The sequence below is a fragment of the Nanorana parkeri genome, unplaced genomic scaffold, assembly GCF_000935625.1.
Source record: "Nanorana parkeri isolate BGI_ZX_2015 unplaced genomic scaffold, ASM93562v1 scaffold164, whole genome shotgun sequence".
NCBI classification, from domain to species: domain Eukaryota; kingdom Metazoa; phylum Chordata; class Amphibia; order Anura; family Dicroglossidae; genus Nanorana; species Nanorana parkeri.
Genome location: NW_017306432.1, coordinates 397,451 through 459,047, shown reverse-complemented (window position 1 = coordinate 459,047; position 61,597 = coordinate 397,451). Strand labels below are relative to the sequence as shown.

Here is a 61,597-nt window from a genome sequence, read left to right as displayed (position 1 = left end):
GGTGGGGGGGTGGGGGGGGGGGGGGGGGAACGAGAGAAAAGCAATAGAGAAAGAGGGAAGACAAAAAAGGGGGGAAGGGCAGAGGGGAAATTAAAGGTTGGGAAGGGCAGATAGGGTGGGGGGACATTTTTAGTTTTTGACCATAGATAAATCGCTGCCACCGATGTAAGGCTTATGGCAGAACACAACTGTTTCCAGCTGGCCACCTTAGTAATCTTTAATAAATACCCTGCACCATTTAGCTCAGATGGAATGCAGTATCTGCAATACATTAACATTAGCACTATACTGTATATGGATTGTAGAATATAAATCAAAGAAGATTAGTACCTGAGCTCATAGCTGCTTGGTGAGTATTGTTTGCAGATGTACAACACAACAAATCATTCTGAATCAGGACTCCAGACGTCATCGCAACAACTGCATGGAAACAGAGAAGAAGGTGATGAAACATAAAATGACACCTATTTTAATTGAAATAATGTATTTTCTGGCATATGGCATAATTACCATACACGTGATAGAACACAATGGGAATGATTTACAAAAGGACCTTGCATAGTTAGAATTTGCTTTTTTAAGTAAAGAGCCTTTACCTCTTTAGTAAATCTACCCCAGTGCTTGCTTTGCTCTCACATTCAGTCATAACCTTTTCACACTAGACCATGACCTCACACCAAGACAAACTAAAAAAAATTCTCCTATACATAACTTAATAAAAGCAAGCAATGTAAACTATACAAGCATACTGAGGATGACTAGGAGAATGCAAGGCTGTGTAGGGGCTAACAAGGCTTGATTAAAAAAAATCACTATTATCATTATCATTATACAGGATGTATATAGCGTCAACAGTTTGCGCAGCGCTTTACAATATAAGGAAGACATTACAATCATAATACAAATTCAAGACAAGATGGTAAGGAGGGCCCTGCCCCTGAGGGCTCACAATATAAAAGGGAGGGAGAAGTGATACATGAGGAGGTAGCTGTGTGGGGATGAATTGTTTGAGCTTACTATGAGCTTACTCCCCACTTCCTCACTTCCTAGAAAAGAGAATGACACCTTCAAAGTGACATTAAAGTAATTTTTTTTTCTCCTCCCCCCCCCAATCTGCTTTAAGGACTTACTTTAAAGGAGAACTATGAGATGAGTGATTTCCACTCACCTCATAGTTCTAGCCGACCTGTGACAATGAGACTGTCACAGGTCGGCTCAGTAGATCGGGAGGTGAGCGAACACATACCAGGTTCGCTCACCTTCCGATCCTGTCACGGCTCTCTGCCGTGACAGGGGGAGGGGCTGGATTCCCCTCTCCCCGCTCCGATCTGCCAGCGCTGACTGGCGGAACAGACGGGGGAGGGGGCGGGTACAGCTGGCTCTGCCTCTAGATAGGCAGAGCCAGCTGTCACTCACGCAGCGGGGCGGATCCGCTCCGGCTATGGCGTCTCAGTATACCGCGAGCTGTAGCTCGCGGTATACTGAGCTTAGGGTAACGGGAGGACACTAGTTTGTGTCCTCCCGTTACCCTAAGGAGAACTATGGGGAAAAACACTGACCCCATAGTTCTCCTTTAAATGATGCTTCTTGATCCGATCATCTTTTTTCCAGTAGTTTTCAGAAGTCCCTCCAGCGCTGGTGCCGGTTTCTGATCCAACGCTGACTGCTGTGTCTCCCTGTCCCACGGTATCTGTCCGGGTGCACGCTGCCAGGCTGCCTGCATTGACTTACACAGTGTCTCTCCTCTTCTCCCAGCCAAAGATCTCTACTGCACGTACGCCGGCCCCATGATCCTTTGCAGCCACCCGAGAATATTCAGATCTTCAGACGGGAGCGAGACACAGGTAAGTAATTACCTTTTTGGTAACTTGTTTTTGCATATATCTACTGCTTGCTAGCAGTAGATATATGCACAAAGCGCAAGGGTTTCATTGTCCTTTAAAGGCTAAGTTCACGTTTAGGACCATTTTTCATGTTACCCTCATATATAGGGTGTAACATGAAACACAGTCACATGGGCAACCTCGCACATGCCACCACTACTACCACCACCGCCATCACTTACCTGGATCGTGGGATTCTTCTCTCAGCAGGCCGTTGCTGTATTTCGAATTTGGTGCAGCTGTGCGTGACTCCTTCCACACAGCCGCATCATCCATTCATAGATCCTTGGACGGTTCTCAATGGAATACAACTTGTAGTCCATTGACACTTCCTCCGATCCATGTTTCTGAATGTCCATACCTTGGTACGGACATAGACAGGAGGAACAGTCTACAGGAACCACAGCATTGCACCTGTGAACTACTGAACGCGGTTGCAATGTTTTACTGGCTTTAATGCTAACAAAATAAATAAATAAATGCACTTTAATGAATATGTGTGCATGTATTATTTATGTTTTTTTTAAAACATGGACTTTGCCTTTAACGTCTACATCATATACTGTCAAAAATAAGTACAAATCAAACTTCGACACAGTAAGATAAGCAATGTACAGTCATTAATTGAACACATTGTCACTAATCATTCACCAATTAAAGCTGAAAATACAAGGCCGTAAAACAAAAACGCAGCTGCAGCCGGCACCTAGGCACTGTTCCCTGTGAATACTTAATATCTCAGTGAACTCAGTAGGTGATTATGGTGCTGACTGTAATAATCACTACATTGCTCCCTAATGACTGAGAAACAAAAGAACCTGAAACTGAAGTTCACCCGTTTCACATTATCCACCGACCCTTCTGTTTGATCATTCTTGAATGTCTGCCATGAGCAATCTGTACACATAGGAACCTTTATGTACGTAACTATATGGCTTGATGAACCACCTTAAAGAGGCGCTGTCACCTTACCCACACACAGCAGAGACAGTGTCTCTGCAAACAGATCCCCTGACTCACTTTTACCAACCTTACCTGTTTTCCCTCCTTCCGTCACAGCTGGCACTGAAAGCACTGGAGCCAAAGATCCAAGGAGGTGCTAATGTCACTCTCTTGGTTATGTGGTAGTGCAGAGGCCTAGGGATTGTCTGTCTGCACCCCACGACAGTTATCTGCCCTAACTGCAGGCAAGTGGTGGATGTCCGTTTACATCCAAACAGATGCAGAAGCCATGAGCCTGCCATTGCTTTGCATAAGCTGAAGGACGGCAGCAGCTATTTGCACACATCTGTCATTCTGGCTGCAGGAATCTGTAGAATCTTGCCAAGGGAATGGCAATAGCCCCATTTGCAAATATGAATGGGGCATTAGACATATAAACATGCAAAAAAACTTTTTTTTTTGTATAATGGATAACTGTATTCTTGTATGGTATGCTTTAACTGTCCATGTACCCAACAGCACCCTAAAGTTTTATACTTACCTGTCCTCACTATTGCCTTCTGGAAGACACACAGCCACCACCATCACTTCACAGTCTCCCGGCTGGGCACACACGGAATCGTGGTGGAAAACAACGCGATTTGCCAGCCGCGGTTGGGGTGTCATTAGAAACAAATGGCTACGCAAGCCCGATCAGCTGCTGTGCGCAATTCCGTAACCATCACAGATCGCCCAAGTGTGAACCGGGCCTAATACAGCAGAGAACAGCTAGGTCAAGAACACCCCCACCGCCCTGTTGATTGGGCAGCAACACAATACAGATACATCACATTGCTAACATTCCCCCTATTATTTCACTGTACATTGACTGGCTCTTGGTGGGGGCCCTTCCTCTCCCAGTCTCAGTGCTGCTGTATGAGAGATTATAGCAGGCTGTCATCAACAACAAATTAGCTATTTAGACTTGTTGCATTTTTTGAATAGAACACATATTTGTTTTTATGTATCGTGTAGTTACAATGTATCTGAAGCCAAAGGTTGGAAATTCGGAATAACTCTAAGGCTGGGTTCACACCTGGGCGTTTTCTCAGCGCTGATCGAAGCGCTGATCAAAGCCCTGAAAAACGCTCAGCAAGTGAAATCCCATGAATCCCTATGGGCATGGTTCCCACCTGGGCGTATTTCAGCCGGTGGAAACGCGCTGAAAAACGCCCTACGCCCAAACAAGCACAGGAGCTTCTTTGGGGCGTTTTTCCGCGCGTATCCATTGGTATTCCCGAGTCTGGCTTGGGGTTAACAAAGCCGTAACCCCGAGCCACACTCGGGAATACAGCGTAGGACTTACCTTGTACGCGATCCCCGCTATGTCCTCCGGCCGCTGCCGACTTCCGGGTTCTGTCCCTTGCGAGCGGCCGCGTCGAAAAAACGTGCTAAAAAACGAGCTTAAAAACGAGCAGAAAAAACCTGCCTACAGTACGCCCAGGTGTGAACCCAGCCTAAGGCCCCTTTCAGACAGACACCTTTAATCCCCATTCACACCAGCATTTCAGTGCTTTTTTGCACATTTGAACACGCTTTACAGGCATTTTCTGTTCATATATAGGAGCATTTTAAGGCTCCTTTTCAGTTGTCCAATGAAAAGCAGTCTCAGCTGCAAAAAAGCGTATAAATGCGCTGATCAGCATTTTTCCATTGAAGTCTACAGAGCAATACCAGCTGATAAGCGCCACAAAAGAAGCTCATGAACTATTTTAAACAACGGGCGCACTGTTATGCACAATTGCGTGAACGGCCGCGATAGGAATACATGGGATTTTGATTTGCATGCGTTTCAGCGCAGGAAAAAAAACAAGCGGCGAATCGCTCTAGTGTGAACGGGGTCTAAGTCCCGATCCGCAGGGGATCCATGCACGGATCCCCTGCTGGTCTGAACAGATGTCACTGTTGTGACAGCCGTGTCTGTCCAGTTTTTTCCTCCATCTTGCAATGGAAGTTACTGGACCCATGTTGGTCTATAGCAGTCGTTCTCAACCCGTGGGTCGGGACCCCTTCGGGGGTCGAATGACAATTTGCCAGGGGTCGCCGGGAGTCTCCCGCTATTAGATAGCGGCTCCAGGCCGCCCGGGAGAGAAACACTTTCGATCGAGCAGAGTAAACCTTTCGCTGCGATCGTTTTTTTAATTTTATTTCTGACATCGGAGCCCCGGCCGCCGTAAGTCAGAAAAAAAAAAATCAGCATTGGAATGCATAGCTAGATTCCTATTGGCTATTTCACTTTGCAATAGCAAACTAGCTATTGCACCCGCCCACTGAAGGCTCCAGGGCCGTCCTGATGACCTGGTTTTTACTACCTACTGGGACACTGACCTGAAACAAGTATGGGGGGCATCGGATCAGACTTGATTAGCTATCTCCAATATTTTTCTTAAATACAAAATCTGACCTAGTATCAGTCTCTTGTAGTACCAACACAACAGAACTCAGACTAGGGGAGAAAGCAGTATGTTGCTAGTCGGCCCCGCTGGCTCTCAAAATACCTGAACAATGCCTGCATCCAATCAGATTGTTCAGTTGTTCTGCCAGTGGCAGATTCCTCCATCCACACAGTGTAGCGTAGATGGAGGAATCTGTTGCACTTTTTCCATCTGACCATAGAAAATCTGCAGATAATCTATAGGTGTATGGCCAGCTTTAGAGGTCAGATAATCAGTCTGCTGCCTCTGTTTTCACTGTCCTGTCACAAGGTGGGGAGGAGACCTATAAGATCTCAACATCTGGTTCCAGTCTTTCCAGAAAGGGCCGTGCTGTGTGGCAGAAGTGAGTAAATGTCAGCACAGGAGGGAGAGAAATACAAATCCATTGACAGGTAAAACATCTGTGTCTTCAGCTGTTTGTCTTGAGCTCAGCTGCAGAACTGCCTTGAAGACATGCCAGCAACATCAGCTCTCTTATCTCCCTTCCAACAGCTTCACTAATTGTGCACAAATAAAGAACATTTAATTCTAAAACCAACACACAACAACAGATGATAGAACGCCCGCACAATCTATCTGCTTTGCCGTTACCCACTTTCTCCAAAGTAAAAATATTAGACATTCTAGTCTCACCGAATGGGCTTCTTATTGCAGAGTTTTTGAAGGCTTTAAGTTTATACGACATTGTTCAATATCTCTTCTATGCTCGCAAAGCACGAATGATTCTTCGATTCAGATGTCTGAGGCAAGCTTTTACCATCTACTGCGAACAATCAGCTTTTTGTCCATCAGCCCTTTTAGATGTGAAAAGCTTTATTATTCCCTAAGCCATGACTCTGAATCCATGCCACGGTGTGACGCGCTCCGTGACGTGCCTCCCACATGCCATATTGGCAGGGCCGAGGAGGAAGATTCTCTTGAATTTTTTATTCATACATGCTGAAACAAATAGATGCACTTTTTTTCCCTTGATTAAATAAACATTTATCTTTCGAGCACTGAGCTGTTGTCATACAACCGGTTTAATCTAAGAATCTGAATCCACAGTCAACAGGACTTAATCCAGGTGTAATGAATAATAAACCGCAGCTTCAGCAGAACAACAAAGGGCTATAAAAAGTGCGGCACAGTGCATACTGTATGTAGGGTCACTTATACATGTTGTGTCATGACTGTTTCTTGACTTGTTACCTATGTATCTAAGTTAAAGAGACTTTGTCACTAATTGGAAAAACAATTGCAGGTAAAAACTCAGAAATATTAAGTATTTTAAATGCTTTTTTCCCTATAAATTACATTTTATTGACTTGCAATGTGCCTCAAAACCTGCTAGCAAATTTGACTACTTCAGAAGAGTCAATAATCTAGCACCGCCTCCTCCCTCCCTGAACATCATAGCCATCTCCTCTTCTGGGAGTGTCTAATTAATGTCTATGCTGGCCCAGCTTCCCTATACAACCTTCTATGTAGCAGCCAGGGAATGAGTGAACATGTCACTTGAGAGTCGGCCGGGGGTATTGACATCACATCCCAGGTAGCAATGCCCAGCAGTAGTCTCGGGGGGTTTTGGACAGTGATGTGTTTCGGCAGGGGCATTCCCTGCCCCTATGTGACGTGTAGATGGGGAAAGGGAATGCTCCAAACACAACTGATTGGGCCAGGAGTAGTGTGTTAGTAAGAGTTTTATGCAACCTTTGGCAAACTGGATTCACACCAAGCCACCATGCATCACTGTCCAAAAGCCGTGAGACTCCTGCCGGGCACCGCCATCTGGGATGTGATGTCACATGGAACTGGAACATCGCTACATTTAAATAGCTATATACGGGAAGCTTTAGCAACCTTGTCTCGTAGCTTTGGTTCTCCATTCCCTTAACTAGTTTAGTTGCCCTTCTCTGGACTCTCTCCAGCTCCAGGACATCTTTTCTGTGGATTGGTGACCAAAACTGAACCACATACTCCAGATGAGGCTGAACCAGCGATCTATAAAGTGCCAAAATGATTGCTTTGTCTCTACAGTAAATTCCCTTTTTAATATAAGACAGTACTCTGCTAGGGAGTTTGTTCTCCCTGTGCTTGCGTTGATTTCCTCCCACACTCCAAAGACATACTGGAAGGTTAATTGGCTCTTCTCTAATTTGGTCCTGTATGTGTGTACAATAGGGACCTTAAATTGTAAGCTCCTTAAGGGCAAGAACAGATGTGTAGTATGTAAAGAGCTGCGTAAATGCATGTAATAAATAATACTGCAGATGCACTGCTTTTTCCGAGATAATACGGGGGAGGGATGTTGGATAGCAGAAAACCATGTGACAAGAGGTTGTAGTCCCACCAAAGAACATACAGTACTACAAATATTGATGCTGCTTTAATGGCAAATATTATTCTCTTTATGCACTTTCTAGGCTGTTAATTAATAGTTTTTTATTTCATTCTTTTTTTAAAGCATTCTCACTTAGGAGTATTTTTTACAAATGCCAGTCTTTTGCACGGTACTGTGTGAAAGTCTGGCGAATCTGGCTGCAGGGGATTATTAAGATTAAAAAACCTGTTAAGAGACAAATACCTGTGCTGCCTTTTACCTTTTAATTGATATGGTGAACTGACATGTAGGTCCTTTAAAGCAGAACTGGAAGGAGTAAATTATTCCAGCTCAATTGGTCCTTAAAGGTTTATTTTCTCCTCACTTTTAACATTTACAAATGTTCCTGTTACTTTTAAGTTACAATATAGGGTGTATTAATAAAACGCTTGCAGAGATGTTCATTCTGCTAATATCTGACTTTTACATTAGCGCCCTGTTATGGCCACTAGATGGAGCCAAAGGGTATAGGAATTTGCTATGCTCCCCAGCTCCATCTAGTGGCTATAATGGAGTGTACATTTAAAAGTCAGATTTTAGCAAAACCACAGCTCTGTGAACATTTTATAAATACACCCATATGTGTTCATTTTAGATTAAACCTAGGCCTAAATGAGCTATTAGCTCTGTCTCCTGAGCCAAACTCCAGCCACTTACCCTGCTTACAAGTGCTCATACTGGCTACTAAGGCAGCTTTCAAATGGTAGTGACATCATAGTGTCGTGAATTGGAAATTAGACGAGAGGGTGTGGGATAAAAGAAAAGGAAACCTGGGGGGTACAAATGTGGCATCACTCACTTATCTTTTAAAGGTGAAGGTTTCAGGTCAGTTACCCTGACCTGGAACAGGCTTGTAGCCAGTTAAGTTAGAACTCCTGTCCTGAGAATAGTCAGCACATTATAGGCTCAATACCCATACTCTGGTCTGTAAAGCCACAGATGTTTTTTCTAATAGCTTTTACAGCAAAGTAAATGTGTTTTCTACAGATACAAATTGAATAATAAAATGTGGAAGAAAAACAGACTTTAATCTCAAGGACTTCCTTCACAATCGCACATTGTTCAATCTTGCAGCATTCTCCCCACAAATGACCTTCATGTCCTACAAGAGAGAAAAACTGCAGGGCAGAACTGTAATTTTATATTAACTCTCTTAGTTCTAAACAGACATATATATTGAAGATATTCCATTATGTGACCGACCATTCTTCAATGAACCTTGGGGTGCCAATAGAGTGGGTACTTTCAGGTATCAAAAACTTATAAATGATACCGCATTTTATTACAGGCTGAGAGCTGACTGGAAATGTCAAGGGCTTTATTTGTGAATCCAATAGTGATCTCATAGGTCAGTGATGGCAAACCTTTCTGAGCCCGAGTGCCCAAACTGGATCACTAAACCAACTAATGTGTCTCAAAGTGCCAAAAGTGCACTTAGACCCGAATACTGATGATTTATTTTAGAAAAACCACTTCATACAACTGTCTGAACTAATTATGTGCTTACATCTTAGAAGAAAAATACAATACAAGAGGTTTTAACTACACTACATAGTGGCATGTACCTTTGTACTGTGCTAATGAGTGAAGTGTTCCATTGCAGTGTGTTACTAAGGTACATGTCACGCAGCACACTGCAAGGGAACAGTCTCTCTACAGCTTGGAGTCAGTGGTGGAGCACCAGGGCCCAGTTGCAGCTGTGACCGCTGTGACCCTGGTAGTTCTGCCACTGACTCCAACCTGTAGAGGAACTAATCTCAGCAATATAGTATATAACAATGCAGAATACCGCCAACTATATTGGGCTACATATCTCAGAAATACAATATGCAGCAATGCACAATACCCCCAAACTATAGAAGACTATGTATCCCAGCAATACATGATACAGCAATGCAAAATAACACCAACTATAGAGGACAACAAATCCCAGCAATACATTATACAGCAATGCAGAATAAGACCATCAGCTATAGAGGACTGCAAATCACACCAATACATTTAAAGACAATGCAAAATAATATAAGGCTGCATACTCTGTTAGCCCGGGGTGGCGGCCTGATGTCTCCAGGGTTTCTGAGGGCTGTGTGGGCTCTCATGTGAGCTGTGCAGGCTCTCAGGGGCACTGAGCAGTTCCCAGATGGGCTCTCAGTTGGGCTATATGGGCTTCCAGGTGGGCTGTATAGTCTCTAAGATGAGCTGTATGAGCTCTCAGGGGGGCTGTGCAGCTCTAAGGGGGGAGCTGTACAGACTCTCGGAGTGGGGGGCTGTGTGGTTCTCAAGGGGGACTGTGCAGCTCTTAGGGGGCTGTGTGGCTCTCGGGGGGGTCTGTACAGATTCTCAGGGGGACAGCGTGGCTCTCTGGGAATGTGCGGCTCTCAGGGGTGGCTGTGCGGCTTACAGGGGGTCTGTACGGTACGCAAACAGGGCTGGTCACAGTCAGGCAGCGGTGGCAGCGGGCTCTAAACAGGCATATTAGACAGCCGCTTGCTGGGGCTTCTCGGGGGTCCTAGCAAGGAGGAATCGGCCGTCTAATATGCCTGTTTAGAGGCCGCTGCCTGATTGTAACCAGCCCGGGTGGGTCGGATCTATTTTCATTGATGGTCCCTGAAACTGGGCTTGCGTGCCAGTAGAGAGGGCCCTGCGTGCCCTCCCTGGCAAACGTGCCATAGGTTAAAAAGGTGATCCTTTAGAATCTGTAAGTAGTTGTATGCTCTACAAATCAACCTCTAACTCCAAGAACAAATGAACAATCATGTACGTGATACAGAGAATTAACACATATCGCCAATTCACAAATAGCCAATCTGAAGCTTTTTTTTTTTTTCTCATTAGTAAAATAATTTTGCAACTTTTTTTTTTTTCCTCATACTTTTCTATTCCGCTCGGTGACAAGAAACATGACAGGTGCCAGCGGTCCTATAGAGAGGTAAGCTCCCGGGTGCTTAATCCGGACCAAACGTACTCAAAGTGAGCCTTCAGAATAGGGTTCACACCTGGGGCTGTCCATGCTTTAGACCTGCTTTAAACATGAAGAAGCCTGCATTTAATTTATTGACTGCATTAATATGCTCCAACATGGAGACTCATATAAACAAAGTTAGGACCACACTTCACAGAGGAGCCTTGATGGGGTTAGTGTGGCTTCTACATATTTTTGGCCAAAGGTTTGTGTAACTAAAACCTCTGCTTTTAACACATACTGTTAGACAGGGTAATGTGTTTTGTTGCAGACTAGCTGGCAAGTGTGCTGGGGACTCTGTGTTTTGTATTGTTGTAAGCCTTCCCATGTGCACCCTGCTACCAAGGCTGGTTATACATTTATGGGGTTACCACCTATTTCTGGCCCCCCAAAATCCAATCCAGCATGGTCCAAGTATGGCTACCAAAGCTAGGCAGAGGCAACACAGATCTGTGTTAGCCTAAATGACCTTACTCACAAAGCGAGTCTCCAGAGAAAGGGTCTCAACTGGGTCTGTGTCAATACAGTGGAAGCGCTGATCTGGATAGCTACTACACAGAACTAGCTCAAACAGAAGTGTAGCAAGGAATCTTTGAAGTCATGGAGGAAAACATGAAAAAACTGAGGCATGTTGGGAGTGGTAGGAGGTATCCTGGGTTGCTCACATTTTTTTTTGGTAGTATAATCCAACAGTATCTGAATTCCTGTGACAGTCAATGGACATGAAAGAAAACTTTTTAAAAGGCTAGGAAGGGTTAAAATCCCTAGCATTATTTATTTTGCTATCTTGCAATATTTTGAAAGTCTCGTCGGGGAGATTTCCCTTCACTTCCTGTTCTGAACACCAAACAGAAAACTAGAGGAAATCTCTCTAAAGTGAGGTACCTGTGTGGACTTTATTACATTAACGTAATTTCTGGATAACATCAGAAGTTTACTGACTGGTTTTACTTGTTGCCCGGTATTGCTCTTTAAAGGGCACATGCTTTGTAGCAAATGATAAGATGCAAAGGAGAGAAGTGGCCAAAGCTAGAAAGGCCAGGAGCAGAGTGTTTACTACAGAAAGTCTTGAGATACCGGAAGCGGTCTACAACTCCCCCAAATTCTTATACCATTAATGGGTTGACGTGCCCTCTGCCAAATCGATGCTTAATGTAAGCTACATAAACAAAAAATGACCAGAACCGTTTTATGAAACCATGATTTTTATTTGCAGTTATCAGAAAATTCATTTTGTATGCATACAACAAAAAGTATCATTCAAAGCAAAATAAAAGATACAAAAAAAATAACTGAGCACAATTTGGCAGTCTAACATAAAAATTATTTTACATTCAACTAAGAGTGTAGGTAGTCTTATATTCAGAGGCAAACAGTATTTAATTTCAGATCCCCCACCACTCCCTGGTACATGAACTCCAAAAAATTGTCACATGCGAAAATCTACAAATTACAGTTCATACGGTATCAGTATCAATCTACAGCCCTGTCCTACACCCCTCTGATTAATGCAGACCCTAGATCAAACACCTTACAAAGGCTTCAGAGGGGCTTCCAAAGATAAACACCTTTGCTGTCTGAACCTGGGCCATCTTTTTTCCAGTTCATTCTAATTTAATGTAAGCTATCCAGCAAATTGCTTAACAACTCTATAGCTTATAAGCATCACAGATGCGGTCATGATTTGTTTCAAAAACAGATTGTCTTCTAAGAGTCACTTTGAGTTGGTTCAGGAGGGTCCTTCTCTTCTGGTTCCGGAGGAGGCAGCGGAGGAGCTGGCACGACTGCCTCTTTCTGAGACTCTAAATATTCGTGGACAGCCTTTTCTATATGCGGCCGAAATATGTGATTGAGTTTAGGGTCTACTACCTGTGAAATAATTCTATCTACTCCAGCTTCCATCATCCCCGTTTGGACGACGCTCTGTCTCAGCCCGTTACGGAGTTGGTTCTTGTTCATTCCTGCACTCCACTCCTGCTTGTCTAGGTGAGTAGAAACAAAATTGTCCACTTTTTGTCTTAAATTTTGGTAGGCTGGCTTGGTGTCGACGTCTGCCAAGCAATCTCTTCGGAATACATCAAACAAGCCTTGGCTCTTAAGCTGCTCAACAATCAATGCAATGAGTTGGGGATCTCCTGGAGGCAAAGAGGCTGCATTTGTTACTCCTCCCATAGAGGAAGAGCCACTTGCTCCACTTCCGCTCTCAGCCATGATTTCCTTCAAGCTTTCTAACACCTAGAAGTAAAAAATATTGGTATATAAATCATTCAGATAATATCAAATATGTTTTTAGCTTCTAAAAATGTTCAGTTTGGAAGAACTGACTACTGTAGCAGATTTAAAATGAACCAGAACTGCAACACTGCTACAGACTCCATTCTTCCATAATTACATATAGCTATGTAGCTTGAAAAACAAAAGACCTGTCCATTGAGTTTAACATACAAATTAAGAAAAAATTAAAACCTAAACCCACGGTTGATTCAGAGGAATGAAAAGTCACTAATAAAGCATGGCCCAAAATGCTCCAACAACCTTCATAATCCCCTAAGGCAATTGAATACCTTTTGCTTCAACAGCCTATGGTGCTATAACAAGGCACCTCAATGAGAATGCTACCCTCTTCCCCCTTCCCTTGAAGCAAGATACATGGTTTCCCACTTTGACCACATTACCCTTTGTAGGTGAAAATTGACCACTGAGATGAGCACTCTGAGACCCCATTCACAGTGAACTACATCCAAAAAAGCATCAATCAAATCGCTCTTTTTTGAGAGCGATTTTGAGCTGAGCGACATTGAGCTACAGTGCACATTTTGTCGCGCAGCGCGACTTTTCGCAGGAACTTTGTAGCTGCTACATTGGGCTGTAACCAACGAAAAGCGGTCTTGATGTGACATCATTCCTTCCTGCTTATATTTCTGTGCAAAAGTGACACTTCTGTAGCGCGACATTGAGCTACACCATTAAAGTCTATTGGGCCAAATCGCACAAAATCTGCATAAAATAGGTTATGTTCGAGCTACAAGCTTGAGCGACGAGCTACAGGCGACATTGAGCTGTGAGATGTGAACAGCTCCATTTAAATATTTGAGCTGATATTTGAGTAATTTTGGAGCTGAAATCAGGTGAAAAACCGATCAGTGTGAACGGGGTCTGATACATCAAAGGTCCAACTTAGTTGACTGAAATGCAAACAAAAAAGGAAGACAATGGTCTTACTGGAGCTTATCGAAGCGGTGTGAGGAGGAAAAGGGGACTCTCCAAGTTAAATAAATAGACATTTTGAGGAGAGCTCTGATTTCATTTCCCTCTGCCCAACTTCTTTAGCCAATGGTCTGTATAATTTGACAAAGCACAATGCCCAAGCAGCACAACATACCTATAGACAGCGTTGAGTTCTAGAAATTTCCGTCACTTTTACCAGTTTCCTAAGAGACAGAAGAAAAGTCAATGAAAACAAAATTTAAATAAAATGGCAACAATAAAGTCATCCTTTTTTACAGCCATATTCTTTTTACAAGACTTAAAAGCAGGATTGGGCTGATCCAAGGAGCTATTATGTTCAAGCAATGAGGCCTAGTGTCTATCTCTAGATCAATAAAGACATGTTCCCTGGCTTATTAAAACCCAGACTGGACTGAATGGCATCTGAATTGTACAATCATTCATTTACATCAGAATAGAGTATACCCACATGACATACCATTATTAACTTGAATATATCATTATTAGGGATGTCCAGATACCAGTGCCGATACTTGGCATTTTCATGAGAAGTACCAGGGTTGCAGCGGTTGCAGCTGGGACCTGGCTCTGGTGCTCCACCACTGTCCTGAAATCATTAGTCTGTATTGTTTTAGAAAAACTGTCACATGACAATAAACAAAAATGTATCCGTAATTGTATCTGTGAGTACTTGGACAAGTATCAGCACTAAAATGGTATCAGTGCATCCCTAATATATATTTATAAAACAAATATATAATGCATTAAAACAGCAAAGCACAAATCCCAGGAGCTCGGAATGCGCCTTAAAAATGACAGCTGCCTCCTAACTTTTGAATTTTTCTCTAGTCTTGTCCTGGAGCTGGAAAAGTATCTGTACTTGTACTGAGTGCGGTACTTGGCATCTGAACATCCCTAATAATTATATATGAAATCTTTAAAACCAGACCAATGCTCTGAAATTAAAGCGTCTTTAACAACCAGGCAATGACAGGGGCAATGACAGGTCAGAAATACTTACCTCAACCCTGGAATCCCAGGAACATACATTGGTCATATGGTCTTTATATAGGGGGCTTGGGTGAGTAATGTTCAGGGAGAGAAAGCCAGTTAGCAGGTCTGCCCGTAACATGATTCTCCACTTTGCCCAAGATCATGTGACCGGTACTAGAGGAGGGAGGATCAAGGGACCCCATGAGACAGTATTAGACCCAGAAAGCAAAGTTATTTTTACAGAATATATCTGTGTTAAAAGAAAAATTCCACTGAGTACTATTTGTAAGAAAACTGACAAATAACCTCAGCATTTTACACAAAAAAGAAAAAAAAGTAAAACAGTGCAAGTGATTATAATCGATTATGTCGATTAGTTGTTGCAGCCCTAGTGCAAGCCTCCACCGTCCACACATGCAATGGTTTGGAAACATAAGTGTTACACAGCAAAGTAACTGTGTGAGAAACCTCAAAATAATTTCCCCACTCGCTGACTGGTGGGTTCCATACTAGTTTAGGGCAGCCATGTTCTAGTCGAGGCCAAATCATCTTTGAAAAATAAAAAATTGAAAAAACACCTACCTTGGCCCCAGACTCTGCTTTCCCAGGAGCCAGTGGTGAGGAACGTGATGTCAGCTGTGCTTCTGAAAGCAAAGAACTCAAAATCCCATGCTAAGGTGTTCAAGCACACTGCAAGTGCACATTCTCGTGGTATTTTGAGTGACCACCTTTCCAAGGAGGCGCGGTTAGGCACCGTTGGAAGGTGGGGCCATGGTATTTATTTATTTTTTAAATTGAGGTTTGTAAAAGGTTTATCCTTAAGGGCTTGTTCACACCAAATGCAGACCAGATCTGCATGAGCTTCTGCACACGCAGTGCAGTGGGTTGTGTCGCATTTTTGATGCGTTCCGGGTCGTTTTAGGTTAAAAAAAATGGGATTTCAGTGTGTTCCAGGGCGTTTGCATGCGTTCCAGAGCAGGTAAAATAGGGCTTTCTGCAGTTTTTTTACATGCTCTGGAACTGAATGCTGCAGTCTGAACTAGACCCAAAATACCATTGGACTACATTGGACGCAGTTTTGATCCGGTCTAACAGATCTGCTCTGCTCCTGGAACGTACTTGGTGTGAACAAGGCCTCACAGGCAGTTTTTAAACATATGTATTTGGGGGTAGGGGACTGTCAGTAAAGAGGACGTCAACTTTCATAGAAGGTCCACTCTAAGGCCTTTTAAACCAATATTCTTAGAGCAGTGGCAACATAGCGAACATATTGTGCCCTCCATAGCAACATTTACTGGCAGCAATGTCTCCATGTTTTTAAGGTGTAGACAGCCAATTAAGAAGCTGTCTTTAAAAGCTCATTGGCATTGTGCTGCACTCAGTCCTCAGTGCCCATCTGTTTTGCCAAGGACTGAGGACTCTTTCTCCCTCAACAATGTGACAGGACTGGGTGGGTGAGCAGACTATCGCCAAGCTCCAGTGGAGTCACATGGGCGCAAGGGTAATAAGCCCCATATCTTCTCATACCCAAAAGTACCTTGTATTTTTCTTCACTGGCCGAACAATGCAACCTACATGGGCAACCAGAGATTTAATGCAATTTTCCACTAATTTGTTTTTCTAAAATGCAAGTTTTGTGAATTCCAAAAAAATTGGGTTCAATTGTAAAGAAGAAAGACTGTGATACCAAAGAAGTGCAGTCAGAAAGCAGACATACAGGCCTTGGCCACAAGAACTTTACAGCATCACAAACATTGTAAATGTAAGTATAGGCTCTGGACACTTATGATATACTTTCATGAATGTCACACAACACCTAAAAACGTATGCGCTGGCCTTAGATTATGTCTGCATGTCTTTGATTGGTCTGTGTAAAGATGTGCATATAACCCTTATGCTGCCTGTACACATTGGGGGGAATTTATCAAAACTGGAGCAGACAAAATCTGGAGCAGCTGAACGTGCCAACCAATCAGCTTCTCTCTTCAGTTTGTTCAGTTAAGATTTGAAAATGAAAGAGAGAAGCGGATTGGTTGCCATGCACACCAGCTCCAGATTGTGTCTGCTCCAGTTTTGATAAAATTCCCCACACAGTGGTTTCCAAGAACTTAGTTTGAAAACTTCTACGTTTTTGGCCGGCATAAGTCAGCTAATTTCGCAGCCACGGGTGTACATCCTTATGCTGGCCATACACATAGGTTATCTGCAGATTTTCTATGGTCAGATGGAAAAAGTGCAACAGATTCCTCCATCTATGCTACACTGTGTGGATGGAGGAATCTCCCACAAGGGTCGGGCTTTAGTATCTTGCTAGTCGGCCCCGCTGGCTCTCAAAATACCTGAATCCAATCAGATTGTTCAGGTATCCTCCTCACGCCAGATGTGTTGGGGCTGCCATGGCCACATTTCCAGCACAGCCCCAATGCACAGACAAGACAATTTGCTTTGTTTTAGATCAGATAAGTTCACACAAAAAAATGCATTCGGTACATGTATTCAGCTCAGTGCAATGTGGTATAATTGCAGCGCACCACACTGCTCTAAAATTGGCAGATCAGCACTACGGGTCAGCGCATGCCAGCAGCCGTGCCTTACCCAAGGGAGCAGAGCCGTGCTTCTACCAAGATGGTCGCCTCCACATAGAGTGCAGAACGAGGCATGGTGAAACAGTTATTAAAAATTAGCTACAGGCAACCCTGGTAACTAGTCTTGTCTTTTCTGGTCACAGGTCAGGTCCCCTTTAAGCCTCATTAGTGACCAATCAGCTTTACAAATTCTACATTTAACAACATAAACTAGACTGAAGACTGACACTCACTATATCAATGTACAGAACTGGTCATACCAAGATCACACGGCTGCTGCACTCCAAATGCTATCACATAGGGGTTTGTTATTAAAGGGGAACTATGACGCGAATGATTTTCACTCAACCTCATAGTTTGAGCCGACTTGTGACAAACTGGAAACGGTCACAGGTGATCTCGACAGCATTGTTGGGATCCGTCCCGGCTGCGGCGCTCTCAATATATATTGAGCAATAGCTCGCTATATACTGAGCTTTGGGTCACGGGAGGAAGTTAGTATATGTCCTCCCATGACCCTTAAGAGAACTATGGGATAAAAAGGTTACCCCATAGTTCTCTTTTAATGGTTTGGCAGGCAACACAGTTTCCATATATGAATCTATATACATTTACTAAAAAAAATTTAAGTTTTCTAAAAACCCAACAGTCACATGCACATTTCTCACCTATCCTATAAACAAGATTTTTAGAGATTCAGCACAGATCACATTGTTTTCTGACAAGGAATGAAAATAAACTTTAGCGTTTTAAGGAAAAAATATAAAAAGCTAAAAAGAACTCTGGTCATGTAAAACCAAAAAAAATAATGCTTGCAGTGGGGCTACCCACCGCACTGCAAGGGTTAAGTGCTCATTTTGGTCTAGGGTCTAAAATAAAAAAAATACTCACCCGGTCCAGCCTGGCTGCTAGATTGGTCCCGCAGCCTATTCTCCCCCCTGGGCTCCGATGTTGTACAGATCTGTGAAGTCACCACATCCATTGCTTGCATTTGACATGAGGACACAGATGGACATTCAAGTTTGAGCGGAGAGGGATAGTACTCTATAGGAGTGTATAGATACAGTACAGTGGGTGAGTGTTGTCACTCTAGGACAGGAAGTATGCTATTTGCAGGATCACCAGAATAAAAGGGAAGGGGGAAAAAAAAAAAAAAGCCTAAAAAAAAAAAGAAAACTATTGTAGCCACCACATCTAAGGACTGGTAAGCTACAATATATTGTTGTGGGTTTCGCCACATTTTAACGCTTTAGGGTATTGTTATGAACTGAACTTCTCCTCTAAGGGATGTAATTGGCTCCCTAGTGGATTATACATACGATTAAATGGGAATTGAATTCCAGAGAGGAGAAATAATAAGTTCTGATCATCGCAGTGTCGTAGATGTCACCAACAAGAAGGGAACACAACTTAGTGACATTAAACCCTCAGATTTTTTTAACATAAACCAATACTGTAATGTGCGCCTTACTGTAATCCATAGTTGTTTCCCTTCTCTTTGCTGCTCTTCCTTTTAAATCTGTATCTGTTCTCATGCTCTGCAGAACTTCTGTTTTGCAGCAGACTGCCCTGTCTCAGGAATGGATACACGGTGTCTGTGTATCCGTTTGTATAGGCTTGTAACCTGAGCCAGCACTACAGGAAGAGGCCCTGAGCTGAAAAGGGAAGTTCTCCCCAAGCATGAGAAGACATGAGGATTTAAAAAGGAAGAGCAGCAAAGGGAAGGGAAACAACCATGGATTACAGTAAGGCACACATTACAGTATTGGTTTATGTTAAAAAATCTGAGTGTGTTTTGTCGCTTTAAAACAGTTGTCATATAGCATGTAGGACCAATGAGGAGCATGCTAGTTCTCACACCATCCACTGCTTATTTAATCACTAGAAAAGCAACCAATGAAATTACAGGACATACAATACTAAACTAAAAGAGCGCCTTCAGGCATACAAAGTGGCACGTTATGTTATAAGTATTGCTATGGCAATGCTCAACCATTTCAATGAAAGCATTTTTGGGACCTAAGTTAGGTAGGGAAATGCTGAAATTGCAATGGTGTCTTCTTGCAGTGCAGGGGTGGACTAAATAATATAGAATAAAGAGAAACCTTTCATGAAAGAACTATAAGAAAGCTGTGAGGATGCTAGGGGACCTTCCACCAAGTGGAGCAGAAGGGGAGAAGAGCGCTGACTGCAGGGGGAGTAGGGATCATATAAGTAAATCTGCTTTACGCTAACCCTAGACAAAAACGAGCACTTGACCCTTGCACTGCGGGGGTAGCCCCACTGCAAGGGTACTTTTTTTTGTTGGCCTGTAGATGGGCTTTAAGGCTGAATGCTCAGCCAAGACAAGACAGGGTCTCTTATAGACAGACATATTCTCTACGACCAATCTCTTTGCATTTGAACTATTACAAAGCATGCCAGAGTATGGAGGACATAGAACTATTTCCAGGCCTGGTCAGGGCATGATGTGATAACTTTGCATTTTCTGTATCTATACATGACAAGTGGTTGATGAGGGGAGACATGTTGGGGTAAGGGGGTGAATTTATTTTTATATATAAAATTTTAATAAAATGGTGCTTATTCCCCGTGGAAACAGAATTATTTTATCTAAAGCAGACTAGAACATGAAAGAAAATTCTGGATGGTGTAAACAGGATTTTTGGAGCCAGCTACATAGACCACAACTAGAGAAGACCTCAAAAGTTAAGCGTCAGCTGTCATTTTTAAGGAGCATTCTTGAAGCGGCTCCTGGGATTTGTCTAGTACTGAAGTAGGTATGGATCCCAATAGAGATGCTGGAAAACTAACAATTCCCCCATAATGCATTCTTCTCTTTAGGGCACACAATGGGAAGATGTTAAGCCTCAATCGGGTTTTTAACAATTCTCTTAATCTAAGAGTTGAGGTTTATACACTGGTGTCAATTTGCTAAAGTAGACCATATTCAAATTGCAAAGTCGATTTTCACTTAGCATAGCAAATAAAGTCTGAGTAAAAATTAATTTTGCAAAGAATAATCAATACATGTGCAAGGAAAACTAAAAAAAAAAACAGAAACAAAAAACAGAATTTTTGCTCACACATGACTGGATGATTGAAGTCCGGACAGCTTCACCTCGTTCACTAAGCCAAGTAAAAGTTAGCTTAGTAGCTAGCTGCAGTGAAACTTCACTCATGTATAAAAATGTTATAATTTCCTTGCTCGTGATTGGGTATTTTTTTTTTTGCAGTAGTGAGTTTTAACTTAGCTACACCTCCATTTACTAGGCCAAGAGAAAATTCAGTTTGCAAAGTGTTGTTTGTAGCTATGTCGACCAAAGATCTTCGATCCGTTTTGGTTTTCTCACTACAGCTGTCAACTACTGGGTTAAAAGGGAGGAGAGGTATCCACAAGCGTTTAGGAAATCAACCACCCACTGTGTTCACCCAGAAATGTTCATATCCGCAAAAATATTTGTTTGCACTATATCTACTACTGGGACCTACTAAATGAATAATTAGAATATTAGATTTTTTTTTTTTTCATTAAGGTGGAATTCCAGCCAAAAATTGCCTCCATTTTTGATGGAGAAAAGATAGATTAGAAGTTCTTTTGGGGTTTTTTTGCTGTCTGGGTCTCCAATGACCTTCCTTTCGTGGGAACCACTTTCACTGGGACAAGAGGAGAAATTGCCTCAACAGGCACGCAAACAAAACCCAACAGAGGTTTCTGCCCTTTTTTTATTGTTGTATCTGCCCCTATTGGAGAGTTCTCCTTTCTCAGGAACCAAAGTAATTGGAAATGGAAGTGACTGGAAATCCTTCCTAATGGGGGCAGAGGCTGCAATAAAATACCTTACTTTTTACTGATGGCACATCACACTCTGTAGTGTCACCAGTGGTCAATCCAGATCAAACAAAGCGTGGACGCCTTTAGCCAGCATTTTAGGTAAAACGGACTGCGTGCTAAAAGCAACTCTTTGACTATATTGAAAGCTTCAAAGACATGGTTCCCTGCTTAGAAGAAATACTTCCATCTCCTGCCACCAACAATGTCCATCTGCATAGTACCAAAAAGGAGCTAACTGAAGACTCTTCAGAAAATGACACTTCCAGGAGCGTCAGATAAATTGTCCCTCACTGTGCTCAATGGTTCAGTCTGCCAACCCCTATGTCACCATCATGTCCTGCAATGATGTTGGAGCTAGAGGAACCACAGAGCACATATGGAGAAACCTGGAAATCAGAACTACCAGAAGTGCCAGTCTCAGCAGAGCCTTCAGGCAGATTTTTCTACAATGCAAATTGGTGACACGGACGTAGGAAGAGCAAAGTATTTAGTCTTCTTTGCAGGGAAACACTTTAGGAGCTTTAAACTTGTTCAACTGCAAGGGTTGACTGCTCGTTTATGCCTAGGGAAGTTGTGTAAAAGGACATTTACTTACCTGATCCCTGCTCCCTCAGCAGTCGGTGTGCACCTCACTCCCCTACGCACCGGCTTGGGGACTGTCCCTCGTGTCCTCGCATATCATGCAGGGCTACCAGCCCTGCATGAAATGCGATGATGCCAACCGGCCTCTAACAGCCAGTGCAGAGGGGGCAAGAGGCTGCAGGCCATCTTGGAGCATGGGGAAGCAGGGATTAGGTAAGTAAATATAATTTATCCAGCTCCCCTAGAAGAAAAAAAAAAGAAGAGCAGTTAACACTTGCAGTGCGGAGGTAGCCTCACTGCAAGGACAGTTTTCTTTTTCCCCAGAGATAAGCTTCAACAACAATTCAAGCAGTGGCAGTCTTTTGCCCCATTCTGGGTGCTGGACTGAAGCTTGCCTGCCCCTCCTGCCTCCCACACATTCCTACTGGCCAGTAAGGCAGCCAATAGGAATGTATGGGTACAGTCGGAAGCGGAAAAGCTCCAACGCTACCACACAGCGCTAAAGTATTGTCTGATCAGAACAGCCCAACATTTGGGTAGTGTGGGGGCACTGAAAGCTGCTGCAGGCTAGTCCAGGTATCACGAGGTGCCTGTTCGCTATACCCACCAGCACCTTGGCTTTTTTTTTTTTTTAAAGTGACTCAATCACATAAAATAACACTTGAAGCAGAAATCAAAACATATATGTAAGTTGGCAGGATATTTACTCACCTGTACAAGAAATGTGTGACTCCAGCCGTAGTGCTCTGGAGTGTCAGATGGGCTCCCGGATTTTTGCTGCAATCTGGAAGAGAGTGGGGACAAATGACTGCACAGAAGCAGCACCCACAGCTCTGGTGCAGAGAAGTCAATTGCTTGTTTGCAGAAATCTATTCATACACAGGCGGCTCACGAGAAGAGAGGAGAGAAAATGCAGAGAACATCTCTATTCTTGTATGTGTTGAGTTTTCCAAAATAAAAGGGATGTAAGATCTCAATAAACTTACAAATAAAATTGTAAATCATTGAAAATGAAAAAGCTTGTGTTACATTCATGAGTTTAAGATGGATTAAAGATTGGGATGTACACATGAATATGGAATTCAATAGCCAGTCTGTCCAATCCAAGAGCCAGCAGGATTTTCTAGGATCCAGCTCCACTGACAAGTAGAGAAAACCTCAAAAATGAGGCGCCAGCTGTAGCATTATAGAGTACTGGTGACCTGGCTCCTGGTATTTGTCCAGCCCTGAAATAAAATGCATACATCATAACAGGGTCCTTACCACTGGGTGCCACAGTATATGTTAGCTTCACATCTGATCAATGAATTATCACCACATAGTCAGATTGCTTCTGGTTTGTACAAACCCCTTCCATTCCAGTATGAGCTCGCCATACTACAAGACCACAGACTTGTTTCCAGCGAGCTGGAGATTCTCCGATATTAACTTCATGCACAATGTTGGCACACACCTTACCTTTGAACACTGCATAGTAACAGCTAGTATAAGGCTATACTTAAAGAGACCCTGTCACCAACGGGAAAACTGGAGGCAAAAGCACAGAAATTCTAAGTACTTTAAATGTTTCAATGCGATTCCTTTCTATAAACACAATGGGGGGAATCAAGACTGAAGCAGACAGAATCTGGAGCAGCTGTGCACAGTAACCAATCAGCTTCTCTCTTTTATTTTCAAATCTTAACTGAACAAACTGAAGAGAGAAGCTGATTGGTCATGGGGTAGGACTAATAACACTGCTTGGGATACTGGTGTAGCTGAGGCAGCATTATCAACTCAAAGAGGAAGTTAGGAGCTCACTAAATTTCTGGTAGGATCATTAGGGATTTTTCTGTACTTACAGCAGGGGTGGGCAAATTAATATGGAATTCAGTAGCCAGTCTGCCAAATCCAGGAGCCAGCAGGATTTTTTAGGAGACAGCTCTATTAACAACAAATTGGGAAAACCCTAAAATGCAAGCTCCAGCTGTGATTGTTAGGGTCCGTTCACATCAGTGATGGGACACTGTCACACGATACGTGCGTTGCGCTGTGCCATGTGCTAATTGGTTCGGCCCTCTACAGCCATTCCAGGTTCTCATGTGGCCCCTCGAGAAAATAATAGCCCACCACCGCCCTACACCATCACACAATCAGTTGCATCCTCTATGGATGTAATGACATGGTTTAGTTTCCAATTCTGTAGTGTGGTAAGGGCGGCATGTTGTGTACACAGTTCATAGTAAATGTAACCAGGAAGCACAGCGATAGAGATGAGACGGCACTCAGCCATGTCACAGAGGTGAGTAATCCACAAAACAAGCAGAATGTTTACCGAGCAACCTTAGTTGCCAGGTGAGGGAGGAATACAGATAACTGTCCTGTCACACTCAGCTCCTGCCTGCTATGAATTACTATACCTACCAGTGCAACCAAACAAATAATGAGGCAGAAAACCAGTACACGGTCACCAGTGTACTAGTTCTGGACCAACCAGTGTGAAGGGGGGTGGACAGGCACTATAAACTGTAAAACTAGCAAGCTTCATAAGAGATTAGAAGCATACATTTTTAAAATTCCCCTATCAAAAAGTGAAAAACTATAGTGGCGCCCCTTCAATCACTCATCAAAAGACCATCTATTAGCTAACTCCACTTTGTAGGTTCACTTCAAGACCACAGTAACAGGTTTAGAAATACTCATTAGGTATTAACCTGATAAAAGGACTGTAATCATATCATTAGTTTGTGATTAATTAAACCAACATGAACATATTATATTCAAATAATCATACACAAGTCTGGTCATGCACAGATTGCTACAACAATGTGCTACTAACTTTCCATCATTTATGCGCATGCCACCAGCCAAGTGAGTGGACCATACAGACACCTTCCCAGTATTGAGTCACTGGATGCTGTTGACTGAGTGGTTCCTAAGGATATACAGAAATGACTTACCTGGGTGGATGTTGGAACACAGGATGTGTTATCCATTTGTACACTTTCCTGATTGGTGGAGTGGATTATACTCACATATATGATGGATGGCCTTACCTGAATTCACATACCTTAATCCAATAGCTATATCAGACAGGCTAGTGCCACGGTATATATTTGGTTCCATACTTAAATGGGCATCTACTATGATTACTGGGCATCGCCCTGAAACATGTTAGTGCTTTATTTTCTAGTCTCTTTGCCTTCAAGAAGCTTTTATCTTTGCCCCAACCATACACTCTCACAGTGAAGTCACGTAACAGGTTAGGCTCACCAATACTAGAACTTACACAGGATGGGCTCCTGCAGTAGCGATACAACAAAAGGTATACCCTCCATGTGGGCTATTGGGAGATACTGTCAAGTTGTACTGAATGGGCAGGTGACAAATATCTTTAGCAAGAAGTAAATAGGCTTTAAAATAGGCACTATGTAGCTGCAGCCACTGGGGAGCAATTCATCCTCAATGTTTACAGTACACAAAGTTCTTCAAGCTGTTCTCTCGGCAGCTCAGCTCACCCTGCTCCTCCCATACCAGTGCCCCCGTTTGATGGATTACATCTTTTCCAGGGAGTCACAGGTTTTCAATGTGGCTGAATACGATGGATGCACATGTGTACAATTAGTAGCCAAATCTGCATGAATTTGGTGAATTTGTGGTTTGCTGAACTGTGACTTGACACACTTCAACGATCAATGCTTACGGGTCTGGAGGCAACTCTATGGGTCGGGCTGGCATGACTTAACTCCTTTGCATGCACATGGGAGTTACTTCATCCCAGCACCCTGAACTTCCTCTTACAGATGTCAGGATTGTACACTGGGCTCCAAATGCATAGCTGGGAGTGTGCAATTAGTGCAACATTTCTAGGAGGCAGGGAAAAAGATTTTATGGGATAAATACAAGTAAATAGCATACCTACTTACAATATTTACATAACATTGGTTCCGCTATTCAGGATCCTTCACACTACGAGTTACGTTATTGTGCACATTAGCAGGTGCTTTACCGTCAAGTGTATGCAAACCCTAATAACGAACTTCTCTTAAATGCTCCCTGTTGGTCTGTTACATATACCATTAAAGTGGAACATACTATTAAATATAAAGAACATCAAATTTAATAAGAGCAGAAAAAAAATACCAGCCAGAAATCTAGTGAGCTAATAATTTCCTCTCCCTCTCTGCTGACTGTTGTCAGTTAGCAATGTTCCCAGGTCTCTCTGAACTACAGAAAACCCCCATGCTGTGGAAACCTCTTTCTATCCAGGGGTGACAACACTGCGCCTTCATAAAAATCAAAAAGTCATAAATCCTGTAACACTCCTTACCGGAAATCCCCCAAAAAGAGTAAATAGGTGCTGCTTGAAATGACAGCGGATGGCGCCGCACACAAAACAGCTTAGAAAGCGCTCAGAGTAGACATCTCTACTCTGAGCCTGATGAAGGGGACCCTGTGCGGCCCCGAAAGCGCTTGTTATTCTGAGTGACATCTATCAATACATTTATTTGCACTGACTTATGAGCTTCTGTCGTGCTGGTGACTATCTACTTCTAAACTGCTCCTTTATAGACACAGTACATTGAGTGTTGTCACCCTAGGAAGGAAGTGTCTTACTGGCAGGATCACTAGGAGAAAAGAAAGAAGAAAAAAAACCAGAATAGAAACCTAATGCGGCAACCACATCGAAGCACTTGTTAGCTGCAGTATATACATTTTATTTTTTTGGATTTAGATATATTTTAATTACGGGCGCATGTGAAAAGATTTTTTGTTGTTTAACAAGCTGTAACTCGAAGAAATTGTGAAACAAAGGCAAAAGCTCCACCTGCTGGCTGGATAGAATAATACACATACTGAATATTTCAGATCTCCCTGAATACCGATGAATGAAGGAAAGATATTTTAAAGAAGAATGAACTATGCCCAAACAAAAAACAGGAAGAGAGCAAAGTACTAGTCAGCAGTATTGGCTGTGTTTGTGGTATCCCTACAGCTGATCCTTTCCCTATTACTGCCTTGCCATGCATTGTTCTGGACTATGTCCCTGTGTGGAGGTGGCCATCTTAGTAAAGGTAGGGATTTGCTTGCTCATGCCATTTCTGGGGGAATTCCAGACAAAAAGGTACATTATTCAGGGTACTACTTAGGCACAGTTCTTTCTAGACATTCCATATATCATATCAGCTTTACTTTTTGAATTGTATTTTATTTAGTCCTGATAAAAAATAAAAAAAACACACAGTGGCTTTGTAGTAAGCATTTCTGCCTTCAAGCACTGGGTGTCCCCGTTTAAATCCTGGTCAGGACACTATCTGCATGTTCTCCCTGTGCTTGCATGGCTTTCCAACCACACTCCAAAAATATATGCCGGTAGGTTAACCCCTTAGCGACCAGTGACATACATAGTACGTCACTGGCAGTGGGCTTGTTTAGACGGACTTCCGGCAGCTACTCTAACATTTGTAGAGCTGGCGGCCAACTTTACATTAGAAGCGATTCAGCTGTCGCCAGATCGCTTCTGCGGGCCGGTAAACTGCTAGTACCAGCCCGACACCCCCACCGTATTTCCTGGGCTCTGCTTCCCCTCCTGCAGGCACGGGACCAGCATCTCAGGTATCGGCAGGAAGCTGTGGAGGAAAGCAGCGAACGTCCATTCAACTAAACCCTCCCCAAACTATGGGACCAGGAGCGATGCAGTTTACATCACTTCCGGTCCCTGAAGCCCAGCAACAAGCTATTGAAGTGCGATCTGCGCTTCAATAGCTTATTTTGGGTGTAAAGGTGACACTAGGTGTCTTTTGGACCCCCAGTATCACCTTAAAGAGTACCTCTCACTGCCAATATGCTATCACATAAGGGGCATGTAAAAAAAAAAAATAGCCGTTTTTAAAATATTAAATTAATGTAGAAATAAATGTAAACTTTTTTCTTAAAGTCACCAGTGAGCACGTGCGTCTTCACGTAAACAGGCGTCAGGTGCGGCTATGTACATAAACGATGATCATGCTACACGTTAGGTATCACCATGCACGTCAGTGTGAGAGCAATAATTCTATGGCCAATATTTATGCGTATATCTAAAGTGATGACCTGTAGGGGCTTTTAAAGCGTTGTGTATGGATTTTTGGGGGTACTGAATTTTGTCACCATTTCACAGACGCACACAATTTTTAACCTGGGCATATTGGTATCCATTTACTCGTTGTAACCTCATCTTTTATATTTTATTAAAACATTGGTTTTTCATTGTGTTTTGGTGGGACTAAATTTAAAGTGCATATTTCCACCATTTTATTCTACAGGGCCTTGGCTTTCAGAAAATATATAATGTTCGGTGGTTTGAAGTCATTTTCAGGCCTAAAATGTGGATTATAAACACGGGTGCAAAAAATGGAAAAAAGGCCTCGGAAATAGGGACCGTGGATTGTAAGCTCCTATAGGGCAGGAACTGCAGCACTGTGCAAATTGATGGTGCTATATAAATACACATTACCTTTAAGAAGCTAAAGTAAATAATGCTTCCAATGAAAACATAAAAAAGACAAATTAGTATCAGATGTGTCCTTGTGTCCTCTTAGTTATTTATTTTTTGGTTTTGGCGTCCTCTGCCCAAAAATCAAATCAACAGTGAGCAAATTCGGGACCTATTTAGTCCAGTTTGGTAGCCAGTGCACATGTGCTGTAAAAAGTGACAATGACATTGAGTCCAATGAGATTTGTAAATTACAGTTACAGGTCTACAAATAAAAGATCCTTATCCTTGTGTAAAGCTTTGTAAATTTATTCTGTAACCTTATTCCTAAAATTTACCCCAAACAATGAAAAACTGACAACTGGGTACACCAGTACTTGAAATACAAACACTAAAAAGAGTTCAATTTCTCAGATATAAAAAAAAAAACAAAAAAAAAAACAAACAACAGGCATTAAAAGAGAAGAAGAAAGGCCATTCCTTTTTGGCTTTACTTCTCTTTTGGGTCACAGGAGTATATTTCGTAGAGCTCAATAATACATCATCCCCTGTTCATCTGCTGTATGACACGACGACATGAAAATCACATAACTAATAAGAGGGAGATTTTTTTTGGCAGCTCATTAACAGAAAGAACAGATGACTGCTGTGATCCTCTTATCTCCAACCTGGAGACCTGGTCTAATGAACAGACCTTGATCCATCTGCAAAGCTTCCCCTCCACGGTAACAGGATGATGCTCGCAAATAATTAGGGCAAAAGAACCAAAGTGCTACTTCTAATACCACAAGGATTTACAGTAATTAGCAATATGACTATATAGAACAAGATTTCCATCGATTTCTGTACACCATACCTAACAATCGGATGTCAATCAACATACGCCGCCAGTGACACCAATTACAGATCAGCGATGTATGAAAAAGGAACGATCGCTGCTAAAAAAATTTACTGCTTATCTTCTCTAGCAAAAACAAAATGCCAGTTATGGGAGAAAAAAAAACTAAAATATACGTATACATTTACTTTTTTTAAATCGCATTGCACCACATCGCATGGTAATAGGTTACCATGTGATGTGCTGCAATACAAGTATTCCAGAATCTTGCTGCACTCCTTACCCGGTATCCTCGTCAGCATGGGTGCTCGAGATTACCGCGGATGGCGCCGCCAATACTGAAACTTTTTAAAGACGTCACCAGCACGCCATATTTGAAGTGAAGAACACGTCTGTTTATTGACGCTTCATGTCAAAACAAATAGCAAAGTTTTAAGGCCACACAGGGTGCCTTTCATCAGGCTTTAAATGACCTGATGAAGGGGAACCTGTGTGGTCCCGAAACGTTATTTGTTTTGACATGAAGCGTCAATAAACAGACGTGTTCTTCACTTCAATATGGTGTGCTGGTGACATCTCTAACAAGTGTTGCAATACAATACACAAATGCGAAGGCTAGGTGCAGCCATTAAGAAATAACGGCACCGCAGTGCACCTAACACTGCAGCATGCAATTCTTGATTGCGTGCACCATTGCACGTGCTCCCATATCGCATAGATGTGAATGCAGCCTTATACCCGTTAATGAAAAATGCAACTTTCGCTGCAATCCTCTCCTCCTACCCCACGCACTGTCCCCTGCATAAACACCGTTTAGTATCTGCCATCTCACTTCCATGTAGGGCTGCAACAATTAAGAGGGAGAAGGAGAGAAGAAGAGAGGAGAGAAAGAGAAGGGAAAGAAAGAAAGATAAATGAGAGAGAGGACTGTTCAGAGTATATGTCAATATAGAGAAGAGAAATTACACTATGAACATTCGCTTTTGCACTATTCTCCCAACAGCTGGTTAACGTGCACACAACGAATGTACATGCAGTTTCGCTGAATGAAAAAATGATGCACATTTTTTTTGTTGATCAATAGACCCTTCCATGTGTCTTGCAGCTTTTCTAGACGGTTCCCCAGCTGCAGCTTGATCTCTGCTGGCTGCACAGCTCAGAGGTCATAGGCTTTCCGCACCTCCCTCTTAGGCTGGGTTCACACCCACCTAGGCGTATCGAATATGCGCGTTTGTCGCCGCGCATTTTTACCACGACTCGCGGGATACCTGGCTGTATCCCAATGGATACGCGCTGCAAATATGCCCCCAAAGAAGCTTCTGTACTTCTTTGGGCTGTACTTCTTTGGGCGTTTGAAGCGCTTTCCTACGCGCTTCAAAACGCCCAGGCGGGAACCATGCCCATAGGCAATCATTGGTTTTCACATTTTCAGCATTTTACAGAGCGTAGGAACTCGCTGTAAAACGTCCAGGTGTGAATCAGGCCTTAGTCTGCCATTATGCGCCTACATTTGCATATGGGGCAGCAGAACAATGTGGCCCTTCCCAGTCCTGTCCTGAGTTCTCCCTTCTCATTTGGCTGACAGCCTCATTTAATAAAACATTTGGCTGATAAAAGAGCAGGAGAGAGGAGATATGGTGGGTAGAGAACTACCCTACCTCTTTGGTATATGCTTTTTCCAGGTCAGTTGCAATAAAAATAATGCCAGGCAACTAGCATTTTCAGAAAGTCAGCAATGGCAGCCCATGACATGTGCCTCTCTAGAGGCAGAGCCCGCTGTACCCACCCCCTCCCCAGTCTGTTCCTACACTCACCACTGAAGGATCGGAGAGGGGAGGAATCCCTGCGGGGAGCTGTGACTGACAGTCCCCACTCTCTGCAGGGAGATGATCGGGAAATCAGCGATCGGTGGTATGTGTGCGCTGGCTTCCCGATCGTAGAGCCGACATGTGACAGCTTCAGTGTCACAGGTCAGCTTGAATTATGGGGTTGAGTGTTTTTGAGGCTAGGTCCACACCAAGGCGACACCTCCCGCGTAGCAATCGTGCACAATTCCGCACGGTTACCACACGTCGTGTATCGCAAAAAAAGGTTACTTGTACGTTTGTTCTGCGATTGCCGTGTGGATGTCGCCCTATTGAAATAAATAGGGATGCGCTGCAATCGCTGCCTGCATTGTACAGGACCGCGCGATCCCGGGACGCGCATCCTGGGTGTCGTCTGGTGTAGTGCAGGTGTGAACCTAGCCGCACTCACCCCATAATTCTTTGATAGGCAGAGCCAGCTGTCAATCACGCAGCTGGGTGGATCTCGACAGAACTGTTGAGTCCTGTCCCAGCTGCAGCGGTCTCAGGATACCACGACCTGTAGCTCGCGGTATACTGAGCTTTGGGTCGCGGGAGGACGCTAGTTTATGTCCTCCTGTGACCCTGGAGGAGAACTATGGGGAAAAGCACTCACCCCATAGTTCTCCTTTAACTTATTAGTAAACAAATTAGCTGAATTACACAGCAGGGAGCAGTTTGTTATTGTTATCTTTAACATGGAATCCATCCACTTCTGACAGCAGGAGGCATTCTATAATGCAAATATTTAGTAATCTATTCAAATTTCATACCTACCGTCTGTAGCCAGACAGTAATTTCAAGCAGAAAAGCAGCTTATTAAGGTTAAAAAAAACAGCTAAACCCAAATACCAGGGAGATCAGATTACACAACTATTACCTACGCATAGATATTAAATAAAAAAAAAAAATAAAAAAAAGAAGGATCTAGCATTTATTTATAAACTTGCAAACACTAAGAATTGTGAAAAGGATGTCATTTTTAATTTTTTGTTAAGATGACTACAGTTTAGATTTAACAATTCAGCTACTGTGTGTACATAAGGAGCCTGATTAGTAATCTGAGCAACATGAGCTGGTCAATTGGTTGTAGTGACATTCATAACCAGGTAACAGAACCTAAAATCAGTAACCAAATGCACAGGTCACGCTAGTTGCCATGTAACAATGTCTCTTATGCATGCCTTCCAACACACAATGCTTTTCTACACTTTGTAAAACACAATACCATGAAAATACCAGTCTAATGACACCTTTCTAGCAGAGTACATGGCATGTTTCCATCTCCCGACCTGCAGGTGGCTTTGTGACAACCAAAAAGGAAAGCAAGGGAACAAAAACCTCATACACAATTGCCAATAGGCTTGTGTAGATGACCGTTCAGGGGTGGTGCCTGGCGCGTTTCTGAATTTATCTGGAAGGATCCTGAATTCAGAATTGGATCTTTTACAGCAGTGTTAATATAGATCTATGATGAAACTCTGTAAATAACATGATGCGTTCTATTCTGTCGTCTTTCAACGATCCGGGGTGGCGGTTAGACTGGTCCCTTCAGCCTCGCTCGCCCTCTGCTTCAGCCGTCTAAGGTCCTGCAAGTCATCACATCCAATACACTGTGTATAAAACGGGAGGATGCAGAGGGACATTCCATCGCTGGAGTGGAGGGGGGAGCACGGCTAAGGGGACCAGTTTAGGAGCCAGCCAGGATCGTGGTTGAGGTGAGTATCTCTGTTATTTTAGCTCCCTAGACAAAATCGGCACTTAACCTTTGAAGTGTGGGAGTAGCCCCACTGCAAGGGTTAAGATTTTATTTGCCCAGAGTTCTTCTTTCATTCACTAAGTTCCAACATGTGTTATCCACCATGGCAATCCTTAAAGTGATATTAAAGTGAAAATCATTTTAAGCATTTCAAATGAGGATAAATATCTTACAATAGATGCTGTTCCTTGATTATTTAAAAGTTGTAGTCTCCTGCAGAATCAGCTGGTCCCGAGCAGTGTAGATGAACAGTTGTTGGAGTTTGCACTGTCCTTTGTGATCTTGTACTGGACAGGAAGTTCAAGGAAGCTGAACTGAGAGACTTGGAAGCAGCTGTTCAGAAACATAATGACCTAAGGGGGTTATTCACAAAGCTGCCGGAGGCAGCCGAGTGAATAACCCAGCCGAAGTGAGCCGAACGACGTTCACTCTGGCTCAGTGCAGCTGATTTCAGCCGTGCATCGGCAGACTTCGGTCAGCCGAGCATGCTCTGCATGTTCGGCTGAGCGGAAGTGCAGATGGACTTCGACTCAGCCGATCCAACATCTGCCAATTTTCCGCTCTGCTGATAGAGCCACCCACTAAGCAAAGTATGCCAGCTATACTTTCAGCCAATTGTTATTTCATTGTTGTTTCACCACAGCTGGCGTGCCGGTATTCTGTCAAAATCTCCGACCCGTTGAGACCTCCGACTGGTGACGTCACATCCGGTGATTCGCCAGTAGCCGATTCCCACCAGATGGCACGAGTGCACATGCGCCAGCATTAGAATCCTTATCGGGTTATGGAGCTCCCATCACTGCGCCTGTGCTGCTTCGCAATCCGCATCAAGTTCTCTGACCCCCATCAGTGCGCCTGTACGGCCACCCAAAAGCACGGCCACCCAAAAGCACGGCCACCCAATGGCAAAACATGTAATCTCTTTGCATGTTGTGCCTTGAGATGAGCACGCAGGTGCAAAGGTGCTATTTGGAGGTCTTGATGCTGCTGTTCAGTGACCACAGGCGCACTGACGGGGGTTAGAGAACTTGATGGGGACTGTGAAGCCGTGCAGATGCAGTGACGGGAGTTGGATGACTTGATAAGGATTTCGACAGCGGCACAGGTGGCGCACAAGCGCCATCTGGTCTACATCGCCTACTGGCAAGTCACCGGAGGTGTCGTCACCAGTCGGGAGATCTTGATGAGTCGGAGCTTTCGACAGAACACCTGTGTTGCCTACCCCTGCCATATATCCATCTAGTTCAAGCTGCCTCCTGTTCAATCCTTAGTAAAATGTATTGTGGGCGGCACAGGATGAGAATAATGTTTAAACAATAATGTCATCCGTATGGCTGCTAATCCAATCAGAACCATTAAACGTCTCAAACAACCAACTTCATTCAGTCACCATTATGCTCAGACTCTGAAGCGGTTTAACCTCATCAGAAATCAGTGTGATTATCTGTGTAGAGAAGCAGAGTGTCAAGGATTTTACAGCAGCAGAGTAGCTAAGAAGCTTTACAAAAGGTAAAAATACATAACCCACTAAAACTAATACAGCAGCTATAGGTGACGCCGGGCTGCACGCACACATCATATGCAATGTACAGCAGTCTCTTCCCCAAGGCCTCACACAGATAACGTCAAGGCCTGACCTACTTTATATATTATATGTGGGGAAAATGTCAGCAAAAAAAGGAGGATGAGATATCAAATTCCATACAATTTAGACTGCACATATGAAACACCCACAAGCACCCAGATCCCAGAAAATGGGGAGGAAACGGCAACACACCCCAGCGGGTCCTTGGCTCTTCTCCACCCCATGTGGCCCATTATTCTGATGGGTGGCTTCTGTACCCAATAGAGAGATGCAGGACGGGGCAAGGTTGGCACTTACATCCTCACGTTCTACTAGCCATAACTCTAGTTCAGCATTTCGCAAACTTTTTTTAGTCAGGTTACCCTTTTAAAAGTATGCAAAATCTCGAGGCACCCCATTCTGAAATGTCATGGATTTAAAGAGGGACCCCACACAAAAAAAGTGGGTTTCCCTCTTCACATCAAAGTGCCCCCTACAAATCAAGTATTCCCCCCCCTCTCTTCAGACCAGTCACCCTTTGCATCAGAAGCACCCTTTCACATCAGGAGCCCCACTTTCATATCAGAGTTCCCTTTTACCTCAGTCTTCATTCCCCCTTTACATCACAGTCCCACTATCACAAAATTTTGAGGCACCCCTGGGGCACGATAGCACAATTTGTACGGTAGATGCATTGCGCGGTACCACGCAATGTGGTGCAGTGCGGCTAAAAAAAAAAAAGCAGGGCATGCACTATTTTGTTTTTTTTTAATCACACAGCAGGGTATTGCGGTAGCATGCATTGCCATTCAAATGAAGCAGGTCACTTTAAAGCAGAACTCCAGGCAAAATGGTTCTTGACTCTTGCAGTTTTATACATATCTGACTACAGTAAACTCACCGTTACTCTGCATCCACGGGGATTGGTAGATTCCGGATAAATGTGGTTGCTTGAGAGTTACCACTAGGTCTAACTAATGCCATACCCCATACTATACCATGTCATAAACTCTGTATTGACTTCATATTAATATTGAACTGCAGTAATCAAAAGCAAAGACAAATAGACCCACTAAAGGACAAATAGAAAGTTGAACAGAAGAACGATATGTTAGTGCACTCCTGGGGTGGTGTGTTGTGTTGTGGCCGGTGTGCGGCTCCTGATATTGTTAGACCGGGGTGTCCAACTGTGTGAAGGTGAACAGAAAAAAGGGAAGGAGCGCAGCTGACTGGCACAGGGTGTAAGGATGGGAAACTATCATGGACAAATATGATGTACTGGCACTTGTGTGATGGAAAGAGGGGGCACAAGGGTGGTGTATACTTCTGATGGGGTCTCGCCGTATGGGTTGGGAGGTGTCACAGGGGTTGGAGCGCGGTCGCAATCCTTGCGCAGAAACCGATGTGGGAAAGAGGGAACAATTGTTTAGAATTTCTGCACATGTGTGTAACTGGATGTGAACTCGTTACACACCATGAGGTTTGTCGTCTGGCGCTATCAACATCGAAATGGGTCCTGTGGTGGGTTGGAGGCGTAGTGGCAAAGCACGTTCTGTTCCTAAAGGTTGTAGTTGGAAGTGGTTCCTAAGTCGGTGTATCTTTGAAAGATGCTGTGTGGGGTTTTTTGCCTCTCCCCCCTCTCTCCAAACCAGCCAAATAATTTTTATCGGACATCAGGTCGTGAACCAGGCCAGGACTTCTACAATCAGGAGCATCCATCTCAACCCCCACACTGCAAGTCCGTCCCAGGATCTCAACAATCTCGAACATTCATTGGAAACCCCACACAGCATCTTCCAAAGATACACCAACTTAGAAACCACTTCCAACTACAACCTCTAGGAACAGAACGTGCTTCGCCACTACACCTCCGACCCACCACAGGACCCATTTCGACGTTGATAGCGCCACACCCCAAACCTCATGGGGAATAAAGAGTTCACATCCAGTTGCACACATGCAGAAATTCTAAACAATTGTTCCCTCTTTCCCACATCGGTTTCCAACCGGTAGTCCACGCAAGGTTTGCGACAGCACACTAACCCCTGTGACGCCTCCGTAAAGACAAATAGACACACTATAAAACATAGACACATGATCATGTCCAGGATAATATATGCCGCGGATTAGCAAAACAGAGTACACAGGGGATTTTTTTTTCTGGTTAGATGAGAGTTCTGATCAGCTGAATACCGGATAACAGAGTTCACTGTATTCATAATGACAATATTTCTCTAATACGTTTCCACAATTTGGTTTCAAGACTGAAAACAAGTATGTACATAGAGGATAAAAAACAGCAATATAGTTTACATTATGTAATCATTAATATAATTATAGTTTGAAAGCTTTCCACATTTTAAACAAGTTACACATCCAATTTTTACCAATTTAAAGTTTGACTTGATCTAGATAATGAGACGCTTGTCTGTCCAGTCAGGGCAAAGGGACAGTGTCTACTGAAAGTTTACCCCCCAAAAAGTTATCCATGCTTCCTTGCCGTCACATGGCAAAAGTCACATGCTTCCCCATACTCAGAAGCTCTGCTCTATTTGGGTATAGAAGAGCATGTGACCTCCACCACATGACATTGCAAATGACTTAATTGGCAGGTCCAACCAATGTCATGTGAAGGGGAAAGCGATGACGACATCCACCAGACACCAACAACATCCGACAATGGAGCATACCCTGGGTGGACTACAGTACTGCAGTGGAGAGTTGGCGAGAGAATGTAGAGCAAGGGTGGGCAATACCAGCCCTCCAGCTGTTGTGGAACTACAAGTCCCATGAGGCATTGCAAGACTAACAGTTACATACATGACTCCCAGAGGCATGTTGGCATTTGTAATTAAAGCACAGCTGAAAGGGCCAGAGTTGCCCACCCATGATGTGTTGCTGGATTGGGGTCAGGGGGGTCTATCAGCATACACTGTCATTTTGCCCTGGATGGGCACAGCAGAGGGGAGGGGGCAGCGCACTGATCGGCAGCTTATACAAGCAATCCGCTCTATAGCCGGCAGTTCGCTTGTATGTAAACAGGCATCGCTGCCTGTTTTTACATTTGGGCAGTTTCCCCGTGCGCGAGTGGGCGGGGCCAACAGGACGTCTTTTGACGGCTTGTTACATCCAGGAAGCTCCCAGCCGGCCAATCTGAAAAATCTCATCAAAACATGGCATTCAATAATACCATCACCGCCTTTATCAATGTCAATTAAAATTTCATCTGATTTTGAAATGAAAGGAGTTTCCCCCAACAAAAACCACATTAAGTTTCATTCAACAAATTTTCCATCCTGCTCCTTTGATAATTTTTCAGCACTATGATTGAAATCATTCATCAAATTGACTCCAATAACTTTTAGGAAATTAAACACAGGTTCTGAAAGCAAATGTTTTTAAAATGAAATGTGAATTATGTATACCCATGGGGTGGACAAATGAATATGGAACACAGGAGCCAATCTATCCAGTACAGAAGCCAGCAGGATATTTTTTAGAAGCCAGCTCCATTGATAATAACTAGAGACAACCTCAAAAGTTGAGCACCAGCTATAATTATTAGGGAGCACTGGCTACCTGGCTCCTTGGATTTGTCCAGCCCTGGTACACCCAGCTTTAGTTTTCCCCCAAAAAAGAAAAAAAAGGTAGAAAGAAATGCTCGCCATCTCTCGCAAGTTTGTGTTACCAACATTCAACAGATAAAAAAGCAAAAGAAAGAGAAGCACATAAAATAAACACATTCAATCTAAGTTAGCAGCTAGTTGAGCAAGCAAGTAACAAAATACTCAGCATAGTCAATTATTATACGGGATGTATATAGCGCCAACAGTTTGTGCAGCGCTTTACAAAACTGAGGGAGACAATACAATTAACAATACGATTTCAGTACAGGAGGTAGGGGGCCCTGCTCGTGAGAGCTTACAGTCCATGCAAGGCAATAAAGGATTTGGTCTTACTTAAAGAAATGAGTCACTCCTGCTTTTATCTTGAGGACAGTCTACAGTTTATGAAGAAATCAAACAAGCGCTTACCTATAACCAGGGGCAGCGTCCAGCAGCGATAAGGACTGGCAGGTCAGGAGACATTCCACTTTCTAGCAGAGTTCCCCGTAGTCAAAGCAACAGCTCAGCCCCCAGCAGGACAGAGGCGTCTTGCTCTGTCTGGTGTCAACAGGAGAAAAAAGGCAGTTCAGTTCACCCTCAGGGACACGTACAATCCATTCTCATTACAGCCAAACCTGTATCCATAAACAGATTTACCGTGCACAGGAAAATACAGATAAAGAAAACCTGTCACAAAGCCAAGCACGGGATGAATGTCAAAGCCAGAGAGAGAAAAAAACTTCATGCCTAATGAGTAGATCTAAAAGGTATAGGCAACTCAGGTTCTATATAAATATTGACTTAACCTGCAAAAGTTGAGGTTCACCGGACCTTCTGCCAGCTCCGGAGAGTCTCTATTCTGCCCCAAATATGAAGGCTGCATCATTGGCCAATAAGTAGTCTGAGCAATGAAGCTGCCAATACATCAGAGGTGGACAAATTATTTTGGAACGCAGGTGCCAATCTGTTCAATTTAGGTGCCAGCTCCATGGGCAACTAGAGATAATTTTTAAAGGAGCATTGGCTACCTGGCTCCTGGGATTTGTCCATTCCTGCTATACATAGTTGCCAACTTTTGAAGATAATTTGGGGGGACACTTTAAAGGGCTTGAGAAGAAAAATGTGGCACGCTATACCTGGTCATACGCTGGACGTTTATATGAAAATTCTTATCAGAACATTCGTTAATGACATCAGAGAATTGACAAATGTTTAAAATGTCCTTGATTTTAACATTCGATTTTGGAAATGGATGAAGTTTCCCAATTAAAAATAAATTCAATGTTAAAATTGAAAAGATTTCCCTCCTGCTACTTCGATTGTTTTCATCACTATGGTTGACACAATCCTCGATTTGACCCAATCAACTATTAGAAAATCTAACAATGTTCCAAAAACAAAAAATTCTACTGGTGTATGGCCAGCTTAAGTGTGCCATGTGAAAAACACAAGGGGGCATTAGCAAAAGTGGATGTGGCTTCAGTGTGTGGCTTGTAGTGCTGCATCTTTCCCACTATGCTTGAAATAAAATATGGGGTACACTAAAGAGAAAGTGAGAGCAATAATAAGCCCCATCATTATGTCAGGGGGAGTTATAGAAGCCCCATCATTATGTCAGGGGGAGTTACAGAAGCCCCACCGTGATGTCCGCGGGAGCGTGACAAGCCACGTCGTGATGTCCGTGAGAGTAATAGAAGCCACGTCGTAATGTCAGCAGGCGTAATAAAAGCCCCATTATTGATGACAGCGGGAGTAATAGAAGCACCATTATTGATGACAGCGGGAGTAATAGAAGCACCATTATTGAGGACAGTGGGAGTAATAGAAGCCCCATAATTGATGACAGTGGGAGTAATAGGAGCCCCATTATTGATGTCAGTTGTAGTGAAAGAAGCCCCATTGTTGAGGTCAGTGGAAGTGAAAGAAGCCCCATTATTGATGTCAGTTGTAGTGAAAGAAGCCCCATTGTTGAGGTCAGTGGAAGTGAAAGAAGCCCCATTATTGATGTCAGTTGTAGTGAAAGAAGCCCCATTGTTGAGGTCAGTGGAAGTGAAAGAAGCCCCATTATTGAGGTCAGTGGAAGTGAAAGAAGCCCCATTATTGATGTCTGTGGGATAAATTAAGTCCCATCGCTGGTGTCAATGGGAGTAAAAATAAACCCCATTTTAGTGGTGGCAGGGGAAGCAAGATTAAGCATTGGTGCTCAGTGGTTACTAACTTGAACACAGAGCCTCTGCTTACTCGAACTATGCTGTGACTGGAGAGGCACATTACATTTTTGGCCAGGCTAGAATTGCCAAGGCTTGTGACAGGTTTACTTCAATCATACATTCAAAATATATTTGAGTTAAAGATAAACATTTTGCTTACATTGTACCTATTATACAATCATACTGTCACCCTAACATTCATCTCGTGTGTCTATCTAAGTGTGACCATTAATGGTGATAATCAGTAAGCTTGTGTGTCCTCAGTGGGGTAATAAGCACCTCCAGGGTTTACAGTCAATTTGTTGCTGCACAGGAACTTTTCATGACCTACTGCAATATCCCTCTGTGAAGCGGCCTGATTTATGTACACCTTGTACATCCGAATTTGTCAAGTACCAAGGTCCCAGAGATGGAACAAGTTGTTTGAGTACCTACTCATTGTTTACCGAGAGACCATTGTCTATGGCCACCCTACCTCTTAGTCATGATCTTCTGGGAAGGGGAAAGGATAGAGCATATGGTCTTCATTGCTCTGTACTCGCTGGATAGAGCTTCCCTCAATTCATGTCTGGGTGACCACACAGGAAGTGAAGGGAAATCTCGTCAAAAGAGACCAATTGTGACAGTTTCTAACCCTTCCTCATCCCACTAGAAAGTGCTTTCATGTCTGGATGCCAAGTTACTTTACGTTCTGCCCCTGGAAGCCGGGCAGCATGTCATTACACGCTGCCGGGCATATCAGGAAGCCGGGCATCGTGTAATGACAAGCTGCCCGGCTTCCTAATACCGGAAGTATCGGGCTAGACATCGGAGCATTTGGGCGAGTACTCGCCCAAATCCTCGGCCTTGGCACCGTTGCCGATACTAGTATCAGTGCATCCCTAATTATGATTATAAAATTCTAGATTTTATACAAAGAAAAGAAACAGTACCCATAAAAAACCCTTTCCCTGTAGGCACAGGTGATGTCAAAGGGCCTTCTCCCAAGGTACACAGGATTTGGGATCTTCAACCTTCACAGAAGAAGGTCCATTGACATCCCCCTTGTTTCGATGAGCTTGCCAGAGATAGGGGGAAAGGCAAGTATTTTTTTTTTCTCTTTAACCTCGAGTTCTATTATCTGGGGACTACCTAATAAGCCAACTTTGCATTTCCATGTAAGGTCCACTTTAACTAGAGAGCACTGGAACGTCCTTATTATTGCAAGCAAGAGTTTTACTATCTGCTGGAAACTCCCAGAGCAAGCAATCATTCCACCGTCTATGAACAAAGAGGAACCAAACTCTTAATGCAGACTGTCATAACCCGTCATAAGTGTTTCCAGTCCTGACTCCAGCAAAAAAGTGATCCCTAATTATTCCTCCACATAAAGAGAAATGAGGCAAACAGGGGCAACCACTGAACTCCTTCTGCAAGTGCTAGTTTAGTGGTGTCCAGCATTCAATGTTACTAACCCACCACAAGCAGTTGGCTCAGAACTCCTGATCTACTTACTTGTTCCAGATCAGAAACGCTAATTGATGCCTGTTATTCTGATCCTCGGGCTTTAGATTTCTCTAAAAGATTTCTGCAATGGCAACCCCCATATTTCTCTCTTGACAGGTCTCCTTTCATGTAAACCTATCACTTTGCCCATTTAGGGCAAAGCAACAGGTACACGTGACATTTCTCCCCCCTCTGTTGTAGATACCTTCCTCCCGATCTGCCACCTCCTTGCATGCCATGTGCAATACCTAGTACTCATCTTCGTCCCATGATGCAGTGCTCTGCACAAAAGGCCAAGCCCTGGTGCTGTCTCATGGGGATGGGGGTCCTTAGCTCTTTGTAAACTCCAACACAAACACAGAGCATATAGTGCTTTATACCTAGGCTGCAGCAGGCAAACAGGGTAGTGATGGAGACCAAGGAAGGTAGGTATCAGTAGCAGATGGAGTATGCTATCAAGAGAACCTGTCATGTTTCCCTATATGCAAAAATTGACACATTCACGGTTTAGTGATAATCTACCCAAATTAGACATCTCCAGGGATCTCAAGTCTCCCTGATGTTCAGGGAGTCTCCCTCTTTTGGACAGCAGCTCCCTGATGTCCGCGATAGAGGCATTTTCTCCCTGAAAAGGTTTACTCTGAGTAAACCTTTGCGGTAAGATATCAGTGGGTAAGGTCAGAGTGAGGCTTGCCTCCTGAAGGAAGGTCATGTGATCTCTAGAGTAGCCTCAGAACAATGCTTGGCTCTCAGAAGGAAGAAGCTACTTGCTGCACAGAGAGGGTGGACACACAGACTACTATTGAGAGCAGGTACAGTCACTGCTGCAGGGTTGAGAGTGCGCTGTTAAACCTTTGTGGATAATATAGAATTAATGATATGTCCTGGTTGTCTAGTTATAGAGAACATTTATTTCATTTGCTGTCCATAGCAACTAGTCAACTGTGTATCAGGGACTTTACTCCTCAGTGTTTTTTTAAAAAGGTCTTGGGCTGTCTAATAAATTGTGACCTTTACACTGACAGATACTTGAATATCAATTCACAAATCTGATGTATATATAAATAAATACTATTATTGTATTATTGGTATATGGATTTTATTTTACTATGACGGCCGCGGTAAAAAAACAACCCAAAAAATAGAAAGGGCACCTCCCTGAAATGAGACGGGAACCTCCCTGAAATAAGGTTTTGCAGGTTGGGATGTCTGCATCTCTATACCATGGGTATATGGTAACAGCAGTTAGCTTGGAGCCATTCTCATAGTACCCATGCAGTTCTCAGCTGCAAGAGATCCCAATGTGTGACTCCATTAGACAGCATCTAATTGAAGCTTAATACATAGGCCTGTCCCTATTCTGGAAGAAAAAGCCGCTGCCCCTGCCATTAGTTTGATCTGCAGAATGTACTAGGCACCTATGCAAATGGTACAACTAAACTTTTAAAGTATGTGTAAACCCAATCACTAAAATCGCAGCTAAGCTTTAACATGTGAACGCTGATCTCCAGGATAACTTTTTTTCCCCATAGTTCTCTTCAGGGTCATGGAAGGACATATACGATATGATATAGGATTGGAGAGGGGGGGAATCCCTGCGGAGAGCGGTGATTGACAGTCCTTGTTCTTTGCAGGGAGATGAACACGGAGTGAGCAGCGCTGTGTTTCCGCTCACTTACTGATCAATAGAGCAGACGTGTGACAGTTCCAATTGCACATGTCAGCTCTAACTATGGGGATGAGTGTAATTCACCTACACCATAGTTCTCCTTTAACTCCCCTCTCTCTGATCGTCGGCTTTAAAAAAAAAAAACCTTTTTGCTTACCTAAAACCGCGGTCATGTGACGCTCCAGCCCAGAAGTGGAGTGATGAAGGTGCAAAGGGATTATAATGGACCAGCCAAACATCTGCAGTGCTGAATTAGTGCCCCCCGCCCCCAGAGACGGCACCAGTGATGGAGCTGGACAGCAGACTAAAACACATTGGCAAAACACTCGGCAATGCACCTGCTCTATGCGCGGTGCGTCTTTTATTGTGAACAGTTCTCCTAATGCATTGCACAACACAGCACACCTCTGTGTGTTGTGGTTCGCTGCGTTGTTAAAAAAACAGCCCATTTACATGTTTTCGTCTGTTGCCTTAACACAACCCACATTAACATGTCATAACGCATACTAATTAACGTCCGGCAGTGGAAAAAGTAAATGGGCCCTCAGGGTTTCCATCTACTTCAAGCGTTTCCCTCTTGCCCATCCCAGACTCTGCGCTTTTGTGTTGTCACCATCAGAAGGCCCTGTGACAGGGTGACAAGTGACCATTTGGAAGCGCACTGTTGTCACCATCAGGAAATCCATCCTAACAAATGACACACAGCCATCGCTGGAGTGCATATATGTAGACAGGAAGTAGTTTCAAAAGAGGCTGCAGGAGATCAGCAACAACAAAATACAACAAAGGATGATAAAAAAAAATTAGCGCTGATCCTACGCTCTGTAAATTTCTCTCATTCAGCCCCGTGGGACTCTTTAGGTTCACTTTATAGCGGAAGTAAAGTGTGCGAATTGAAAAATTGACTGTTTGAGTCTCTTCTGCCATAAAAGCTTCTACCTGCCTGTCAGCAATTTTTTTTGTACATTGAGCCGCACATGCACAGCACAGTGCACAGAGCCTGCCGAGATGAAGTAACTGCCGTACACATGTGCATGAGTTGCATAATGCCGGCCAACCATGAGGCCAAAGGTGCCAAACCTGGAAGACCGGGAGAAGATGGCAGCGACGGTGGGGAGAACGCAGCACTGGAGGGGGTTGTTTTACAAGGTAAGTCAACCATAATGCGCTAATATACTGTGCGTAGCACATCAAGGCAAACACATGCGGTGGTGGGAGGGGCAGTGGGGGACTCTACTTCCTCTTTAAGCATCTCCCTCCTTTCCCATCAACTAATCAATGACTAAAATTATATATGCACAGGTGCTATAATACACAGTTCTTTAGCAACCTGAATGTCATTAAATTGGGGTTTACATCTACATTTAGCACTTCTCTCTCTCCCCCCAGCTCAGAAGTTATCAGATACACAGACCTCCATATCTTCTACTGGAAGTGGACAGCCCCTTTAAGCCCCCCGAGCTGTTCTCAGGAGTCACTATGACATCATCACGATGCCATTCTATCACCATGGATGTGGACCTGATCCAGCCATGTCCCCTCCATGCTCCCCGGTCTGCCGTGTGCTCGGTCTCTTCCTATGTTGGTGTGCCTTCCTCTCTTTGTGTACTCACAGGCCTGCAGCACACTGCACATCAGCTGATACTCCAGCTTAGGAGAGGCCAGCAGAGCCCACAGAACAGCACGCAGACCTCTAATCAGGATCCCGGCGGGCTGTCAGTCACTCTGTGATAGTAATATGATTGCTGATCCCGCGAATTACCTGCTACACACACCGTCTTCCTCCTCTCTCCCTGCCTGCAGGAGATTGCCATGTGCGGAGGGCGGGCTCCAACCAGTCTCCTCCCCCTCACCGTGCTCTCAGCAACAATAGCCCATGATGGTACAATGAGCTCCCAGGGAAAGTTTACGTTTGTCCGTGTTTGTGCCTGTGTATGTGTATATGGAGCAAGCAGGGAAAGGTTATGTTTGTCCCTATGATGCTGCACGGTGTGCGCTCTGCTTATAGGAAGTGTAGAGAGACTTCTGAGAGTTACAAAAAAACACATCGAAGATCAGGGCTGTGCAGTCTTTTCAATGTTTTGTGTGTACATACCATGTGAAGGAGATCAGATTAATATGAATAATTGTAAAAATAACACGTAAAGGGATCAGATTGTTGTAAATGATCTAAAAGTGGCACATTAAGGTCAGTAATGTAAATATTCCAATAAAAAACTATAAAGGAGATCAGCCTGATGTAAATACAGCGCTTCCGGTCCAAGTGAAAATAGTGGTGCTCGCAGTGACAATCACGGATGGCGCCGTGTACAACAATCAATGAACGATAGAAATCACCAGCACTCGGTAAATTACAATTTTTAAAAAGTCAATTTATGTGGACGAAATGTCACACATATCGCATAATCCAACATTTCGGGACCACGCAGGATCCCTTCATCAGGACAGAGATGTTGCATCTCTTTGTGTGACGTTTGTGTGTTTGTGTGACGTTTAATCCACATAAATAGACTTTTTTTGAATTTCATTTACGGAGTGCTGGTGATTTCTATCGTTCATTGATGTGAATATAACACATGAAGCAGGCAGAATAGTGAGCAGTTGCCTAAGGCAACCAATAAGCATTAAAGCATAATTAAATCCTCATTCTTTTTTGCATGTATCTACTGCTAGCAAGCATATATGCAAAAACATTTTTTTAAAGTCACCAAAAAGGGTTTTACTTACCTGTGTAAGGTAAGGTGTGTACCTCCCGTCCGAAGATCCTGCAAAAGATCATTGGGCGGGCGCTTGCGCAGAAGAGATCTTCGGCGGGGAGGAGAGGCATAGGGTAAGTCAATGCAGCAGCATGCACAAGAATAGACACGGGACTGTAAGCAACAGGTGTCATCGCCAGATAAGAGACGTGCACCAGTGCTGGAGGGATTGCTGAAGACTACTGGAAGGAAGAAGATGACCGCATTAAGAGGCATCATTTCGGGTAAGTCCTTAAAGGAGAACAATGAGGTGAGTGCTTTTCAGCTTTTCACTCACCTCATAGTTCTAGCCGACCTGTGACAATGAGACTGTCACAGGTCGGCTCAGTAGATCGGGAGGTGAGCGAACACATACCGGTGTTCGCTCACCTCTCGATCCTGTCACGGCTCTCTGTAGTGACAGGGGAGGGGCTGGATTCTGCCAGCGCTGACTGGCAGTACGGACGGGGAGGGGGTTTAAAGGAGAACTATGAGGTGAGTGATTTTCACTAATGCTCATAGTTCGAGCCGGGGTGTAACAATGAAACTGTCAAACGTCGGCTCAATAGATCGGGAAGTGAGCAAACACATACCGTCGCTCGCTCACTTCTCGATCATGCCCCTGCAGAGAGCCGTGACCGTCACTCACGGCTGCCTGCAGGGATTCCCTCTCCAATCCAACAGCACTAACTGGCAGAACGGACAGGGAGGGGGCGGGTACAGCTGGCTCTGCCTCTAGATAGGCAGAGCCAGCTGTCAATCACGCAGCTGGGTGGATCTCGACAGTAATGTCGGGATCTTTCCTGGCTGCGGCGTCTCAGTATACCGCGAGCTGTAGCTCGCGGTATACTGAGCTTTGGGTCATGGGAGGACGCAAGTTTGTGTCCTCCCATGACCCTTAGGAGAACTATGGGGAAAAACACTTACCCTATAGTTCTCCTTTAAGCTTTCAAAATGAAAGAGAGATGCTGATTGGTTGCTCCAGATTCTGTCTGCTCCAGTTTTGATAACTTCCTCTCAATGCGTATTATTAAAGGTACATGTTTGCTGGCAACATTTTGGAGACAGTAAAATAAATATTTAGGCCTCATTCACAAGGCTTTATTTCCGAAAGGCGGATTTATGCGGCAGGTGGCTCTGGACAGTCTGTACAAAGCAATGGCAGGCTGACAGTATCCAGGGACCATCATCTGTCTGTGACTGCAGGTATTCCTCCATGTGCGATTATTACCTCCGAAGACGAGCGGACAGGTGCAGCCACTCTCATCCAGTCATTGCTTTGTACAGGCTGAGGGGCCGCAGCTGTCCGAAGTCACCGGTGATTCCTGGCGCAGGAATCTGCTTTCAGAAATGAACGCCTCTTGTGAATGAGGCCTTAAGGGTTCATTTATAGCATTGCACAGTGGCAGCACATGGTATGTGACTGGAGCCACAGCGCACCTCCCTCATGCATCCACAATGCATAATAAAAAAGCTCTGGTTTGGAGGTTACATCAGGTATAAAAAGATCCATGGCCTCAGGTGACAGCAGTTGGGACTGGCTATTGGCCACTTGATAACCAGTGCCTGATTGCAATGAAGGGAGAGAGTCACATGCTCCATATTGGGGGGTTACTTGCATGAGCGTCCCTACACTTTTTGCAGGCTGAGGCCAGCGAGAGGGGGTTCGAGCGGTACCTCTGTCTGGCGTCCCGTCCAACTCACTGACGTAACTGGTTGACAGGACACCAGCCAGAGCGCCCCACTCAGCTCCTGGCAACCATTGACATGAGTAAGCTGGATGGGATGCTGGCCACTGTGTCACAGGTTGCTACGAGCTCTTAACAACCTGGGGCGCTCTGGCAGGAAAGGAGGGTAGGTGGGGTTTGGGCGTGCTGGTGGTGCACGTTCCAGGAGGATGGCAGGGTGTGTTGATGGTTCACGCTAAGGCGGAGGTGGATCATCTCACCCCCCAGCTCTGGCAGGCACCCTGCCCAGCTCGCTGATGTCACTGGTTGCCAGGAGCTGGGCAGGACACCGGCCAGAGCTTCCGACTCTGCTCTTGGCAACCAGTGACGGCACTCGGTTGGGCAGGGAGAGCTGGGCAGGGAGATGTGTATAGCCCTTACTCATCTCCGTGCCCAGCTCTCATTAACTTGGGATGCCTCCCTATGGGAAGACGCAGCAGCTCGCAGCTACAAGCAAACATGAACCCTCACATCCATGCAGGTCTGGGTGCCCACACGGATGCATGGTGTGCACACTGAGCAAGTCTCTGCACGTGCAGGCCCTTAGTATCTTTGTCGACTTTGCTGAGCATACACCTGTGGCCAGTGCGTTTCCACTGGACCTTCATGGTGGGTTTTTCTTTTCTAGAAATTAAAATAGTTCTTTACCTTTTTTCTTTCTTTATTGAAAATGATGTGTAGCATTAATGTGCAGTAGGGTTACCTAACAGGGAAATTCCTTCCATGACCTTTCCTATTCATTTACTTTCCAGCCTATGGCTTGGATAGGGTTGCCACCTGTCCAGGATTCACCCGGACTGTCTGGGTTTTTAATGCTGTGTCTGGGTTTCATGGCAGCAGAAACCCCGGACACAAGATGTCAGGCAACCAAAATTAAGATAGGAGCTACTGGCCCCCCACTGAAAATAGTCTAAACTGTGATATTTACATATGAATGGGTGGCGCTATTTAAAAATGAATAAGCCACCACTCATTCTCTCAAAAAAATATCCGTGTATTGCTAGAGTGTTCGGGTTTCCCTTGAAGAATAGGTGGCAACCCTAGGCTTGGATGTGCATTTAGCCATGCTGGGAGCAATCATATAGCTATAACTGTGCTTTCTATTTTCCCAGAGGAAGCTACAGACACATATAAATACACATATTATCCTGGCAGCGCACAGCAAGGGACTGAGATGTTTCTATTTAGTATAATCGCTGTCTTGGCAACTTAGTTGTTCTATAAATTAGTCAGAAGAGGAAGCTCATCCTTTCATTGCCTATAGAGCCCTGTAGCTGAGTTTCTATCACTTTCTCTATGGTTAAAGTAACGCTGTTGCTTTAAGTTTATTCAAATGCACCACCGCCAGCCACTACATCACTTCAGTGCACAGCAAATTACAGTAAGGGGATTGGACTGTATGGATGAGCTTTGGGTTCATGCTGACCATGAGTTTGATCCAAACCCAAGCTGTTCACAGCCCACCAAACAGGCGAAAGGTTTGGTCAGTTTGCCCACCCGCTGAACCTCTGTGTCCTAGCAACCAATAATGTTGTAAAAACTGCACAGCACCATTGGTGGCTAGGACACATGTGGCTAAGGCGCACAGCATCATTGCTTGTGGCTAGACTCACCCACTGGCATCTAATTTCTCTAGTGGATTCAATTGCAATTATTGCCTGTTCAGCCAGTTTTGCGGTCCAGGCAGATATACCATGCAGCACTGTTAGATCCTCAAACTTCACTGAAATGGTAACACAAGACAACCAAAGTGTAGAAATACAGTGATAAGGCATTACTCACTTTTTATTATTATTATACAGGATTTATATAGCGCCAACAGTTTGCACAGCGTTTTACAATATAAGGGAGACATTACAATCACAATTCAATTCAAGACAAGATGGTAAGGAGGGCCCTGCCCATGAGGGCTTACAATCTAAAAGGGATGACAGTCTTTGCATCACAGAAAAGACTTAAAGGCTTTTAGTGTTGCCTCTCCTTCTCCCAGTTTGAGTGGTACTGTAGAGGAAATTGAAGTAGGCCGACACCAAATCAAATTCAGGTTGCATTTAAAGATTAAAAAAAAATTTAAACTAACCCCCATCCTTCTCCTCCTGCACCACACCTGCATACCAACCCCCAATCTCACGACTGCACCTGTCCCCCAAACTCCCCCGCCTTCCCCACTGTGCTGATCTAACCCTTCTTCGCTCTTCCCTGCTGTATACTTAAAAAGTTCTGTCACCAAGTCCACAAGCTTTCTACCGCAATCTTTATCTGTGGCCAGTGCAGTAGGACAACATAGTTCACACTGACTGCGCCTGTGCAGTAGGACCACATAGACTTGAAGGGATCTGAAGACTGATCTAGTCTCCCATCACTTCAGTAGATGATGTGATATGTAGGAGCCACAGATAAGTTATTAGTGATGGGAGACTTCCTATGCTGGTAGCTAATTGCAGATATCTGCAAAGATCTCTGCAGCTCAGAAGAGATCAGCAGCATTATTACTAATGCAGGGTCTGCTCTGGGTGTAGTATGGAGTCTTTAGAATAAGGCAAATGGTGCCAATACCTGGTGAATGTTCAGTAGCAGCATGACGGTAATAACAGTGTGCTGCTATTATACATGCATCATAACATCGTTAAAATGTAGACCAGCACCCCACCAAGTAGGAAGCACATCCAGGGTCTGAGTTGCAATGGGATATGTCATTCTAATTTCTGGTTCCATCAGTTCACACTACCTCCCTACCCTGTGGCTTCTACTGCAAATTGTAAAGGCACTGTAATCTCCATTATGGCTGTAATCTCCATTATGGCTGTAATCTCCATTATGGCCTTGGCACCACCGTGCCTGAACTCCCTATCTTACCACCATGCCCCCCCCTCCCCACAACAAATGCTCCCCTCCCTACTGTAGCTGACCTTCATCCTCATCCTCCTCCCACACCTAAACTGCATACCCAACCCCACTCTCACTGCTGCGTATGACACGCCGTCCTCTGCCTGACCTCTGCTGGCTAGGAGAACTTCATCTAGAGTTACAGCTAACAGCTACTTGCGGAAGCACCACTGCACCTGTAACCACCCCCCTCACACAGTCCCCACCCTTGACTGCACCTTATCCTGGGCTTCTGGGGTTTTATAGAGCCTGATTTGTGCATCACTTAGCTGTAGATCCTCAAATCATCTCTGAATTGGTGCTGACACTGTCCTTCCTTCTGGAGGGTGGCTACTTTGGTTCCCCATGATCCCTGTGTGTGTTGTAAAGTACCCACCACTCCAAGATCGCTCCCATGATGGACTACAATCTCAATACAAATTAGTAAACTAAACGTGAGATCGTAGTCCATAGCTTGGAGTGGTGGCTACTTTACAACACACACACAGGGACCATATATACAGTATATACACTCAGTGGTGTATTTTGGTTTTGTGCTGCCCTAGGCAAGACTAAACTCGGGCATCCCCCCTCAATCTAAATTTGCCCCACCCCTTCCTGTTTAGAACATTTTGCGCAACCTGTCAGTCACTGGATACAGTGCACATGGGCTCTCAATAGAGCTGTACATGGTCTCTGGCGGGCTGTACGGGGGCTCAGGAGAGTTGTGCAGGGTTTATGGTGGGCTGTGTGGGGTCTATGGTGAGCTGTGCAGGGTCTCAGGAGGACTGTGCAGAGTCCCTTTCCCTGATACATGTGTTGCTCTTCTTACCTGCAGCCCAAAGTGTCATCAGTACCAACAGAATACATTGCAGTCAGCAGCCTGCTTCTAGGAAATCCCACCATAGATCACATGCTATGGCCAGCCCCGAGCCACTTGCTGCTTCTCCTCCACCTCCTGTACAAAGCCAGCCAGAACGCATCTCAGTGGGCCCTCTCCTCCACCGGGCAGCTCTCTAATTAGGCAGCCGCTCTGAGGGCCTTATGGCCGCCTAATTTGCCTTATTGGGCAGCCGCTGTTGCCTGATTCTGTGCTGCTTAGCCTCAGCCACCGGGCAAGTGCCCAGTATGCCCAAAGGTAAGTCCGGCTCTTTGCAGAAAATGCCGCCCCCCTGGAATGTGCCGCCCTAGGCAAATGCCTAGTTTGCCTTGGGGTAGATACACCCCTGTATACACTAATGCAATAGACTGCTCACACCTATGGGTACTTTTAATGCATTTTTAACATTTAACATCTGAGTTTAATTTCACTTTAAAGGAGAAGTATTGGGAGAATAAAATATACTCTTCTTGAAGCCAGCATGGCACATTGCTGGCTCAATATACCAAAAGTTGGATGATCAGGAACTGCAGGCAATGACATCTCTGCATTATTGTACCAGGGTTCTGCTTTAATTAATTGCATTTCACTATGTCTATAGGTCTTTACTATTCATCTGAACATTGCTTCGTAATTCATTCCAAACTCTTCTTGGGTCAAGCCTGTAGTATTAAAACCACATAAATAAACTGTTACCGCCGGAAGGGGCGGAGGGAGGGCACACCTCCATGTCCTCACACCTTTCTCAGGCTGCACACAACATACATTTTAGAAAAGACCATCCATCACATCCAAAGATCAGTCCCCCATAGTTCAAAGCCAGCAAGCTTGTTTACCCAAAACATCAGCATACAAACACAGTGAACAAGAACAACCTTAACATGCTCAGTGTGTTGTGCTTATTCATAAGGCTTCCATATTTACTGTGTACTGTGATTATGGCACTTATTGGCATGGAGCTATCAGTTGAGTCTTGCACTTTCTGCACTCTATGACAGGTTGTGCTAGTCAGTGACCATCAGGAAGTTCATTCTCCAGTGCTGGAAGCTGTAGCATTAGAGTGAAACAGCTGCTGTTGGTTTTGGATGCAGGTTTTCATGGACAAACATTGAGCTACAGAAAGTGTCCTTTCATTTCATGTTTAGTTTACCAATGTTTTATATGGGTGGTGAAAAGCTTATGCTATGGCTGTCTCTGCTAATTTCCACTTAAACGTGCATTAAAGGAAAGCTGTCTAGGGGAATAGGAGAGCTGCCCTTGCTGACTTGTTGTGGAAGATGAAAGTTCTGGTGCTGCCCTTATCCTAATCCACTACTCGACGATACACTGATTTGGAATAAGCATGCATCCAGGGAAGTATCAGATCACCTAATATGTATATTCTTGACCTGGGTCAGTGGATATCTAATTAGTAAAGTATTACTGACTTTAAAAACAAGTCAGTAATAGCACAGATCTTGATCTTTGTATTACATAGAATCCATAATGTACATAATTTGGGGTGGGATTGACACTTGAGAACACTACAGCTGTGACATAAATTGGCAATTTAAAGTTTAACTTTGGGACACAGCACTACCCTCTCTACTAGGATGACAATGCTGCAGCTCAAAGGTGGCTTAATTGCTCCTCCATGGGGTGGAGCCATGCTAAGACAGAAAGGGTATTACTGGCTGGATCTCCATAAGAAAATAAAGGGAAACAAGCCTATAAAAAAGAACAGTATTCACATTTAAGGATCAGTAAGTGGTAATATATTACATTTTTATTTTTGGATTTACATACGCTTTAAATCCTTTATGAGCAGGGATGGCATTTCATTCATTTTGTGAGAATGCTCGGAGTTTAGCTTTAAGTTAATTTATTAAACACGCGGAAGGATGGTTACTTGGTTTTCCCCTTTATTTTTTCAATTACAAAATAAAGAGTTGGAATCTGATTATGTGAAGCAATTCCACTTTCTTTTTTAGAGATTGAAGAGTAGCATCCTATTATCAGTGAGGGAAAATAGCTCCATCTGGTGGACAAATATGGGAATTAAATCTATCATAGCGGTCAAGAGTCCTGAACCCCCGAAGAGCAGTCTTGTGGTTGTGCGCTGCAGTTTCTGTGCCCCACAGGCTTTCCTGCAGTATCTAAGATACCCTGTAGAGTGGCAGCGGATGCTAGAGTATTCCTGCAGCCAACAATTGGGACAACATGGCACTCTGAGCCTGAGTGGTTTCCTGCCCAAGGGTGCCTACATAGTTGCATTGCTGACACCATCTGGCAGTGGTGCTAGTGAATGAGCATCTCCTTATCTATATGGCTACAGAACACCAATCCTGGAGCATTTTCCCGCTACTAATGGTAGGGCAGATTTTTCTTCCCACTGAGTCCAACAACTAGGCATGTTTTTTCATCGACTGCCACCAGTGATGGAACATTTTTCGATATCAACTGTGAGGCATTTTTCATTCTACCAACAATGGAAATATTTCCCCTCTCACTGGTACCATACTGGGGAAATTTTCCTTCCACAGATACCATCACCAGGGCACATTTTACTCCCACTAAACAGTGTCACTGAGGCATTCTTTTTTCCAATGACCACTGACACTGGGGAATTCTTCCTTCCATTGACCACTGACACTGGGGCTTTCTTCCTTCCACTGACAACTGACTCTGGGACATTCTTCCTTCCAATGCCTACTGATACTGGTGCATTCCTTCTTCCACTGCCCACTGACCCTGGGGCTTTCTGGGGCATTCTTCTTTCTACTGTCCACTGATGCTGGGGCATTCTTCCACTATCCACAGGCACTAGGGGATTCTACCTTCCACTGACTACTGACACTGGGGCATTTTTTCTTCCACTGACCACTGAAACTGGGGGATCCTTCCACTGACCACTGACACTGGGGCATTCTTCCTTCCACTGACACTGGCGCATTCTTAGTTTCACTGACCACTGGGGCATTCTTCCTTCCAATGAACATTTATACTGGGGCTTTCTTCCTTCCATTGATCACTGACACTGGGCTTTCTTCCTTCCATTGACCACTGACACTGGGGCTTTTTTCCTTCCACTGACCACTGACACTGAGGCATTGTTTCTTCTACTGCCTGCTGACACTGAGTCATTCTTCCTTCCACTGCCTACTGACACTGAGGCATTCTTCCTTCCACTGCCTACTGACACTGAAGCATTCTTCCTTCAACTGCCTACTGACACTGAGGCATTCTTTCTTCCTCTGCTTACTGACTTTGGGGCATTCTTCCTCTCACTGACTACTGGAGCATTCTTCCTTCAAATGAACATTGATACTGGGGCTTTCTTCCTTCCATTGACCACTGACAATGGAGCTTTCTTCCTTCCATTGACCACTGACAATGGAGCTTTCTTCCTTCCATTGACCACTGACACTGGGGCTTTCTTCCTTCCACTGCTTATTAACTTTGGGGCATTCTTCCTTTCACTGACCACTGGGGCATTCTTCCTTCCACTGAGCACTGACACTGGGGCCTTCCTCCTCACTTCTTAAGTGCAGTCCATCTGACAATGTCTCTTTAGTTCTGAGGAAGCAATTCCAGCACATTCAATCTAGCAGATGTTCTCCAGCAGACACAACCAGCACAGCAATTATCTGCCTTTCCTCTGATGTCATCTTTCTTCCTTCTTCCCATGTGTTGCCTCCTCTCAGCACAATAAGGGTAAGGACTAGACTAGGATGCTTTGGGAAGAAAAGCAGGGCCGCACAATAAACATTGCGGGAACAGCAGGGACAGAGGTAAGGGTTGGACCAGGTGAACTGAACTCTGGGCTGTGGGAGTATGTTTTGTTTTGTGTAATAAATTAAAATGTTTCATAAATGAAATCATTTTTGGGTCACGCCTTAATGACCAAGGAAACATGTGGGTCCCGAGGTTACACAGGTTGAGAACCACTGTCCTAAAGGACAATTTGTACTAAAGGTAGAGTTGTCCTTTAAAGTGAAAATGTGCTTTGCCCATGCACAACCACTTTAATGTCATATATTAATTGCAAGATCCAATTTTGTCCCAACAACATATCTGATAGGTGTATGGTACAATTAAATTTTTTAAAGCATATCAGGCAAATATAATACAGGAATAACAATAGGTTTCATCAGTATCTCTGTAAATATATCTAACCAAATACAATAATATGTCATAAAGATATCATTAATAGTACTACCTAATACAAACATATAGTTTTATAAACAGTATCAATATAATCATAAATAGTTGTTAGTAAAAAGCAGGAGCGGGGAGAAATCTCGATATAGATTATGATATACAATAATATATCATTATTAATACTACCTAATACAAACATATAGTTTTATAAACAATATCAATAAAATCATACATAGTTGGATTAGTAAAGGCGTAAACATTATTCCTAAAGAGCAGGGGTGGGGAGAGATCTCGATATAGATCGCATACTCGGGTAGAATATTACTAGTTGGGTATAAGACGAGAATTCTGTTATAAAGGTTATTATGATCCATGAATAAAAAAGTGTTTCTCTATCGATTGGGGCATTCATTACTATACCTGTATATTAAAAACATTTATAAATGGCTCTAATCACTTTAGATATATCAGACCTAGTCGAGGATTACTCATAAAAGAGGGTATAATATTAGAACATTATCACAGTTTATTAACATCTATTAGATACATTTCATACATCAGTTGATCATTTGTTATACACAACCATTCACATAGATTTTAATTTAAAATATTGAGTTTTTGAGATACACCCCTGCACTGAATGTTTGTTTTTTATATATATATATATATATATATAATATTGAGTTTTTGAGATACACCCCTGCACTGAATGTTTGATTTTTATATATATAATTTTTATCTTCAATTGCCTACCTCAAACCTTGATCCTAAACGTTTGATTTCTTACATCTTTTTCTGAAGGAGGGCTAGCGCTGTACGTTCTAAGAAAATACACTTTAATGTCATACCTTTGCTCCCTGCTGCTCCGTCTACTGTTGGGAGACACAACAAAACTAGGTACATACAGGTATTAGGATCATGTGACCCATGCCTTTCTTTCCATGTGGCAGAATTGTTGATTGGCTGAGCATTGTCACATGGGATGGGGAGAATCCTTGCCCTGCATGAGTAAAATACAGGTCCACTCTAAAGAAGTTGCACATAGACAGTATTACTATTGACTTTTACTATACTATTACAGTATAACATTTTATACTATTGCAGCATTACTATAGACTATTGAAAGAAAATAATAATGTTTTTTTTGTCTAGACCTGCTATACAGTAAAATGGTTACCATCCTTCCCATGTAACAATGAAACTAAAACGTTTTTGATTTTTCCTGGCCTTCAACGTTTAGAGTTCCAAATATTTCTTTAACATATTGAGCTAAACTTGCTTAACCCTCCCTTCGATACAAGAAGGGAGGGTGAAGTTCACCATTGTGATAACTCTCTCCATACGAGTCAGATGAGTTTATTTATACTAAATGAGCTCGTGAGAAAGCTGGCAGAGAACCAAGCACATTACTAAAATAATATTGTCAGTCAATGCCGGTGTTCTGCTCTGATTAGACCGCAAGTAACTAAATCTTGATTGCAAGCTATGATAGGTTAACTGCTAGTAAAACGGGGCACGCTCAGATCACTGGAGACTAATCACTTTGGACTGTGAAATTACACAACTAAATTAAGTTATTCAACCTGCTAAGACTGATGATCATTTTTCGGAGAGATCTTAAGAAAATTCAATTGAAAGGAGTCCAGAATACATACGGCATCTTGCGCTATCTGGAAATGTCAAGGATGTTATAATTAAACGTTCACTTATCCTAATTGCAAAGACTGCAGCTCTATAGAGCATCTTGTCAAAAAAAGATAGACGTTTCCCCTGTTATGGATTAATCTGGGATTAGTTTTGATGTGCTGATAGATGGGACAAAGGAACTATTTCAAACTATTTCAAAATATATAAACAAGTGAACATCGAATTTTGTACAGTCTGTCATAGACCACGCACGTTGATAAGTACAAAGTTGGTTGTAGTTTAAAGGTGAACCGTGTCCTTAAAAAAAAAATCTTAATTATCTTTCAAAAATAAATGCGCAGTCACTCCTATCACCATCCCTTTTGATGAACCAGGTCATGTCTTTTGAAAATGTGCTTGTGTTGTCAAAATAAGAAGATTGGGAGAAGATGGCAAACTTTGGTCAAGGATGTTCGATGATGAAATAAAGTTTTTTTTGTGCTACATAACAATTCAGTCCACTTTTCAAGCAAACTAGTGCTTGAAGGTTAGTTTAATACTGTAGAAATTAAATGTTATAAAAGGTAAAAGTTATAGAGTGGCCAAACTACTTACTTTTCCTGGAGAAAATGCATCTCCAGGCTCTGTCAGGGACCAGGACACCTCCAGGTGGCACCGTGGAGCTGAAGCAGATCCTGCAGTTCCAGCGCTCACTTGCAGGTGTCTCTAGGCAGTCAGTGGCTGTCTGGGACTTGAGCACCTCCAGGTGGCGCTGTGACGCTGGAACCAGGACCTGCAGCTTCAGGGCTTACCTGCAGGTGGCTCTGCAATTAAGCACCACCTGGTGTTACCTGGGAGGGTATTTAATCCTTCCCTGCAGTGGGGATTTTGCCACAGTATTGTCGCCCTGTCCTGAGTCCTGTAGCCTCTTTGGACCCTGACTCCTTCCCTCCTGTGGCCCTGCTCCCCTGGTTGACTTGCCTTGTTGTACTATGTGTGTTATTCTGTTTACCTTTAGTTAGCTAATTTATGTTGCTTGTGGGTGTTGGTGGGGATGTTGGCGTTTATATGATTTTGTATGTCTATTAAACTATAAGTTCATAGCCTTGCGTGGTGTGGTCGAGTATTTGGTCCTCCCGTATAGATACCTGCACACGGTGTGGGGCACCTGTGCACGGTATCCTGACAGGCTCCCTTAAAACAGAACTGAAGACAAATTAAGTAAGAGAGGGTTATAACCACTCTCAGCTTTTTTTCACCATCTGTTTCCCATTGGAGAAATTTCCCATCACTTCTTGTACAATAGCCACAACAGGACGTGAGAGGATATCCCTCCTAAGAGAGGCAAATTACTGGTAGTCAGCAAGGTCACCATAACAAGTGTCCATAGTGGAAGACTTCCCATCTATTCCTGTTCTGGTGACAGCTCCAAATTTGGAATTTTCATTCATTTTCACTTTCAGTCTACAGGACAAATAGTGAGTGTGAATCTTCCTAATGGGGACTTAGAGAGGAATAAAAGCCTGGCAGGTGTTCTAATCCCTCTCCACTCTATTCAAACAAAAAATGCTTTGCTTTCAGGTGCACAGGATCAAACGCCTATTCATTTGGTTGCATGATATCAACTAAAGCAAAGATCAGCTAGTCTTAACTTTCTCTTCAGCAGAGATCAGAGGACCGTATGCCTAGATCTATTGGTCTGTGGCCAGTACAGCAGGGAGCCAGGAGCAGCATTTACTCCTGGTAACTATTTCAGTTCTTATAATAATTGTAATATAACCATCCATAAGTACTATAAATGTTGAAACCCTTCCTTGAAAAACTTTTTAATATGACATGCATACCAAGTGAGCTTTTAAAGGCTGGTCATATGAAGGCATATATATCACTTAGATTGGCAAGCAGTATTCTTGCAACTAAGCACCAGGACCCACTGAAAGCAGTGCAATTGTGGAACTTTTATTCTATCGAGTGAACAAGTTGGAACATTTCCTTGAGTGATTATTCACCTTACCATCAACTCCATGTCTGCCACTCCTCTCTGCCAGTGACTACACTCTCTCCCACTTGCCCAATGAATACAATTACAAATACTAACAATACCATACAAAGCCATCCTCATCTCTGCCCCAAGATACATCACTCAACTCAACACTGAAACCATCCTCTGCCCTCCTCCCAAGATGGCCTGCTCTCCAGTTTCCTCGTCACCTACTCCCATGCTCGCCTCTAGGACTTTTCCCGAGTCTCTCCCATCACCTGGAAATCCCTACCCCAATGTGTATGGCTTTTCTCCTACTCTGTCTGCCTTTAGGCGATCCTTGAAAACTCATCTCTTCAGGGAAGCCTATCCCAATTCTTCCTAAAAACTATACTTTTACTTCTTTCATCCCTTACAATTTCCTTTTGTATCACTTGCTCCTCCGCTATCACGAGCAGAACCCTTCTACAACTCCTGTATTGAATATAGGCACACACGCACATATGTAAATTGACAAGAAAAAATCTGATAGGGGGCAATTAATGTAATGGGGTCTCCAATGGATGCAACTAATAATTCTTTGTCCCCATCAGAGTGCCCTCTTACATTGGTTGATCCCATCAGCGTGCCCCTCCACTTTCGTAATTAATGTAAGAGGGCACTTTGAGGGGCACAACTCATGTAAGGGGGCACTCCAATGAGAACAACTAATAATTAGTTGTCCACATCAGGGTGTCCCCTTAAACCGATTGTCCCCATCAGAGTGCCCCCTTATTTTTTTAGTTAACCAGACTTGGAGGCTGGTGCATCCACTTTCAGCCAGCCATATCCGAGTGCAGGTTTATAATTGGTTCGTGTCCAAACAGGGACAGCCAAAGTGCCAGTTGTGGCTTGTGGGCAATAAAATAACCCCCCCAAAAACTTAGAGAAATCACTTTTTTAATTTTAGGTGTATCACAGCTTAACTAGTGTATGTTTAAATGCTGAAGTGCACATTCTACTATAATCCACCCTTGTTAATAGAGTTCATATATATTCGCTGTATGCTATGTGTGTCTATTCACACGTTGTGGACCAATAATAAGTTCTGTGAGCATAGAATTTGCTTGTGAAAGCCATGCACGATCATACATGCATATCCCTTAGTACATCAGGTCCCTTATAACAGGATTCTAAAATAATATGTCAAAATTCTTAGAGAACATCCCAGAGATATCTGAGATAGCATGTCAAAATTCTGACATATCTCAGAATTCTGAAATATTATCCCGGAACTCCATGTTACTGTTTCATAATTCTTACATAATATGTATAATTTCTAAAACATTATTGGAATTCTGAGATAATATTGAAAATGATGACTTAATATTTCAAAGTTATCGGAGCTTTATGAATAGCTGAGGTAATATCTCATATCTTGCACAGCCCTATAGTCTTCACTAAAGCTAATCTTCTCTTATAAACCCATCACATCAAAACGCAGGCCGTGTATATTGGCTATAAATGCAGAGTAAATTATCCAGTAAAATGAAAGTCACTTTTCATTAGCAGATTGTGTGAAACAATAAACTTGGAGTCACTGCCACTTTCCTATCACATTTTAATACATGCTAATTACTCTTTTTCATGCCGGTACATCTAATGAATAAATTATAATCACAACCTCTTTTCTAACATAAATGGTTGTTCAGGATAACGACACTAATGATGGTTTTGTTTTCTTTATGATGAACATAATGACCAGAAATGTGCAAAATATTTCCCACTGAATAACCCACAAGTAACTGTATTACTCGAAAGCTATATACCTGCAGACAATAATGAGCTTTAATAAAATCGAGAACCAACAGATTGTCTATATTGAGGACCCACCTGTGGGGCACATAATATAATAAAATCCATAAAATAAAAAGAAATGTTCTTGATGTTAGATAGAGTTTAGCTTTGTTCAATTACATAGTGAGGTTAAAAAAAGGACACGTGTTCATTGAGTTTATATAATAGACACAAATAAATGGATTAAAAACCTTTATCCTCAGGACCCTGAGGAGAGCAAAAACCCCTAAACCCTTTGTGGTATAGTGTGGCAATCCCACTGTAGAATTGGGTGTTATAATCACCCAGGACTCTTAGCCAGATTGACTGAAAGGTGTCAGGAAGCAAGGGGCTGTCTGGGTTCTGCTTGGGATACTGGAATTGTGAGATTTCAAAGTGATTCACGAGGGATGAGATCTCCATTCCTGGGACAAGGCTTTAGCAGTGACCAGCACTGCTAAAGGAATAGGACAGGAAACCAAAGTTGATATTTGCCCTCAGGCCCGTCTTTAATATTGATCAGACCCTGGGCAAACATTTTCTTGCCCCCCCCC

The 61,597-nt window shown here is 43.5% G+C and overlaps 1 protein-coding gene and 1 long non-coding RNA gene across 2 annotated transcripts; both read right to left on the bottom strand.

Annotated features, from left to right (window-relative positions):
- Window positions 1-11,799: 11,799 nt before the first annotated feature.
- BOD1 (biorientation of chromosomes in cell division 1) lies at window positions 11,800-12,872 on the bottom strand. Its single transcript, XM_018554550.1, has one exon. It carries the CDS (start codon window positions 12,832-12,834, stop codon window positions 12,331-12,333), a length of 504 nt encoding a protein of 167 aa, XP_018410052.1. The 5' UTR covers window positions 12,835-12,872; the 3' UTR covers window positions 11,800-12,330.
- A 1,128-nt stretch (window positions 12,873-14,000) lies between these two features.
- LOC108785469 lies at window positions 14,001-45,130 on the bottom strand. Its single transcript, XR_001941133.1, has 4 exons — window positions 45,037-45,130; window positions 38,340-38,468; window positions 22,558-22,630; window positions 14,001-14,054 (listed from the first exon to the last, which is right to left on the bottom strand). It is a non-coding gene; the product is annotated as an uncharacterized LOC108785469 (long non-coding RNA).
- Between the last annotated feature and the right edge of the window lie 16,467 nt (window positions 45,131-61,597).

Excerpts from the sequence above, each read along its gene's own strand:
- BOD1 (XM_018554550.1), bottom strand. The coding sequence starts at position 12,834 with ATGGCTGAGAGCGGAAGTGGAGCAAGTGGCTCTTCCTCTATGGGAGGA.